The sequence below is a fragment of the Cuculus canorus genome, chromosome 2, assembly GCF_017976375.1.
Source record: "Cuculus canorus isolate bCucCan1 chromosome 2, bCucCan1.pri, whole genome shotgun sequence".
In the NCBI taxonomy this organism is placed as follows: Eukaryota; Metazoa; Chordata; class Aves; order Cuculiformes; family Cuculidae; genus Cuculus; species Cuculus canorus.
Window position 1 is genome coordinate 41460469 of NC_071402.1, and position 72089 is coordinate 41532557.

General features: G+C 40.9%; 1 protein-coding gene and 1 long non-coding RNA gene across 4 annotated transcripts; one reads left to right on the forward strand and one right to left on the reverse strand.

Moving 5' to 3' along the window:
* Window positions 1-10450: 10450 nt before the first annotated feature.
* TGS1 (trimethylguanosine synthase 1) lies at window positions 10451-41033 on the reverse strand. 3 transcript variants are annotated; one of them, XR_008448741.1, is made up of 14 exons: window positions 40898-41033; window positions 39206-39270; window positions 35922-36091; window positions 33064-33904; window positions 31538-31655; window positions 30510-30596; window positions 29250-29421; window positions 27416-27770; window positions 26384-26557; window positions 25298-25441; window positions 23713-23931; window positions 22556-22632; window positions 16537-16681; window positions 11478-11607 (listed from the first exon to the last, which is right to left on the reverse strand). XR_008448741.1 is itself a non-coding variant. In XM_054059736.1 (13 exons), the coding sequence occupies exons 1-13, from the start codon at window positions 40993-40995 to the stop codon at window positions 11491-11493; spliced, it is 2637 nt and encodes an 878-aa protein (XP_053915711.1). In that variant the 5' UTR covers window positions 40996-41033; the 3' UTR covers window positions 10451-11490. The 3 variants fall into 3 exon arrangements, 2 of the variants coding, with proteins under 2 accessions (XP_053915711.1, XP_053915712.1); XM_054059736.1 differs by lacking the exon at window positions 16537-16681 and having other exon boundaries at window positions 10451-11607; XM_054059737.1 differs by lacking the exons at window positions 16537-16681; window positions 22556-22632; window positions 23713-23931 and having other exon boundaries at window positions 10451-11607.
* A 467-nt stretch (window positions 41034-41500) lies between these two features.
* On the forward strand, window positions 41501-48587 carry LOC128851299 (uncharacterized). The gene is made up of 3 exons (XR_008448624.1): window positions 41501-43963; window positions 44081-44229; window positions 45806-48587. It is a non-coding gene; the product is annotated as an uncharacterized LOC128851299 (long non-coding RNA).
* The last annotated feature ends 23502 nt before the right edge of the window (window positions 48588-72089 follow it).

Genomic DNA, 72089 nt, shown 5'->3' on the forward strand with positions numbered 1-72089 from the left:
CTCCTTCAGAGCTTTCTCCAGTGATGTGCCATCATTTTTTTCAGGAAAACATTTTTCTGATTCAATAACATATCTTAAGGTCTTGTATCTCACAGCACCACTCTATCAAATCCTCCCCTCTCTTTGCTCCTACTGACTTGCTCTGGTACTTTGCTTCTTTTTAGGTCAGGCTCAGATTTTTAGGCAATTTTGAAAAGCAATATTTTTCTCTGCCCTACCCACTGCTCATGAGTTTGTTTTCAGCCAGATAGGCACTCACAGCTTTTTCAAGCTGCTCCATGTCATAGCCTGTCAATGGACAGAAGTGTCCTCTCCCGGGGCTGAGGAATGTGTTCACAATTGGTATGAAACATAAGAGCAGCATAGGAAGGGCTAATACTGAAGCTGTTCATTAGGGACGCTTTGAGTAAATATGCTTTACCTCAACGTGCCAAGGGGTGGGAATTGCTTAGGGACTGCGTTTTTATTTTGGTCAAAAAGAGGCACTTCTTTGCATGATACATCATTTGCAGGGTGAGAAACACTGAAGAAATGACAAGAATGGGCCAAGGAAAAGACAAGGGCAGAAAGGCTGATCTTTGGGACAACAGGAGTTAAAACTGGGAGATTGTAATCTATTTATGGAAAAGAGCTAAGAGCTTTGTGTGTGTGGTAACCAGTCCCAGCTCTTGGAGCCGTTGAGGTGACAGAATCGAACTCAGAATGCTAATTACTGTAACTGAAGAATGAGTATACTTATTATCTGATATAAAGCAATTTCAGAAACACCTACAGTTTTAAAATAATAGTAATAATCATAATTGAAAACATGAACTGACAAGTCACTAACAACCCATTATATCACAGTAGTGTGAAAGAGTCTCCTTTCTTTACAAAGTGCCCTTCTGTCAATCCTTGACAAATAAACACACCCCAACATAGTGTAAAGATCTCACACAGATGTTAAAATATGTCACAGCCCAGCACCCAAGTGGTGGTGTTTCTGCTAGGTCCTTTTGTTTCTAGAGTAAGGTGGAACTCGAAGTATCAATAGCTGGCTTCAAGAAGACATACTGTTTTGTCCTTTGGTGCAAATTTATTGACTTTTCTGAGCTACCTGTTTTCACTTAGACTCAGACAGCCGTCTCAGACTTATCTTATTTGGACTCCTATGGGAAAAAAGTAAAATTGAAAGACACCAGAGGCTAAAAGACTGGCCCTCTTTATCACACAGAAGAGTGATTCAGAAAGCATGTTGCACAGAGATTTGTGGCTTGAAACAGAAGTCTCAGGTAAGCAACCTCTCCACAGACAGCTGCAGCTCATCCTTGCTCACACGTCTCCTGAGCCAAGGCAGTCCATGGCAATGGAGTAGGACATGGGCACAAGTCCCACATTGTTCTCTGTTTCCTCCGTTTGCCTTGAAAAGGAAAAATGACAAAAGGTTTTGCAAAGACGTAGCTTAGTCGTATACAGACTGGATGTAGGTGGGGAGGGGGGAGCTTTCTTTTCTTCCAGACTTTCTTGCCTTCATCTCATGGAATTCGGTTTCTGGAAGTAGCAGCATAATGCAACTGAGATAACAGCTACATAGAAATTCCTCCTCCCTGTTCCACATCGACATTCAGCAGCCTTAGAATACCTTATCCTGTGGCTGCCAATGGAGAGTAACAAGCAAAGGAAGTGGGAGAAGAGAGGGGGGACATATTTGCATTCCTTGAACTTTCTGATTTGGGAATTTTATTCTGAGTTAATCTACAGTATGATTCAGTTTCTAATTAGCCCCAGAGCTAATGAGCTGCGAGAGCACAGTTAGTTTGTCTTCATACAGCCCCTCTGTATGTCTGGCACCGAGAGCAGCTCAGCCACATCCAGGCTTGCTCTTTCCTCCAGATTTGTGCAAACTTAGAAGATTAGATCAATCCAGACCCTCATCCTGGTTTTTCAATTGCGCAGAGGAGGATGGGGAACTGGGGTTCAACTTTGTCAGCGTTTTCCCGTGAGCTCACACCAGGCCTGTGATTAGCAAGTTTCCATCTGTGGACAGACCCAGTCTGCTGACTGCCATGAACAATGTGGTTATGCTTTGCTCTCTCCTTGTGCCTTTCCGGATGTTTGCCATCTGGCAGACCCCGCTCACATTTACAGTACTCTCCAAAGAGGGTGACGGATTTGCTTGCCACCAGCCACACAAACACACACATTGTACAGTGCTGGCTGTGTGCCCGGCTTCTCCCAGCTATAGCGTAGCCCACCCACTCTGTACATCTCAACTCGGATGCATAATCAACTTAGTTATACAATAATAATTCATTCTTATTTTAAAACAATCTTGCCCTGCTTGCTATCACTTCATTAATTTCTTAGTCTGAGTTGCATAATTTCTTTTCTGAATTACACCCAGCAGCTCCACTTCTGTGTCACGCATGGTTCCAGTGCTGCAATGGTCTGAGCACCCATGAGGTTAAGGATGGCCAGCATCTATGTGCCCTCAGCGCTTCACAAGATCCAGATGAATGGGAAAAAGGCGGAGGTGGTGTGTGAGATAACCATCTTGGTAACTGTGTTGTTTGTATAGTAGCATCTGATATTCTTAGGAAAGCTCACAGTAGATATAAAATTAACAGAAAAGTATTTATTATTAAATTACTCTCTGAGCCAACATCTGTAAGGGTGGTACGTCTCTGCAGCTCTTACATGAGGTGACACACAGTTTTTTTCCATAGAAAATGTCATGGAAGGGAAAAAAATTATAATTTTGGAGGGGCTGCCAGGATTTGGGTTTTCCCAGTGATACTCCAGTTCCCCACTGCACTTCTTACTTCTTGAAACTGGCCTTTATGGCTCCGTGGTGGAGCAGCCCCAGCATTCACAAGGACCTGTGCAGCTGATGGGCGCTGCTTTCACAGTTCCAGCTGGGACTGCTGTTCCCTAGAGAATGAGATACTGGTAGTTTGCCAGCCTGAAATCACTCAGCCCAAACTGAAATGAATTTTAAATGAGGGCAAAGTGAAATTTTATTGACACGCAAAGTAGAAGCATTCAGTTGCTGTCTGTAGAGACAGATAAGTGTAAGGAGAAGCATAGAAGGCTAGAAGTGATTTTTATCATTTTTTTAGCTGCAGTTGGCCCTCCAGTTCTTCCAGCTAGAAAGCATCATGATGCTGAGCTGGACTTCAGTTCCTGGCTAAGGTACCTGCTATCTCCAGGTATCTCTAGTGTAGAAGTTTAACTGGGATAAAGAACATACTTTTTAAAACCAATTTTATGGTTTCCCCCCTTGCTGTGGCTCACATTGCAGCATAGTCTTGGAGTGTGCAAGTTGGATTCCTGCCAGGAGAAGTGTATCCAGATCACTTTGACCATCAATGCGCACTTAGCCCACAGGACTGGATTAGAGCTGCTCTCTGATAAAATCCCAGCAATGGGCCCAGCAAGGGGCCTCTGCACTGGTGGTTTTCCTCTGTAGCCCCCTTCCTAGGGTGTTGCACTGCCCATGTTGACTTAGCTGTAGTAGCCCCTGCTGAAGGGCTGGACACTGATTTTGTGATTGGAATCTGGGTTGCCATGGTAGGAAGACAACATGACATGAAGATATCTGAGAATCTCTGACTATGAGGAAGGGATTTGGGGCTTATGCCATCTGTGGTACCAAGTAAACATCCAGCTAGAATAACAAGGAATCAACAAGAAGTCATGACTTCAAAACTTTTGCTGTCTACTCTTGTGTTTATTCACAGCTTTTCACATTAACCCCCAGTGGTCTTAGCAAATACTCTTTATGGTGCAAGCAGCACACTGCAGCATTCCTCTTTTCTCCTATGACCTATGACTGCTTGAAAACAAACAGTTATCACCACTGACTCATTTTGACCTATTCTTCATGAAAAACTAACCAGGAAAGGACAGTGCTTCAAGACCCACAGGGAGCTTGAAGCATTTCAGATGTTATGAAGAGGGTACCTCGTAGCAACCTGCTGCCTATTGGGGTCAGGTTGGCTAGTTATTCTTTACCCCCAGTACAGGACAGTTGGCTCCCAGGCCTACCAGCTGAAGCATTTTTCTCCAAAATACAGTTTGCCTGGTGTGCTACAGCATTTGGCAGTCCTGCTGTGGGCAGCACAGTGCAGTTAGTGCACTGACTTCCTTTGCGGTAAGGTGTGGAAAATGCTGCTGCTGGTGGGGATCCCAGCATTGCCATTTGGTGTGCAGTTTGAAAAACATGAGTTGACACCTGTCACCAAGGTCATCAGATCACTTATCTCATGTAAATGAAAAATGAAGTTCCCTGCATGGCCCAAAAGGCAATAAAAAACTCAGTACAGACGAGGAAAGGAAGTGGTATTTTCTTAACACAACGTGGACACTGGCAGGAATTTGATCTTTTCTTAATAGGTCTTTATTTAAGTTATTGTGAATTGCCATGGATTTTGCCATTCATCTTTGCTCACAATGGTCCTGCTTTGCACCTTTAGCATTAGCGAACCTTTGTAATAATCCAGGTCTGCTCCCATGCATTCCCTCAAACACCCTCACTAGCCCGGGCACAATGATCTGGTTTTTCTTTCTCTCTTAAAACTTATGAACTTTCTGCAAGTTTGGATACCTATAAACTCTGACCTATAAATTCTGTCTCTTTCTATTTCTCAGCTAAGCAAGTGACTTCTAAGCAGGGACGTGCTGCTCCTTGGGATTTCTACTCCCAGCAGTTTTCCCAGGCCCCTAATCCCCACCACTGATCATTTCTGTCTACATGCTCTGAGCCAGGCAAATACTCATGTTCACTTCTCGCATGGTTTATAGCGGTCAAGCAGCTGCTCATCAATACATTTTCTCCTGGGCCGAGTTCAGATTATGTATCTTCTAGTGTTTTCTGAGTCTTCCGTGCTGGCATAACTAAATTTTTTTAGCTTACTGGACAGTGTAAGTTTTGCCAAATTGGATCTCTTCTCAGCAGACCTTGATCCTGTAGCCACCTCATCCATCTGTATCAGTTTTCTACTTGCAAAATTGTTAAGTGATGCCTTCACTTTGAATTTTTAAAACAGAACAGGAGACAATAATTTTGGATTAGGTCATTCTCCTCATTAACAGAGAAAATAAGCATGCAAGAAGTCCGACTATTTCCTGCTTCAACTTCTCTATAATAAATGCCTGCTGTTCTGCAAACAAAGCTGATAAATCAGAGCAGCAGCAGAAACAAGCAGCGTGGTCAATCCCAACTGCTGAAAAATCATCTCAGCCTCTCTTCATCTCCGTGCCTCGGGCCAAAACATGAGGTGGACTTGTAAAGTAATTGCAAAATAGTTACATTTCAGGCATTCTTCTCTGATATCTGAACTAGTATAATGAAACCAGGTCTTGAGTTTGTGTCAGCTGGTTTTGTTCGTTGTTTTTGTTTGTTTGTTTTTTTCTTAACTGCAGGAACTATGGATTTATTTTTAGATGAAAGCTCTTTTTCAGACAATGCTCTTTCCAAGCTGCATAAAAAAATCAAAAGACTGTCAGTAAAGTCACAAAACTTGGCAGCAAGAAGTAAAAGTGGACACAGTGTCTCTTGCAGAAGGTACAATCCAGGCACTGTAGCATTCAGATCTGCAGCCTGAACACAGCTCCATTGGCCCTGGGCTCTGTCCCGCTGGTTCCTGAGCCATCAGGAGGACTTGTTTGTAGATAATGTCCCATCTTACATTACATAACCACACAGATTGTTCTCAAACCTGACTACTAACAGCGCCTCTTTAATGGGTTAATGAATACTCTGGCTGGCAGTTTCCATATTAGCTGAAGAACCTCCATGAGATTTGCTTTTCTTGGGAGAACTGGGCTTCTCAGTGTCAAAATTCATCACTAAAAGCATTTCCGTCAGTGTGGTTTTTCCCGCAGCAGGAACCACAGTCTGGGTCTCCCCACACAGATGCTTGCCGGGGAACTCCAGCTTCACTTTGGGGGACCATCACTTTCCAAAAGCGCAGATCTGAGCCTGAGCTGCAGACAACTTGCGTCTGTTGGGAACATACAGTCTGATGTCTGATGGAACCCCCTGGATAAGCCCAGCTGCAACCTGCATCCACAGAAATCATTCCCGCACTGGCATGGAGGTTTGGCACGGGCAGTCCCCCTGGAGTGGTCCTCCAGGGTGATGGGATCTGCCACTTTGGAGTTCTCTTGAACAAAGCTGTCCATGTTTAACCTTCCTAGGCAGACTTTCAGATTAAGTTTGCGTACACTGGCAAAGAAGAGCGTACAACCTGCTCCCCTCTTTGATATAATCATAGGCTGTCCCGGTGCCTGGAACAATTTAATGAATACCTTAGGATGGCTTTTGCTGTCAGATCATAATACTACCTTTTACAAAAGCTCCTGCCACTGTGACCATCCCTGTGTCTGACAATGTGACAATGTGATGAACCCCCAGAACTGAGGGTAACGGTGCACTGGTGTGATAAATGTATTTATTCAACCCGCAATAACTATTCAGAGGAATACACTCTCTGATACTCATTCTTTGGCCACACTTTTAGGATAAAAGATTGGGAAAAGGTATTTCATTACTTCCCACACAACAAAGGCACATTGTGAGCCTCAATGCTCAATGTGCTAAAGCTCTGGTGATGCCATTGCACTCCTCTAGTAAACCACAGGGGTTTCTCAAGAAGCTTGCAGTACATCCTTAAGAAAAAGGAAGAAAGTGAGTTGAGTCACAGGGAGAGACAGGAAGGATTGTTCTCTCATAAAAACCAGGCTGCTTCTAATAGTGCTTTTTTTTCCCCCTCTCAGCAATCTGAGAACCCAGAAACCTGGAGCAACATTTCAGGTTTTCAGAGAAGACTGTGCTGCTGGGAAATGCTTTGAAACTTGTTCTGGTTTTGAAACCTCATGGGGTGATGGGCCAAGACCTCAGAGATGTGACAAAAGGAAGAGCTCAGAACAGGCATTTGCATAAGAGTTGAATAAGAGTGCACAAGGGGCTGATGGCAGAACCCTGCTTCCCAACTCCCACAACGTGCTAAAAAGGCACTGATCCCTGAGTCTTTAGACAGCGAAATCTGAGAGTAGCTCAAGTTTGTAGAAGGTAAATGGTGAGAACCTGCCACACATCGCAGGGGTAGTTTTGTAGAGCTGTGTGCACAGCATGGCTGGTGAATTCCCTGGCACAGGGAAACCCTGGAGCAGAGCCCAGATGCTGTCCAGGTTCCCAGGCGGGCTGCTGCCCTTCCCATTGCTGCCCTGGGCAACAACCCTGCTTACAGCATGGCTCAGGCTCTACCAAAGCCTCAGACATCTTTAAGAGACACCACTAAGCCAAACGTGTTTACACAGAGAGACTATGCTGAAGTGGAAACCAAACCCCAGGGTGGACAAGCCCTGTTTGCAAGCTCAGCCTTTTCTCCTGCCTCCACCCTCCATGGTTGCAGCTAGGATTTTTCACCAGCCTCTCTAGATTCAATCAGTCCAACTGTTCCTGATGTTTCCTTTCAGCTAGTGATCCCTTCTCTTGCCTCATGAGTAACAAGCTGGAATTTTTTTTTCAGTATGAACTATTTCGGGCAGTTGGGGAACTTTGCTTACCTGAATCAACATCACTCTCGCAAGTACTTCCCCAGAGTGTGTCTATGGGTAGTACTCTCCCCACATGGAGCAGGCTGGACTGCTTGACAGCTGCACCAACAGCTGAAATGGGAGAGGGTCTGAATCTATTTCAGGCCTACTTTTAGAGCATTTATTCCTTTGCCACTGCCCCACATGCTTGCAAATATATCTGTTCTCTTTTCATACAGAAATCTAAAAATTTCCTTGACAGTGATAATCAGCTTTTCAAAATACTCTGGACTGCAGAAACTCCAGTGGCAGGAATACTGGTACCTGTGTTGCAAAGTAAAAACTAACAATGTTAAATTAGTTTACACTATGTGTTAAAAATACTGTCCTTCTTAGGTATTTGGAGGTGGGAAGATTCATGTGGTGGGAGGGAGAGGACTGTTAAAGCAAATGGTGAGGTTGAGGCATACGAAAGCAAAGAGAGTAAACCAAGTAAAAATGATCCAATTTTCTACTGATTTGTTCAATGAATTACAGCAAGTAATTTTTCCCCTGCACTATTTACGGGGTTTCCCTCTTTTAAATGTTACCATGGTCACTGTGGTGTAACATTAATTTGTTTACATAACCCCTGAGTTGCACGAACAGACCCAGATGTTATTTCAGAAGCACTACGCTTGGGGAAGATTTTTTAAACCCTGTACATTAAAACTTCATGGAACAGTGATTTTTCACCATAACACCAGCAGAGCCTTCAGAGAAGGGTACTATGCCAACTGTCCTACCATGAAGAGACAGTTGCTCAGCCTCATTGATGCTCTGCTCCCTTTGTACCTGCAATTAAGCTTCAGCCTTCTAAAGCACTTGTTTTAACTGCACATTCCATTGCTCCTCTCCATACCACACACCAGAAAAAGAAACCGATGGGTTTGATTTAATGTTGGATTTAATTAAGATATACCTAAGAGATTAGGAGCTAAGAACAGAGTGGAAAGTATAAAACAGTGTGTATTCACTGCTTTTAGTCCAAATATTAATTAAGCATTTTTCCTACAGTTTATCTTGTGGCTTAAAATTGGTAAAAGATCAAACCTCTATGAGTATTTACTCTAAAGTAGCAACAAAACATCTCTGCAGCCTAACATATTGTATACAAAATACTACCTGGGTCCCAGAAGGGGTATTAAAACTCTGTGTTGTCTATGAATTTACTGCGTCTCAGCCCATATTAACTTTTTTTCTACAATATAAAGCTGAATTACGTTTTACAAGAACTCCTATCATGAATGAAGCAGCCCTCCACGAAGAATTTGTTGGTTGAAATTACTAACACTGAAGTAAAAATACTTATAGACATATTTTAGGCTTTGTTAATCTCTTCACCTTTGTCAATCTGTTGATTAACTCATTTACAGCTTTGGGGAACTTCACTTGTTCTGTCTGAGTGGGAAGCTGAGGGCAAACATTTATCACAACCCACCAAAGTGCGCTGCACTTGAAAAAAATATTAAAAAGACCTTATACTTGGTTACTGAAGAGAACAGCCATGAACAAGGATATTCTTCTGCTTTTGGTGCTTCACATGCTTGCAAAGCTCAGCTGAAACCTTTGATAAATCAGTAAGTTCATTATATTGGAAGAAAACCAGTAAATGTTGCACTTTTAATGTCATATTACAGCTTCCACATATTGCATACTGAGCACTGCACAAAACGGGACTACATTCCTGAAGGTAAAAGTAAATTCACTGGTATTTCCCCCACAGAGCTTCCTTTCATGGGAGCAGCATCAGCAAGATCTCAAAATGCTTCTAAAGCTACTTTTTAACCTTAGGGAAGAAGACAGGACTTACTAAAAAGACAACAGTATTTCTATAAGCAGCAATAAGTCCAATATACTTAAATTTTAGTGCACTCTGTGACATACACAGTATAAATGAATTTATTTTTAATTTGGCCTCATAACTCTTTCTTAGTTTTTTTGGTAGCTTGTAGTGAGAATTTGACAGCATCATTACACTGATGTGCCACTGCTACAGTAGGTTTGGATATCCTGTAATACTAGCATTCTTGCCAATCTCCCCTGCTCTCCAACAGCCAACTTTTAAGGAATATTGAAGAGCAGATAATTTTTCTTCTTCACAATTCCCTGTAAATATTGACACGGAGTCTGGCACTATCACAACACTTCTTCCTCACTGTAGTACAGTAGCAAAATGCAAGTTAGTCGAATTACCTTCAAAGTAATCTAAAATACCTCACCTGAAGGATGGATGGAACGGTCATTAACAGTTTAGCACTTGTGTCATTCTGAATGGAGACTGAAGGTAGACAAAAATTACGTCCCAAGTGCTATTTCACTGCTCTGCGAACTTGCACTGAGTGAGGTTGCACACGTGTTTTTTAACATCCCATATAGAGACACTTTGGTCTCCTAACTGATTTGAAAAGTTGGATTGCATTCCTTATGGGGGTGGTAGGGGGAGGTGGAAAATCCTCTTATTTGGTCATACTACAGTTATTCTACAGAGTTTTGGTTGCCAGCACTAATGCACACTTTAGTGCTTAGTCGCTGCTGCCTTTAGTGCCCTTCTGTACTCCAAGCACAGAAGCAGCACTAATTTATTGTCTTAGAAACTATATTTCTACTTTCTTACCTGAAAAAATTCAGGTTCAAAAGAGATCTTGGGTTCTTACTGTAGATGCATTTCAGTGAGAGAGTGCCATATTAAGTTGGGCCTGTTCAGCCCGGAGAAGGCTCCAAGGAGATCTTATAGTGACCTTCCAGTACCCAAACGGGACCTACAGGAAAGCTGGAGAGGGACTATTCATAAAGGCTTGTGGGGATAGGACCAGGGGGGAACGGGTATAAACTGGAGAGGGGCAGATTTAGACTATAAAATAGGAAGAATTTCTTCACCATGAGAGTGGTGAGACACTGGCACAGGTTGCCCAGGGAAGTTGTGGCTGCCCCATCCCTGGAGGTGTTCAAGGCCAGGATGGATGCGGCCTTAGGCAGCCTGATTTGGTGGGACGTCCCTGCCCATGGCAGGGGGGTTCAAACTGGATGATCTTTAAGGTCCCTTCCAATCTTAACTATTCTACGATTCTATTCGTGCCCTCGACACTTCTTGCCTGCCTCCCAAATGCCACTCTTCTCCCTAAGATGCTCAATGGGAGCAGAGAGGCCTCGCCAGGGAGGGGGTGGGCTCCCTCTTCCCTCCCTGAAACCTGTGCAAGGACCCAAAAAAATTGTCAAAAAGAGTGGGGATGCATACCCCTCTGGTAACTTCGACAAATCTTCAGTCAGAAGATTTCTTCAAAGCATCTTTGTAACAAAGAGGGCTCACAAGGTGGAAAAAAAATAAAATAAATAACAAAACCCAGAGGGTAGAGCCCTGCTTCCAGCCACGCTCTGCCTGCGCTGCAACAAGCCAGAGTACTCACTGTGAGAAATGCACGGACCTTCATCCTACACAGAAAAGCTGAAAAGGTTCCCCAGTGAGCAGAGAGACAGAGAAGTGAACTGAGTGAACCTCTGGTGGTGTACCTGACTTTCGCATTCCACCTGATGTTCAGACACTTGTTTCTCAAGCACAGACAGCAGTTCTTGACACACGACAGCTTTCAGGCTACCCTTTTTGACCCTCTGAATGGGAGCAAGTACAGAAGTAGTGCACACGAGAGTTGCAAAGAAATCCTGAACTTCCCTTCAACCGGTTGGACTTGAACCTTGCAAGACTGCATTTTATAAAGATCTTTTTTCCTACATTGACAGCTACACTATATTTAGAATTTTGGTAAAATTACTACAAAATATTTATTAACAGTAGCAATAAACAGAACATTTTTTCGTAAACAGAAATGAAATCGTAAAATGGCTTTATGTCATTTTTGACCAGCCAGCTGTACAAGAGCTTAAGCAAAGCAGCAGTCAGTGAGGTTCCATTTGGAAGAATCCACACAGAGTTTAGGAGATGTCGCGCCTTATTAGATCACCAAAATAAGCTGTTATTGTCTTCAGTTTGTTATTGAGAAAATTTTGTTCTATTTCAACTTTACCTCCTGGTCCTGCTAAGGAAGCCACCTGAAAAAACAAATAACAAAAAGCAGATTAGTCAATGAGAAGAGGCAAACCCCCAAACCTATCATTCACTTGAAATATTATGTAAAACAACTATCTGGCTCTGTCAATACTGGTGACAAAATTCCCTGGCACCTAATGCTTTTGGTGCTCTTTTACTCGCAGAAGTGGTTCATGGTTTTCCTGTGACTAAAAATACCCCTTATTCCAAGCCACAAAAAAAGGAGGACTTAGAACTAGAGATAAATTGTCATTGTTTCACATGCTGCACTGTGATGCTAGACTCTGGTTTGCAGGGTACTTGGCATCTGGGACACTCAGTTGCAGTGCAGCAAAAAGCAAGCTGTAAACTGTGCTTTGAAGGTGTCAAAATCTCAAGCTTTTGGGGAAGAGTAAAACAAAATCCTGGAATTGGGAAACAAAGGTTGCATTGAAGGGCGGGAGGGGGATAACAACTCAAGCAAAACCAACTCCAATCAGGCAGAGCAGCTCACAACAAAAAAGTTATAGTTGCTTGTTGTTGCTATTACAAGAACAAAAAAAAAAATGCTGTTTGTGCACTGGAGTCTCAGGCAGTGTTGAGGATAAGGCTGTGGGGCAGCTGAGTAGCTGCAGGCAGAGAGAGCCTGTCAGGCAGTGCTGGTCTCAGCTCTTGTGTTTACAATCACTGGAGTGAGAATTTTACTGTTCATGCTCTGTTGACTGAACCCAGTGCACACCTTTAATGCTTAATGATTCCAGACAGAAAACATTTTGCAGCAGACTTTGCATTTTGGACTGGAGCACGCAATACTCTCTCATGTTCTGCCTTCTGATGCCTAGTACCATCCTTCTGAAGGACCACCATCATATAGGCCACCGATTTCTCACCAGGACAGAGGACACCACTAAAATTGAGCACCAACCGCTTTTTCCTCCACAGTGTGAACCCTTATGACCTGTGCTGTGGTGGGGGTCCCTGCTCCACAGCCAGTTCTGTTCCATGCTTCTGTTTTCCTTGCCTGCTGCAAGAAAATTATTTCTATAGTTCCCTATGCAGGGAAACTTCCTGGGCAAACAAAGTGATCAAGATCTACAAGCCTGCAGTAGATTTTAACTGACCTTTAAACCAAGAAGTCTGTGATGTTGGCAGGGGAAACTTAAAAGTTGCATTATTAACACTACTAAACTCCTTTGAGATTTGACTCTGTAGTGCAGGTTTAAATATAAACATGCTGAACTTCCCCTATTTTACTGTAAGTAATAAACCAGCCTACTATCAGGAGGAAATAACAGTTTAATCTAAATTATACTTTGAACTTTAATTGACTTGCTCAGAAAATTACCACACTGCTCTAAACCAGGCATTTACTTTTCTATGTGAGGGTTTTTTCTTTAATTTCTCTTTTCGTTTCTGCTTACAAAAACAGAAGCATGAGCAGTTTCTTCATCCTTCAGCTTAATGTTAATAGGAAAAAAAGTCTCCACGTTCTTGTCAAAGAGGAACCTGCCACTTAAGCGAAAAAGCAGAAGCTGGCTGATTTATAAATAGCACAAGAATCTGAAATTGGCAAGTGATCAGGAATGTTAATTTTATTACTTATCTTTTCTTACTTGAAATCCTAAAATCAGTTAACATCCCACACATTGTGAGGCAATGTGTATTTTTTCTAGGTAGATATTAAATTTGTACTTCTAATTTATTATGAATAAAAGCCGGAATGACCCTTCCATTACAGACTTTGTAGCCAATGTTGTTTGAGCATTCTAAAACATTAATTGCATTAGTCAACTTAATACAAGAATATTGAAATTACTGTCTTGGGGTTACATACTCCCGCTTTCATGGTACAATTTGTGTCACTAACCATAGCTAAGTATGGCTAAGACATTGATATTAAACACAAGTGTTTACTAAATATTTCCCTTTGAAGACAAAATAAAAGCAAAACGCTTCAGTAGTAGCACAGGCAAATGTCTCTCCTCTGCTGAGGGGTGGCATCTACTGAGGAACATCTGAGAAGTTACACACGCTATGTCTAGTTTCTAAGTGCTAAATCCATGATAACTAAGACTAATTTCAAAATGATCACTAAAAGTATTTCATAGGCCTGGAGGTGACAAAAATCTAAATAAGCATATGGGCGTAAGCTCAGCAGGGATGGATCTGGCACTGTATGCTCCCTAAACCCTTTGTGATACTCAGAGAAGAGAAATGCAAACCCTCTGTGACGATGCTTATTTGCAAATTGCTGGAGGTCGCAAATTTAATTAAGTAGGAGTTGCCAAGTTTTCCTTGGAAGGGCTCAGTCAACTGTGATGGTGTAACGAGGAAAAGCTGCCACACACCAAGCTTCAGAAAGGTGCCAGCTTGGCAGCGGGATGCCCTCTAAAAATAACAGCAGATTGAGGAACGATGCTTTGAGAAAAACATAGGTGCTCACTTATTTTTAGAAATACTGACGTGCACCTCCTGGTTTTGCAGCAAACTACAATGGTGAGTACAAATAAGCTTCTTCATTTCTTAAAAAAAATTGGACTAGACCAAAACTTGTTTATTTTGCATTTTCCTATGCAAACATCACAACTCTCCTCATCCTGGTTTGTTCTGTAGCCTGAACCCACGTACTGGGGCGGGGAGGGGGGGCAGGTATTGCCTCCTGTGCTCTGCTGGGTAGTTCTGTATGTGCCTCATGTCTCCTCAGGCACAGGTAAAGGATGCCTCCCCATCTTCCTCTCATCTGGATGCTTTGTCCTTCAGTTCAGTGACGGCTGATGGAAACGGACCACAGCTGCAGAGCATTAAAAACGCAGCCAGGAGGTTGGGTCTCAAATTTTAAAATATGACACATCAGAAGAGAAATATGAAAAGGGAAATGAACATTGAAGCTTATCTTAGGAGCACAAGTTAAGGTGCAAACTTGCTTTCTATTATCCAGTGTGGTTTTGAATTCAAAAGGTTTTCCTGCTGGCCTTGCAAGTTTTTTTTTCATCATACTGAAATTCCTTTGGTGACTTCCTATCTGCTCCAGCTACGAACTAAGGTTACTATGTTAAAAACCTCTAATGATATTTTATTTCCCCTCCAAAAACTTTTCTAGCATATGAGAAGTGAGCTTTTTGCCTTAATAACTAATCACACCAGGACACTGTGACTCATCTCATTTCACACAACACTAATAAAAACAGAGGCGAGGAAAAAAAAAAAAAAGAACCCAAAGACTAGGGGGAAAAAAAATTTCCCAACTCACTTGAAAGAAAGGCAATGGCATTCTTTACACCAACTGTAATAAAACAAAATGCTCTCAGGCAGCATTTTAAAAAAAATCTGCAGGTGAATTATGCCACTGCCACAGTTCTGCTGCCACCCTTTGACAGGAAGAGATTTATTACTTTTTAAACTTTAGACGGGCAAGCCACAATTCAGTATTCGAGCACTAAGAACTTCAGGAAGACTGAAACATAGATGTATTGATCTGGGTTGGTGTATGCTGCGGTTATCTTCTGGCTTTATCTTTCATAAAGGGCAGGCAATGTAAGGTGAGTTTAAACTACGCTGCTTAAAAGCCGCTGTTATGAATACAATAGCTACAGCTCAAGTATACACAATTATATTCACTTAAAAATGCTGAGCCTGCAAAAATACATCAACCCACAGTTTTTTACCTACCAACTCTCGTAACACCAAAGCGTCTTTACAATAAAATGAACCCAAGATCATCTCCTGGCCTCTCAGGAGCCTGCTTTGCTTGTTATTATATGTACTCCTAAATGAGACATTTGGCTAGGTCTCTAGTCATCAATCTCATCTAAAATCACAGCCAAATGAAAGTCAGTCTCCCATCAAATTTCTTAATTAACAGAGATTACTGTATATTTTTTTGTTAAACTGATCTCTCTGGTATGACTTTGTTCTGGGAATGACACCAGATAGAATTAAAATAAGCAAACATAACAACAACAGTAATAAAAGTTTTGCCTGTCTTTACACTCTCTTTATTGAGGAGTCATTTGTAACCACTGGAATTTTAAAAACTGAAACACAGCAAACACCTTCTCATCCAGGCACGAGACCTGCAGACAGAACAAGGCTTGGGTGTCTATCTCTAGATTCTCTCAAAGCAAACAAAGACACGGGACACGGGAACAAAGGCAAGGGGAGATTAAAAAAAGCACCTGCGTGATGTGTATTCTTTGTATGACTATCAGGGTCAAGAGCACCTTGCTTAATTTTGGGCTCAGGGAATCACTCTAAGCACTAGAAGAAGAGCAAAAAGATAATTATTTTCTGGCAGCAGCTGGAACATAAGCCAGGTCTGTTACCAACATCTAGAACAGCAAAAGCTCCAGCAACAGTAAGATAATTTCACACATTTAGGCATAGCTATCACACACAACCCAAAAAAAATCCCCATTAGCCTCAAACACCTCCCTCTCAACTCCTAAAAAAAACAAATCCAGGAATCTACCCCCTTTATAGTTTTGCACCAGTCATCAAACCTGCAAATAGTCAAGACACACAGAAGGTTTTGAATACACAAACAGGAAAATGTCTGAAAAATGACTGGTTAAAAAAAAAGTTATCAACAGTGCATAAAGACTAACGCAAATCTTTCTTACTCTGCTTCTCTGTTTAAGAACACTATCTTGAGTGAATAAATGCTGCTGCTAAAATTATCCTAGTGGGAACCATGTTATAAACCTATACAACACGAAGCAGACTGCTGGTAGGTCAACTCATGATGGACCCAACTACAACCAGCCAGTAACAATTAAATCGCTAGCTAGTTTAACTGGAGAGAGCCTGCCAATTTGCATTATGATCCCAGTTTATATAGATCCAGTCAATGAGTAGGAATCATGTAGAAGGATACCATAAATAATTTAGATAGAAGAGCATACGCCTGAGAACACCTTGTTCGTGCACATTTATCACTTCACACCAGATCTTACCCAGACATCTGTGAAATGTTGTGCTGCGTCCACCACACAGCTGCTGCCAAGTACTGTATCCTCCAAATGCCTATGGTGTTGCATTCTCAAGCAGCACACCCACTGGCCTGCACTCCTTCAGTGGACCTATACTCCTCAAAAGCTCCTTCAAAGAACACAGACATTTTTGCAAATTCTTTCATTGATCAGAGTGATGTGTTCATAGAGGACATAGGCTGAAGCGCTACAGTCTTGACTACCATTTGAAACTAATCAGTCTTGACTGAAAGTTAAAAGGCAGGATTGGATTTTCCTTTGCACAGGTTTAAGTTAAAACCGTTGAGTTGCTCTCTAAAGCTTTAAGGATAAAGAAAAAGTTATCCTGCAGGTCCTGAGCAATAAGTTACCTTCAGCCATCTAAAAACCCCATCAGCCTGACAAGGTTCCACCAGCCATGCTGTTCTGCTCACCATTTTAAACACAGGTTTCTTGCGTGGTCTGTCAAATTCACAGAACTATGGTCAATGTGGTCAGCAATCAACAATTAACAGTTCTCCCAACCATAAAGTTTGTTAGGAATTTACTCCAATACCTTATGAAGTGTAAAACCTCACACATGGTTTGATGAAGAAATACTACTAAAAAATGGTTAAAAGAAAGAAGAATATTCTTCTTGGAAATATATTACCAAAGAAGCAGCGTTGCTCCTCTTTCTCTGTTACCCTTACCTATTATGATAGCAAAAACCAGCTGGCTGAAAAAGGGGACATTTTGCAGAAGTTTGATAGCAACTCTAACAGGAAAAGGCTTTGTTTTCAATACAGAAAACTAGTTCCTGTTATGAAACTGGAACTATATTAACATTGGATTGCGAGCTACACTCACATTTTTAAGAGAGGTTGTTTTTCCAGTCATTCCACATTTGAAAAGTTCTTGACACTTTTTAATTAGGCCCTTTTTCACACCCCATGCCACCATGAAGACCACTAGTGCAAAAACTGCATAGCAAGCTAAAAAGGCCCACCTTGTGACTTCACAACATGCTGGCTATAACCCTCAAAGCAGAGCACGCCTATATCCTTTCGAGGGTTCTATAATTATGCTTGAACTCACCTACACAGAGAGAAAGAGTTCTGGACAGTAAATCTCTTTTTCAAATTGTGCTGTATTTTTTTTTATTTTGTCACAGGCTAAAGCTTGGACAGATCAAAACATTTTAACTCAAAGAGGTAACTCTCAAGTTGAACAATAAGAAGGCATTTTACTCTCAGAAACATCTTCAATTAACAAAATCACCAGTGTTCTGTCTTAAAAGTAGATCAATATTATTCTAATAGATTGAAATGTTATCCGAAAATGTGTCTCAATTTGGTTTTATATACATGTTTTTATAACATGCTACCCAAAATGAAAACTTGCATAACATCTTTGAGAAGTTAAATATGCACTTCCAGCATCTAAAAATCAAAGACACTTCAAGATAATCCCCCAGTAAATAGATATATGTACAAGATCGTCTTTGTGCTATAAGAAAAGAAACAGTTTCTGAAATTAAACAGCCAACAGTAAATCTGTACAATATGACTGTCTTCAAAGAACTGTGAAGAAGTTTAGGACTAAGGCACAATACAATATCTGAGCAGTTAACCATTCACAGTCGGGATAATTACTAAGCTCCTGGTTCCTCAGTACTCTGCCTCTCAAACTTGGCTAGGTTGGTAAAGATGCTGATGTGATCATCCATCTCACAACATGCCAGGTCACCAACATTTTAGGCTCATCAGTTTATCGGGAGGAACCATCGTGCAGCCCAATCCCATCCTGACCACCAGTGAGAGAACAATTATCACAATGGCAGCACTCGCATGGCTTAGCAGAGGAGCCAGGATTATCACTATATTAGTATGTGAACACCTGGGAGGATACATTTTGGTATCTTAGATAGACAAGGATGCTTTCTACAATGAGGTGAGAAGAAGCTATTCCACCATTAAGAAGATACTTCAATAATAAACCCCAGGTTCCTTTTCCTTTGTTGCAAATACTAAGAATACAGAAATATTATCTGGTAGAGAAAACAGGCCATACAAGAGATCAGGCTACTTAGGATGAGCCCCAGCACCGGAGGTGAACACACACTTCCCACTGTGCATAGCAATGCAAGCACAGCTTGCTAAATACTCAGAGACAACATTTAACCTTTCTATCTCAACCAGCTTACTTCTCAAGCCACTCTTGGAGGTCGCTGTTAAATTTTGCTGGGGTATTAAGACCTAAATGTAGGATCTCCTGCAGATATCCCCTTTCTTCCCCTTGATCTGGTAGAAATGAACCCGACAAGAAGAGGATGGATGCTGGGGAAGGTCGAGCATTCCCTAATTCCCTGCTGCCACATGAGTTAATCAACAACACAGCAGGGTGAAGAAATCTATTTTCATCTGAATTTTACCAAGGCATGCATATTCTCACTCTTTTTCTCTTATATAAACAATATTAGCTTAAATCAGTAAATTAATTCTTCTCATAGAAGGCAAAACCAGCTTTCAACTACCCAAGTATTCGTTAAGTGTTTTCACTTCATTTTGCTGGGCATAATTTTGCTTTAAATATATAAGCCTATTTGAAACAGCGATTTCTAATTCTTTTCTACTTTGTGGGAATTCCAAGTGGGTCAAATTTTTAGTTCTGCTTTTCAAAACCACCATTGGCAGCCAAATACAAGTTTAGCCCCCCAGAACTGAATCAGTAATAATATACCTCCAATTGGTAGTTTCTACAACTCCTCTCTTTTTTCTTTTCTTTTAGGAATATGAAAATAACTAAAAGAAAAGACTCAGATGTAAAGGTGCTGCAAAAAGATGGGAATCAACAAGGCTGTCACACAAGCCACACAATAGGTACTATTAATAAAACAAAATATTTCGATGTACATGCGTATACATATATATAATAATTCCTGATAATTCCTTAATTAGAAATACTGTGAAAGATTGATTTGGCCTAAAAACTTACCTGTATACACTACAAATTCCGTAACAAGTACATGCTTGTAAACAAGGAGATTTGATGCAACTAAAGGAAATGTTTCACCTTGTAGACACACTAACCATATTCCACTGGTGTGCTGCTCCCTCTCGAGGCAGAAGTACAGAAGTTCATGTCTCATCTTCCACCTAAACTTCGTGACTTTTCTAAGAGAATTCAAAGAACCACATATGTCCTTACAAGACTAATTCTACACAGAAAATGCTGTCCCTGCAGACATAATAAACACTGGTTTTGCAATAAAATTAAGTGGAACAAGGTTAGATGTCTTGTCTACCAAGGCAATGAATGAAACAGCTAGGACAAGGTCAGTCACCACCTGCTTTCACACTAGCAGTAGGTTCCCTATTCTATGTTAGCTATTTTACTGAAAAAAGCAGCATGTATTTTCCACAAAATTTGCACCACCTTAACTAAAGGTTAAACAGTACTTTCATTCTAAGGTTGCTTCTAACTGCTGGATGTATTTCCGATTCTGCTTGAGATCTGCTGTCAGACAAGCAAATTTGCACTGATGCACTGGCTTACACTCAGTATAAACATCTTCATTGCAATGGCAATTAAGTCAGCTTCTAAATAGATTTTAATTGACAAAGCACACAAGCACACCTCGATTGTACATTCAAGCCAGGAAACAAGAGACAAGAGGCAGAGTACTTAAGTTTTAACAACTACCACTTCACGTGTTAAGCCTGTTAGACAACCTATTCTAGGAGCTAAGTGGCCTCTGAAAGCCTTACCTACATGTATGAGAATATAGAGCTAATTTCTGAGGACAAAGAAGAGGCAAACATTACATGCCTGAGCAACGTCATCACAAACCAAACTTAGTTTAAGTTTCCATTCAAATTTAAGGCATCAGATAATTTGTTCAACACATGTTGTCTTATACAAGTTATTCCATTTTCAGGTATTAATCTCCTGCAAAAAATTGCATCAGGTTTACTTCATTTAGCTTTTATAGGCCCCTAGAGTTTATGAACTACATTCACAAGCCAAGCTACATCACTACACCCTAGCAGCAGTGTCCACAGTCCCTTGCCAAGGCAGTTGTTGCAACAGAAGCCACTCTATCTGGTTCATGAGAAAAGTAAAAGGGATGAAAACTCAGGGCAAACCCATAAGCAAGTTGAGGAGAGAACTGCTTACACTTAACCTTTAGGCAACTTCAACAAAAAAAAATCTTTTTTTCTGGAGATTCACAGCCCTGGAAGTTTAGTGGCAGTAAATTCAGAAACTTAATTAATTCACACAGCCAGAGATGACGGCAAGCAAACCCATGATCAGCCTCCTGTGGACCAGAGTAACCACTAAGGTTATGTTTGGGACAGTCATATTTGACACACCTCTGTATACACAGGATTAAGACTGCATTTCCCTCAACAGTGGATTAGTCACAATTTCTTTCCTCACTCTCAGATCATCAACCTTTAGGGGTTTTTTTTGTTCCTTACACTGGCACAATCTAGAGAAAGGCATGAGGAGCTGATTTCTCTTCCTCAGAGTAGCCCACAGCCTGGATGACTGAAATGAAGCAGCCCTCCAGCCACGTGCTCTTAACAACTAAGCTGTAACCAAAAAGGCATGCTTTTGAGCTACAATAGTTACTTTTCAGCCATCTATGTAAAGACAAACCCATGGATGTACATCAAGGAACACCTAGAATACATCAACAATATTTGAAGCCTAACAGACGAAGATCTAGAGGTGGCAAGACACCTAACCCAACCATGCAAAGGTGCCAAGCTCTTCTATATGAATAGCTGCAAGCCTGTGGATAGTGCTCTTAGATGCTTTTGTGGGAATGTGAGTGAAATGTAGATGTTTTTACCCATTTATAAAACCAGTAAAAAGTGCTCATGAGCAGAGCAGAAACATGGTATGGTCATTCTTCATTGTGGGAATGAAACATTTGATAAAACGCAGTGGTTAGAAGTTGAAACTAGAGAAACTCTGCCTAAAACTAAGGTCCCTGTTCAAAGATTCATAACCTACTTAGACATTTCCCCAGCATGAAACACAAAATGCAACTGAATCATCACCTACTGCACAAATGGTGCTGTGCATAGCACAGCATCATAGTGTGCTAACAATCGGATGACATGAATTTTAGCCTGTTTCTCAAGCCAGCTGTTTGCCACCAGTGACTCTGGAAGCCATCACGTGCTTGAGACCTTGTCTGCTCTAAATCAGATACACCTTTTGGAAAAGCAAGAAATAAATCTTGGGAAGTTCTACAGCATTTTGCAGGTCAGAATATCTCACTGCTCCCTTCTTTGCAAAAAGCTATAAGACAAATAGCATAGAAAATATACAGAGGAAACTAAACCAGACGCTCAAGGGAATTGTTACAGTCATCTAATAACTTTAAAAAAAAAAACTTCTAACAAAAATCTCTAATACAACCCTCCTCTACACCTCGTGACACAAAGTGTGCATTCTTCAAGTCAGAGATGCATCTATTTAATCACTGCAATGCAAGCAGCCCATAAGGAATCACATACTTGCATGGTCAGCATCAGTACCACCTCTGGCGGCACAACATTTGTCTTTGATATATACTAATCAGTGATAGCAGTGACTTCAGGCTGTACAGTGATTTCCTGCAACTCCTCCATAAATTGAAAGCCACGAAAAGTTTAGGACTCAGCACCTTATCAGATATTAAGACATGGTTAAAACAGGTTTTTTTTTAATAATGATGTATCAATTTGGCACTTAAAAAAAAATCTGCTGGCTTTGAATCTTCTAGAAGAACCTCCAAGCTGTCACTTTATGAAGGGACAGTATTAAAAACATGGAAATACTATACTACTCCCATTTCTAAATATATTAAAAGCAGTGCAAACAATAAATCACTTAATATAAGGTTCAAGTTTAAAACACCCCTCCTTCATCTGAACCCCCTTAAAAGTCTGAAGTTTGTACTTATGATACTTATGTTTTAAGCCAGCTGAGCTTTTTCTAATTACAAAGCCCTTATCCAGTAACACACCTGGTCAATGTCAGCATTCCGAGGTAGAAAATACACAATATTGTTGGTGATCTTCTTGGAGAGCCTAAAAATTTCAAATGTAGAAGCCAGTAAAGGAAAAAAGCAAGAATGGAAAAGGAGAAATTGCTTTATATTATTTCATTTTGAAAGGATGCCCCAAATTCAGTTATTACGCAATTAAATTATAGTTAGACTTCTGGGTGCGAGAGTAAGGTATTCTTCTGATATGCAGAAATTAGTATTGTCTTAAATGCAGAAACCGTATTTCACCATTATTGCCCTAGAAAGTAGAAAACCAACCCAAACACCTCACTTTTAAAGAAAATTTAACTGAACTACACTGAAGTATTTGAGAAATCTGAATTTAGTTTATAGCTAGTACATTGGTTTGACATTGTCTTCTAATCCATTTTTGTGGAATATCTCTCTCATATGCATAAAAAGATTTCCTTACTTCTACAAATATGGCTACATTTTAGCCAAAAAGGAAAAAATTGAGATTATTTTTGAGGAAAAAACTCACCATACTTCATATTTGATCAAACTATTATGCCAACACCTTCCCAGCTGCATTAATGCTCAATATTGCTGTTAATAAACTAGTATGTAATTTTATACATTTTATATTTATACATTAATTTTATACATTAATATTTTGCTTGCATTCTTCTGTGATTTCTCAAGTCATAGGCAGGATAGTTTGAGCAAGACATTTAAAATAAGATATAATCAATTAAAAAGCAGAATTAATAGCAAAGTAATAGCTCACATACCTAATTATTACCTATAGATACACATATCACATGGCTATGATTACTTCTGGTTATTTTAAATAAAATACAAAGGAGTCAAAACTATTGAATTAATGCTTTAAGATGCTACTACAACTCTCTGCAGTACTTTTTACTTTTAAGAATAACTATGACTTTTTTTAAAGCTAAAAATTGTAGAAAATATAGTTAATTTTAGGTGCTCAAAGTCATATAGCTGAGGTTGTGGGAGAAGGATGTGGTACATCTGGGACTTCAGCTGCTGGTCATATCACCCCCAGTGTGCCAACTGGACATGCAAATCCAAAGTCAGGAGAGGGAGAAGAAGGAAGAGAAAACTGCTCATAAACAAATAAAAATCACAATAACGTGTAACTTTGAAAGGATATCCATCTGGGCAAATCATGGTTTGGATATCGAAGATTTCAGCGGTGGCATAGTCAGGCCCACCCCAGGGCGGGCTGAGGAACACCACATCTGCTTGCAGGTCAGCAGCCAACACCATGAAGTCTCCACACACGAATTCTATCTGATCCGCCACACCATACACCTCAGCGTTGTTGCGCGCAAGAGTGAGTTTCTCAGGATCAATATCAATAGCAATCACTGCAAACAATGCAGAGTGCAAATGCACAGGTTAATGTGAACTGCGAATGTCATGCAACCAAAGGATGTTTCAGAATGAAGGCATTCTGTGCAACCACCAGATAAAATCAGATCTATAATTTACTGTTGTGCAGCGACTACTTCAGTTTTGCAGGGCATGGTAAACACAGAGCTACAGCTCCTCAGAAGGGAAAAACGTGGCTTTGCATGCCAGGAATAGAGATTCCAACAAGAGCAGAAAGGATGCATTTACAAATGAGCAAGGAAAACCACACAGCCAAGACTGGGAAGGCCCAGCTGCTATTCCTAAGCTGGGAAGCCTTGGCTTTTGGGCATCGTTCATCCACTATCATGACAACATTCCATCTCAGCTCAAGTAACGGACACCTAAGGCTGTCTGCCTAAGACGAAGATGAAGTCCTCCTAAACTTCAATCTTGGCGGGAGCCCAACAGCTTAACGTCAGTTAGAAACCTACTCTTCTCCTTTGTTCAAGATAGATATCTATCATGTGGCTGATCACACTGTTACTGAAAATCGAGTTGAAAAAAAAACCCAACACAGCACAAGAGAGATGATAAAATGGTAGTCCATAGTCATAGAATTAAAATTTAGGCTGTAAATACAAAAGCTAAGTGAAATATAGAAACTATTTATATGTGTATGTATTATATTATTCTATTGTATTTATATACGTGTATACATATTTCTATATGGATCATAGCCTACCAAATTTGGCACAGTAGAAGTTACCATTTGCCTTTACTCCAAAACATTAGATGAGTTGATATTTTACCAGAGCGTTTGATCGAGTAGAGGAGTATCAAGCAGTCAATGTTTTTCCAGAAAGCACTCTCATGATTCACTGCAGTGTCCTCCACTGGCAAGAGGAACTTACAGTAATATTAACTTATCGTCGCTTTTCTGTATTTGGTTCTGCTACACCCACAGGTGATCCTATTCAAGTGTTTTAAATACTATTAACATGTAACCCGCTTTTGAGTACAGATGTAGTATAACAACTGGGAAAAACAGCGGCTCTGTGGTGTGGCATCTGTGCAGGCTGGCACTGCAAACAGAACTCAATCTTTACCAGCAACCTTAAGAGCACCCGATAGATTAGTTACTATGCCATGTAAAATAAGTCACTGCTACAACACAAATGCAACTCTGACTTAAAACAGAAAAGCAGCTTTATAGGTCCTTTTTAAAAACAGAAATGTTTTATATTGTGAGTCTGATGAAGCAAAAAGGCTTCTGTTGCTTCAGAAGCACTGAAAAAAAACAGTGAACAAAATGCACGCGCGAAGTTTTAGGGAAAAAGACTGAAGACACAAAACAACGCACTATACAGAACACCTACTCACCTCTTTTTGAGGTCAATGCAAACTGAATAGCGTTTCCTCCAACCCCACAGAATGCATCCACTATGATATCACAGTTGAATGACTGACTGACCCGGACAGCAATATGCTCAGCTATTTTCTCAGGAGTAACAGAAAACCAACCCTCTGCAAAGGAAAGGGAAGAAATCTATTTTTGCCTCTTATTTCAAGGTCACGTAAGTAAAAACAACCAAACCCCTGCTCCTCCAATGAAGGTTTAGTGTTAATCCCAACAATTCTGGCTTAGCGCATTTGACCAGGAAAATACAGGCTTTGAAGATGATAAATTCTGGTCAGTCCAGCAATTCGCTAAGACAACAAAGTCTGACTGAAGAGAAAACATATGCTTGAATGTCAGTGGTGGCTTTGTTGAACTTGGTGCTGAGGATTCTGTCTTATCAAGGACAAATCCACTGAGACAGCTACAAAAAACTATGCATCACAATTGTGCTCTGTTACAAATAAAACCAGAAGTACATTCTCTCCTGTCTAACACGTTGTTTTCTTTACAGCAAAATATCTGGTCTGCCAAATAATACGCACGTTTCCGTGGGAAAATATTAAAGGTGAACGAGGCTTACAAAACCAACAAACTCAATACAAAACAAAAAAAAAGCAGTAATCCAAATTTCTCATTTACCTATAAATTTAAGATTTGGAGGTATTTTACATGCAAACATAGAAAAAAGTAGCCTTGACAGTAACTGCAGAAAAGTCAGAGCAAAACATAACAAAACTAGATCCATAAGCATATTCTGAAGTATCATAAAATTATTTAATAAAATGATAAAGAAAAATGTCACCGAGTTTCAAAAAAGTCCTGATCACGCATCATTCGGGTATAGTACAATCTTTGGCAAATGTCAGGACTAACACAGACAGGGGTGTCCCATGCTAGAAGCTCTACAGAAGTCCAAGTTTGCCTGCCCACTGAGGGACTGAATTTACCCAAAGGTGCAAATGCACACTCAGTAAAGCTCCTCTTATAAGCAAATCAGTGAATTGCAAGAAGGGCCATGGGTCTGGATATATCTCACACCAAGTCAGTGAACTCTGTACTAAACACACCTCTGTCTAGTTTAATCCCCTCATCAAACCGAGAGAACAGCCGGTAGCGTTGTGCCCAATACTTGGCCAACTCTGGATCACCAGCAATCTCGGCAGGTATACCGTGCAGTGCAATTTTATTCCTTCTCCTCCTTTTTTTCTCCTTCTTCTTTGCAGTAATTTTTTCATCTACAACTGGAAGACACTGAAAAAGTTAACAATTACTGTTCTTGTAGGCTAGGAATACAATCAGTAAAGTTAACATATAAAATGTTCAAGTTTAACAACACTGCTAAATGCCCTTTATTACAGTTTGTCAGATTATAAAGATCACTTGTTTAAGTTAACACTATTCCCTTGATATATAGAATATTTTTTTTATCTGTCAGTACCTGTCACTGTCCTAAAAATCATAGGACTTCACACATTATTTAGAGATCTTAACAGACTAGCCATCATCTTCAACTAAAGGCAATAAACTATGTAGTGAGCAAACAAGTGGATCAGGAACCAATTTAATGCTCAAACATAAATAATGAGTAAACCACAACATAGGCAAGAGCTTTGCAGTAAAAATCTAATATAACCAAGTTACTGTGGAAAGGATTAAACTATATGCAGAAACCTGAATATTCCTCTGGTTTCCTTTGTTTTCAGTGATTTTAACAGCACATGGTACCCAAAGCTCAGCAGTGTGCATCCAAGAACCCCAAACCCGACAGTCTGTGCACCTGCCTGAAGTAAATCACTCTCAGGGGAAAACGAATGTGAATTGGAGACCTGTTAGATCATGTCTAGGATCAAACCCGACTGTTACAGATAAACAATAGCTGTTTATTTATGAAGAAATACTGCCAATGTTAAAAATAAGACCTGGGATTCTGGTGCTCCAGTAATAAGCTCCTTCCACTAGCACAGTTCTTAACTGGTCTCATGGACCAAAGGGGTTTCTTTGGATAAACAGAATAAATAGATACCATACACAACTGTATTTGGGAACGCAGTATTAAATTTCAGTGCCAATTAATTCCCATTTGTGGGAAACTGATGTACCTTGGCTGACATTTTCTGTCTCTGGCTGGAGATAATCGGGAATATCCAGAGACACTAGTTGTCGCCCACAGCCATGCTCCTGCCCCCCTACACCCTGCTCATCAGTGCTGCTCGCTGCCACATCCTGCACTTCTTCCTCAAGGTTATTCCCTTCAGTCTCACAACTGGCCACACTGGAAGATGGTGGTGGGTTCTGGTTTTCAGCATTCAGTGTCGCAGTTTGTGTGGCAGTAGCGCTTTCCTGATCCTCTGAGTCGCTGCTCCGGGATGATGCCTCTGCTTTACCCTGAGGGGAGGCTGAATGGGATGTGGCTTCCTCTTCGGGTTTATTAACCTGCTTCAGGAACTTCTCCACCTGCAATTGTCAAATATCACAGATGACTAGAAAGGTATTGTTAGCCAGCTACAAACAGCACAGTTTAAGATCACTAGAACTCAAAAGCACCTGCCACGCATGCAGTCTCCACCACATGTATTTTGAAAAAAGTAGAATATCCACTTTCAAAAAACATTCTGGAGGGTATGGAAGTCCTTAATTCTGCTCCCTTTTTAAAGCAAGCTTTCTTTGGGAACTAGACTCTATCTACATGCAAAAGAGACACTCCACAAAATCAACTGTTAAAGACACTAAATCACTCTTGAGTAATATTTGAAATATAAACAGTCGGATTGGCTGCAGTGCAGGTGACAAAGACTACTACTTTTTAATTCACTATAATATCTTTTCCTTGATCTGCACTGACAGAAGCTGTACTCTGCCTTGCAGGTTAGCATGACGAAGTAAAATTAACTTCATTTATTAGTTGCCTCATCTCCAAGATGTGCCAAATGGTGCATGTGCTACAGGGTTCTGCTGCACAGTAGAGAACTCAACAGTGTATCCTAATCAACACGCAGATGCTAGTCCAAACTCTTCAAAGGCGCAAGCAGATGCTCACTTTTATGTTTTGGTTGCTCTGAGCAGTGCTAGATCTCGAGCACGTCTTCAACAGAAGGTCTGAGGAAATTTATAACTTTTTTATCCCTATAGATAATTAAAGTTGCTCTCAAACTATACTGACTTCAGATACAGGATGGCAATGGTCAAGCCTTCAATCAAAAATTATATCAATGGGCCTGAAGTTCGATACAATATGTGCCGCCACAACCAGAAAGCAATGTTTTGCACTCAGGTGTTAGGCAATGCCAAGCATCCCAGAAGGCAGCAAAGTAATATTGAAAATCTGAAGTAACAGATTTTACAGAGACTTGACTAAGAAAAGAAATCTGCAAAGAACAAGTTTTTCTATTCATTACTAATCTCCGAGTTACCAAAAAAAAAAAAAAAAAGTATTTAAGCATAAAGTTACAGATGAAAATAAATGCAGGTAGAGCTATAAGTAAAAAAAAGATGACAAATTACTAAGAATATGGAGTTGCATAAAATACACTAATCTATACAAAGGCTGTTCTCTCACTGTTGAAACGCCAGCACTAACAAAAGACCTCAAATGCATTTTAAAAGCACAGATACCATAGAAACCTACACACACCTCTAAAGGAAAGATGCACCTAGATGTTAGGAATGACTTTCACATAATGTCGTCATCAAGCTTGCATTCCTTTTGATAGATTGCCAAGAGTCCACCAATGCCTTTCCATATCCACCCTAACCTAACTACTTTTCACCTTAAGCAGGAAAACAAAAAAAAGGAAGAATAAAGAGCAGCAGACTGACACTTAAAAAAACCCCACCTACTCTGGGCAATTACTTTTTTTTCATTTTCAGAATTCAACAAAAGCTAAGGAAACAGATTAAATTATGAATCACAGCAAAACTAATAATTAAACCTACCTTCCTCAAAGTTTTACTTTTTTTGAAAGACATTTCAGATTCCTCTGTAAAGAAGATGTGTGTGTTTTTGCTCTTCCTTGGTTTACGCATATCTAAGAATTTGGACTTCAGTTTTGCTTTTTCCTCCAAGTACTGCACACTTCGGTGGGTGAAATCTGGCATTCCATCATACCTGAAAGAAAACAACAACAACAACAAAAAAAGGAATTAATTGGCTAATTTCAAGTCTAGAAGCCTCAAAACGAATGCTTATGTCTACAGATGATTCAGAATAAATTATTTCTTTACGAGACCTTTGCTTCACTCTTAAAAAAAACATGTCACTGGATGTAGCTGCAAAACAATGGACCTTTATGAAAACTTTAACGTATTTTTAATTGAACATTTTTACTAAAATTATTTTCTTATTTTTAATTTTTTTTCCTGTAATAGGTTTATAACTTTATAACTTTAAGTGGAAACAATTTCCCAGATCAGTCTGAAAAACAGGAAACGAAAATTGATTAATACAAGAAAGCATCTTTTTGGTGGTTGTAAAGAACCTCCAAAACAGCCACTTTCATCTGCTGGCAAATGCAATCTAAAAAACAAAAGAAAAAAGATGGGCAATTCACTTAAATAGCTTTTACAAAGTAGGACAGAGATTGGCAACTACAAAACACACTCCTCTCTGAAACACTTATATATGCATACATATATATGTACTAACCAACTTGCATCTTGCAGAAAGCCTAGACCTAAGCTACCACAGTCCACCTGTGCCTTATGATGTTACTTCTACAGCAGTGAACACCAAATCTTTAGGTTACATGACCAATGACGAAATATCACAGGTCAATAACCCGGCAAAACTTCATGAATACTTTAGTAGTCTAAAGTGACCTTATTTCCAACGTGAAACAGCTATAAATACTTATTTAAGATCACAGGACTCCAAACTGAGCGGACTACTTGTCGTCAGAATCTTTAAATATACCTAATTTAGGCACCTGACCTGCCATTTAACATCTACACAACTGCAAATACCTTAATGAGTCACAATTCAGTTTCAAACACTTTTCCTTCTTCTTTAATTAGCCTCTGTAACTTTGCATCTCTCGCTAGCCAAAGGATGATAGTTTTATGAAGAGCAAAGACTAATTTTGGGAATCATCTTCAAAAGTTTAACAGAATGGAAATGGAGGCGAACGGTCTGTTTGAATAAAAACAAAGAGAGCTGACTTGCTATGAAGAAACCCCAAGTTCCTTATGATCAATTACTTTTGTCCTGTGCCACATTTGAAACCCAAAACAGAGCAGGTTTCCTCAGGATCTTCCACTGGGTTCTCATCCACGTCTAGTTCGTGGCTAGAAAAAAAGCAGATGACAAAGTTACTTATTGTAAAAAACTGCTCTTATTTTACAGATATACCACTAAAACTCGCATACTGAAAATATCTGAATGTGCATTTCAGTAAGTCTTTCCACACGCTACTAATACCAAACAAGGCAAATAACACCAGCCTATTCATATGCATAAGCATATACTTTTTTTTTTTTTAAAAACTATTCAAGGGACCCATGTCATTCTTTTGGGGTTATAATATTCCAACTATTCTGAATGACCTCTCAAAATATTTAATATCAAGCCCTACATGGAACCGGTTAAGAGAGTGTTTGTTCACCCTATTACCAAATTAGCATCATCATCTATTATATCATCTATTATTAATCCTAGGGCGAGAGCAAATTATTTATACAAAACCAAAGCTGCAAGATTAGCAGATGATAATGCCAACCACCCCTTCACCTTTGAGTCTGTAAATGTATTACAGAGGCAAGAGCTACACTATCATCTTTGAGATTATAAATTTTTTGAAAAGAAAGAAAGACTGTGACAAGGCAGAGATTACCTATTTTATGATTGCCATAGCACTGAACACTTTACTGGCAGCATACAATTCAGTTGAACAATACAAATTATTTACTATGGTTGTTGTGTTGTCTAAACTAATTAGACTTATCTAAGAAAGATGTCCTCTTGAGTTTAACAATCTTGTATATTCCAGTGGCACAAGAATAGTATGATCAACTTGCACAGTCGTCAAGGTTCTACACTGTTTTCATAGAGCAGAAGACAAGAAACACTACTGCTTGTTGCCAGATAAAAGTGATAAGCAGTGCGAGAAGACTGGTTTTGTACAGAGTTTTAACTCACAATCTCAATCAAATAGATAGCTACTGTAAATCTGGGGGCTTCTGGACCCGGGCTTCTTGAGAAAAAAGCTTGTCTGAATTTCATGACTTGCCTTCTCTTGACTTTGGCAGGTCTGTATTCAGGAGGCTCTTCATCCTCATCCTCATCTTGGTTATGAAGCAGCAATTGTTCTTTGTCCTTTGAATTCAAGCTACTTGATTCCTGTGAACCTAAAAAAAGACAGATGAGATCATGTCTTCCTTCTGTATAAATTAATTCCTTATATTTCTGTCCCCAAAGTATGTCTACAGCTACAGTTAGATTGTCTTACATAACTGAAGCTGACAAGTAAGACACAAGTGCCAAATACACATATCTCTACCTGTCTGTCTTTGAGGGACAACATACCACACAAACTTCCAGTATTAGTTTCACTGCAGAGTTAATAATCTTAAGTGGGACCAACCCTCAATTATCTCAGCTCCCACAGAAAAATAAAATGCCTACAAGGCACAAATTCAACACAGTTTCTTCCTTGTTCATACATTGTTTCCATTTCATTAACTATGCAAAGATATTCACATAAATTTAATGAGAGGATTCCAACACTCCTCTCATTTCTTGCTGAAAAGGAGATTTTCCTTTTAACTCCATTCCAACTCTACTGTGTGATCAAAATGGGACCACACCTGCTACTTCCATCCTTAGAAAGTCACTAGCAGTGGACTTGGAGGTGTCCTATCAAAATGAAGGCTTGAGATGCTGACACTTAACTCCTGCTTCACCTCTCCTCTACAGCAGGAGAAACCACACAACAGCCAGGAAAGCCAGTTCACTTAGAGCGAACACTGGCAGGAAGAACTGGCAAACAAGAAGGCTCTCTCCTTTCTCTGCACGCTGAACTGGCTGGCAAAAAAGTCTCCAGCCTAGCCTTGCACCTTCCTCACAGAAGCTCTTCCAGTAGTGTAAGGCACAGCCACTGGCTTTCACAGTACTACTGCATTACCTGGCACTTTCAGCTGTTAGCACTTGCTGTGAATTTATGAACTCAGGGTTGTAAAGATTACTGAAGCCTAATCAATAACTTAATGCTGGAAAGGACTTCTGAAAGATGCCTGGTCCACAGTACACCAAACCAAGAGTTTATTTTCAAGTATGGCATTTTTAGACATAAGACACCCCACCCCACTTAGCCCCAGAATTACTTTGTTTTCTCCTCAAAAAGCTTTTCTTAAAATTTGTCAGATTCACGAGAACATCAATTTGAGTTTTCATTCCTTTCAGACTATCAGCAAAAAGACATACCAGCTGAATGATACAGCTGCAGCACCACTTCTGACATAAATAAATAAATAAACACACACACACTAACAGTGCGCTCTCGCCACTTTCAGTAGCACATATGAGGATTTATGAAATATGTATTCTGTTAAAATCAATTCTGTCTGAAAAACACATTCAATATATAGGTGGGAGAGGAGAGAGATCATCCAGAGAAGCAGAGGGTAGAAAAAGAAATCAAGTATGCAATCATTCCACAAAATAACTTGACTGACTTCTTAAAAATGACATAATACAGATACGCCCTTGTTTTTTTACATACAACCACCTATAGAGAAATTCTGTATTTTGTATTACCTGATTGGTTAACACTTTTATTTTCAGAAGAAGTGCTCCTTTTCCTGGTTCCTCCATCACAGGGCTCTTTCTGGCTTTCACTGTCAGATGAATGATGCTCTTGAGGACAGTGGTGGGCAACTGTTGGAGCTGCACTGCTCTGCTCCACTTCCTCCAAATTCAGATTTAAATTACAAATCCCAGATATTATATCACCATGGGGTTCAGTACTTGACAGGAGTGTTCCCTCACTTCTGGTGTTAGAGGCAAACAGCTCCAAGCTCAGCCCTTCACTTGTGCTAACCAAGCCCATTTCTCCTGAAAGACCCGTATCCTGGATAACCTCACTAGGTTCCACACTGTCACCATGTGAGCTCTCAGTAGTCCACCCTTGATTTGTCCAGTACTGAAACTGTTCCCAGTAATACCAATACAGTTCACTATAATGTTGCTCCCACTCTTCCTTAATGCTTGGACTATTCCAAGGCTCAGAGGTTGCTGTGGTCTCAGATGATGACATCCCTTGATGCTTTTCCAGCCAGCTTTGCCAGAGAAGGCCTTCTCCATACTCATTCCAGTACTTCTCCCATTTTTCTTTAAGTTCGCTGGGTAAAGCCTCATTTGCAAGACTTTCTGAACTTTCACAGTACTCTTCAGTTACAACCTGCGGTTTGTTGCTCTTCTCATGGTGCTCTGTAGCTAGGGCTGGTTCACCAGTAACAGACTGGATGTGACCACCACCAGCTCGATCCAGAAGTTCCTGCCCTGTTTTATCCTCATGTTTTTGCTGTAACTCTTTTTTCTTCTTCTTTTTCTTTTTCATAACCTTCATGTTACTCCTCTTTCTGTGATTTTCTGTTGCCTAAAACATAATGGAAAAACATACTTAAAAGTCCACAATGTATATGCAGTCTTTTCTTGTCCTCTCTCCAAGCACACTTCTCTTTCCATTGTAACCCTCCCTCTCACTGCAACCCTGCTGTTAGCTTTCTCCCCACAAAAGGCTGTAGGCTTTATGGGTCTGATAGGGCCCCACTGCATAACCTTGGCTGACATTTCTGAGAAGTTGTGAGAAAGAGCTGTGAGAGTCTACAGAAAGATGCACACAAAAAAAGGCAGAATCTACAGACAGAAGTAGGGCCACTGAAAGGAAAGTCATTAGTAGCTCAAGGATTCAGAAGGAGAGACATCAACATGAAACACTATAAAATCCTTAAGGGACGTTAGTCAGTAACTGAGGGGTCACTGAGTTGAGCTCAACAGTAAAACAGTATCTCAGTAACATCAAGGACCTGTTTTAGGGGGTCATGGAGACTCCCCCTTACTGTCACCTGGCATCTGCCTGGCCAGCAAACACTGCTCCTTAGGGTAGGGAACATCTAACAGTCAGCATAACAGAATGTTAAATCCTTGCTATCTCTGGGTGCTTTAAACAAAAAAGCATCACTTTATACTCATAAGCTCTGCACATCCTATAGCTGAATTTCTGTATGACTGAAGACACTGACCCAAGAGAGGCGTGTAATATTCTTTCCATCCCAAACTGATCTCCAAGCCGGCTAACAGAAACACAAGGAAACAGCCTCCTCTCCAAGAAGGCGGGACTTCAAATTGTGCAATACAACTGTTTCACTTGTTACAACAAACTCAGATTACTACAATTGCCTAGTGGAACAGAAGACAGAAACCTGTTACTGAAAAGGAAACACTAAGGCAACCTGTTGCTTTCATCCAATACAACTCCATTTGCCTCCGTGGGGCTTCCTGTGCTTACAGGCATATATCAGATAAAAACATCCAAGTTATTCTATCAAATATATCTTCCAAATTTTTTCATAGATTGCCAAATTAATATTGACAGGTAAAAAGAGCAGCGGTGATAAGGGACTACAACACGCATGTGCAAAAGACTGAAATGTACCGATATCAGTCCAAATGTCCCATCGGTAGCAATCCCTAGTTTTGTTGCACTGAAAATGCATAAGGTGGACTATAAAGAACTTCGGTTCAGAGAACAAGCATTAATCTTTCATTCAAATCCCTCATAATGTCATGTTCATACATGCAGCACAAAGAACAGTGCTTACCAGTAATCTAGTAAAAACACGCATCACTTTCTCATTCCACTCATTTGCAGTATTACTACATAGCAATAAAAAAATTGCATGTATACTTTGGGCTTGAAGTCAGACGTCTGTAAGGTCTATTTACATGTCAGGAATTAAAATCACATACAAGTCTCTCCTATTTATTTACAAATTAATCAGGTCAAAACCATACAGTACTCTCCACAGAAGTACTCTCACACTGCCTGGGAGGTCTATATTCCATAAAGCAGGCAATGTGGATAACTCATTGTCTTGTTCTTATTTGTGAACAACTTTAGTCTTCCTCTAAAGCCCAGATGGTCCCCATGGGAAACAGAGCACCCAAGCCTCACTCCCACGCTTTGGAATAGCCCGGCTTTATCAGCTGCAAGGGAGATCTGAGAAACTAGCTTTTTATATTATTATCTAAAGCTAAATGGTTGAAGCAGAAGATGTGAACACACATGCTCAGACTGGACTGTACTAGCTATCCTGATGCAAAGCATCAATAACCATGGCTGTTTTAAACTAGCTCTCTCTAGTGGCAAAATAAATACAGATATGAAAGCATAAAGCGCAATCTGACTGTTTAGTAAAACTGGCAGGCGGATTTCACAAACGGCACAGGCCATGGTGCTGTACATTGTTACAAGTATGTGAGGCAGGCACCTTAAAGCCAGCTCTGATGCATTTCCATGAACTGTAGCCTCAAAAATCACTGAGGAGCGGACACCGTGCTTTGGGTCTGAAAACACAAAGTAAGCAGAACAAATAAAGCAAATAAAGATTTACCACAAAGTCCCTGTGAGCTGACTGCCCACCAAACCGAAGAGGCAATCCCATACTCTTCATAAGCTCAGCCTCCGAATCCAGTTCAACTTCTTCCAGGTCAAGAGAATCAGTATCCACCTTTAATGTCACATCGCTACAATGTTTCTCCTCTTCAGATGCCTGCTCCTCTCCTATTAACAAATTATATTAAGTGAATATAATCTGATACCACAACGCAACAGAACAGCCTACAAAGATTAGGAGAACTGCCCCTTAAGCTTCATTTTCTATTTAAATTTTTCATTGTAAGCATCTTATTTTCTGCATAACTAACAGTAGGAACCAAAATCTAACTTTGACAGCCAAAACATTGCACTGGCACTGGCTGGGATAGAGTCAACTTTCCTCATATCAGCTGTTATGGGGTGCTATGTTTTGGATCTGTGGCTAGAAGAGTGTGGATAACTACCAATGTTTTGGCTATTGCTGCGCAGTGCTTGCACAACATCACATCCTTCTCTCTTCCCTACTCTGCCCTCCGTAGCAAGGAGGCTGGTGTGGGCAAGAGATCAGGAGGGGATACAGCTGGGACTGCTGACCCAAACTGTCTGAAGTCAATACCGTACAATGTGAGGCTCAGCAATAAAAAATGGGGTATGGGGTGTGGGTGTTTGGGGTCAAGTCACCACAAATATTCACCTCAATAACATGGAGAGCAAAATAAAACAATGTCCAGCAAACAACAGAAAAAAATGGTATTAGGAAAATAAAATTCTTTACAGGACTCCTTTGGCATATATCAAGCTTAATATACCAGAAACTGCTGGTTTTGTTACAAATCTTTCAAAAATACACTAACAAAGATAATATGATTTTACAAAAATGTAATGTGTGAACTACAGAACATAATTACCTTAGAAATAACTGATGAACTATCAAAACACTGCTTGCATCTCTATCAAATTTTTAATCAACATCATATGTATATAAAAAGACTAATACCACTGAGAAAGAAGGCACTCTATACTGACGAAACTGATGAAATACTAAAGCTCTTCACGCAGCTGATAAAACTGAAAATGTTAAGATCTATTTGTTTTGGTCATATTTTTTTTACTGCCATATTATCAAATAGCACAAGACTTTCTGGTTTTAACTGATTACTCTCACAATTCAGTCACACATGCATGCACAAAAACATGGTTTACATCCACGTTCACTGTATTCACACTACCTCCATCTAACCTGTGCTATTCATTCACAGCTTTTAAGGACACTCCTTTCTGTTCAGACTCCTTCCTTTCAAAACAAGCTATTATATGATGCTGGAGTTAGCAAGACAGCAATGGAAAAATAAGATAGCAAAATAATTATGTTCAGACAGGCACATGTGTGGAATTTGGGAGGATGGAGCAAGATACTAGTGTTGAATTTACCAGAGCATACAACACGATTGTTCCTAAAATACAAGGAAGTAGGGAGAGACTTACTCCTCTGATGCTCTTCCTATGACTCCTTATGTACATGCAAATCATGATTTTCCCTATTACGGACAGTGTTTCTCTACTTCTGGCCCAGCAGATTATCACAAGCACAGAATGGTTTGGGTTGGAAGGGACCTTAAAGATCATTCAGTTCCAATCTCCCTGCCGTGGTCCAGGACACCTCCCACCAGACCAGGCTGTTCAAGGCCCCATCCAACCTGGCCTTGAACACTTCCAGGGAGGGGGCATCCACAACTTCCCTGGGCAACCTGTGCCACTGCCTTACCACCCCATAAGGAAAAATTTCTTCCTTACGTCTAATCTAAATCTTACCCTTTCCAATTTTAAGCCATTCCCCCTCATCCTATCACTACATGATCTTGTAAAAAGTCTCTCCCCAGCTTTCTTGCAGCCCCCTTTAGGCACTGGAAGGCTGCTCTAAGGTCTCCCAGGAGCCTTCTCTTCTCCAGGCTGAACAACCCCAACTCTCTCACAGCCTGTCCTCATAGCAGAGATGCTCCTGCCCTCTGATTATCTCCGTGACCCTCCTCTGGACCTTTTCCAAGAGTTCCATAGTATCATAGTACAGTTAAGGTTGGAAGGGACCTTAAGAGATCATCTAGTTCTATTCTAGTTCCAACACCCTGACATGGGCAGGGACATCCCACTAGATCAGGCTGCTCAAAGCCCCATCCAGCCTGGCCTTGGACACCTCCAGGGATGGGGCAGCCACAACCTCCCTGGGCAACACGTGACAGTGTCTCACCACTCCCATCGTGAAGAAATTCTTCCTAAACTCTAGTCTAAATCTGCCCCTCTCCAGTTTATATACATTCCCCCCGGGTCCTATCCCCACAAGCCTTCATGAACAGCCTCTCCCCAGTGTTTGTGTAGGCCCCTTTCAGGTACTGGAAGGTCGCTAAAAGATCCATATCCTTCTTATGTTGAGGATTCCAGAACTGGACACAATACTCCAGATGAGGTCTCATGTGTGAAGAATAGAGGGGCAGAATCACTTTCCTCGATCTGCTGGCCACACTTCTTTTGATGCAGCCCAGGATACAGTTGGCCGCCTGGGCTGTGAGCACACACTGCCAGCTCATATCAAACTTCTCATCAATCAGCACCTCCAGGGCCTTCTCTGCAGGGTTGCCCTCAATCACGTCACCCCACATCCTGTATTTGAAACCATGGATTGCCCTGATCCAGGTGTAGCACCTTGAACTTGGCCCTGTTGAACCCCATGAGGTTCACACAGTCCCACTTCTCCAGGTTGTCTAGGTCCCTCTGGATGACATCCTGCCCTTCTGGCATGACAAACGCACCACTCTGCTTGGTGTCATCTGCAAACTTGCTGAGATCCAACTGTCTATATCATTGACGAAAATATTAAATAGCAGAGGCAGCAAAGCAGTATTATTCCCAGGCAAACATCCAGTATTTGCTGGCCATTCATTACATGATTAATTTTGAGCTAGGGAAATTAAAATTATGATTTTAGAGCAGGTCAGGCTGATCAGCTGTAAGCTGATCAGCTCTGTGCCTCAGGTGGATATTATGTGATCTGGTAGCTCTGTCTGAACAGGAATAAGAATCACACCTGGCTTGACACAAAATTCCACATTAAGATTACAATAACTTGAAAATTATACAAGTGCTAAGTTATTACTCGTATCCATCCCCATAAAAGAAGTACTGAAAAACAAACGAGAAAGAACAAAACTATGGGTTAGCAGTTATACTGTCCTACTGTACCTTAAATAAACACACATAACACATTTAAAGTATAACTGCACATCATATCACTTCTTATTATCTTACCTGTACTGTCATTGCTATCTTTCACATAAAATCCTTTTAATCCCAGTTTATACAATTTTCGATCTCTGTAAAAAGGAAGAGACATATTGATGCAAAAGATCATCATTCGAACAATTATTTTTATAGTAAAACCAATCACTTAGTGAAACAATCTCCCCAGGAATGGGATAAGACTTCCCATTGCCGGAGGCTTCAAGATGTGATTGGACATGGTGCTAGATACCCTCATCTAGGCTCCCTTTCCCACCGAATGCTGACCCAAGTGATCTTTCAAGGTCCCTTCCCATCTGCGCTGCTTTGTGATTCTAAACACACAACGCAAAATTCCCTGTTATATTGTTCTAATAAAAAATATAAGACAAGGAACTACTGGAGAGAATCCAGCAGAGGACCATGAGGGTGATTAGGGGACTGGAGCATCTCTTATGAAAAAAGGCTGGGTCTGTTTAGCCTGGAAAAGATTGAGGGGGGAATCTTATTAATGCTAATAAATATCTAAACAGTGGATGTCAAGAGGATGGGGCCAGACTCTTCAGTGGTGTCCAGCACCAAGACAAGGAGCAACGGGCACAAACTGGAACACAGCAAGTTCCACTTGAACATGAGGAAAAACTTCTTTACTATGAAGGTGATGGAACACTGGAACAGGCTGTGGAGTCTCCTGCTCTGGAGATAACCAAAATCCAGGGAAGCTGTGGAGTCTCCTGCTCTGGAGATATTCAAAACCCTCCCAGACATGTTCCTGTGCCACTTGCTGTAGGTGAACCTGCTTTTAGCAGTGGGATTTGACTAGAGGATTGGGGAGGGTCTTGTGGTGACAAGATTACGGGCAACAGCTACAAACTGGAGAGGGGCAGATTTAGACTAGACGTAAGGAAGAATTTCTTCACCATAAGAGTGGTGAGGCAGTGGCACAGGTTGCCCAGAGCAGTTGTGGCTGCCCCACCCCTGGAGGTGCTCAAGGCCAGGTTGGATGGGGCCTTGGGCAGCCTGATCTAGTGGGATGTCCATGCCCATGGCAGGGGGGTTGGAACTGTAAGGTCCCTTCCAACCCAAACTATTGGGTTCTAGACGATCTCTAGAGGACCCTTCCAACTCAAATCACTCTGTGACTGTGAGATATGAAAAAAGCCGCATTTTATAGCGCGACACGAAAAGCCCATATGAGAGATATTCAGAAAAATATGATACTCCTACAAAAAATACCCGAGAATTAAATTTTTGGCCCACAAACCACCTTGCTTAAGTGTTTCACTCCAAAACTGCAACTATTCCAACCACCATTCAACGCTGGAAGCGCCTTATCTCTGCGAGCGCCTCCGGTAAACACCGGCCGCTTTAACACCAACAATTCCGTGGTGACAGCCACAACCTCTTCTCCCAAAACACACAGCCCGAGAACAGCATCTCTCACCCCCCCTCCCTCGCCAGGATCTTCGGCTCGAGGAGGCTCCAAGTCCCTCTACATCAGTTTTGGGAGAGAACGGCAAAGGAGACGGAGGACGCCCGGCCTCGGAGGAGCAGGAGCGCGGGTGCCGAGCCCCGCACAGCACAGAGGGACCCTTTAGTAAACAACAGAGCCTACACGGACCCTCGAGTTAACAACACATCCTGCAGGGACCCTCTCGTTAACAACACTGCCCACGGGGACCCTTCTCCGCCCCTCTCCCCGCGCTCCCCCCGCGGACTCACTCGACGAAGGCGCGGGAGCAGAGGCAGAGGATACCGCGGGAGGGCCCCGCACTCAGCAGCAGCTCCGCCACCAGCCGACCCCGCGGGTCCGGCACCATCGCGGCGGGTCAGCGCGCGCCGCGTGCAGCTCCTCCCCTCCTCCCCCGCCCGCCTGCCTTCCGCCGGAAGTGCCGCGAGACGCACCGCCCTGCACCGCCTGCCTGACGGAGGGGGGCGGCGTAAGTCGCTCTGAGCCGAGCCCAGAGCTGAGCCGAGTGGAGCGTGCGCAGACCCTCAGCCGAGCCGCGAGCCGAGCCGAGCCGAGGCGAGCTCCGAGCCGAGCTCCGAGCCTCGAGCCGAGCCCCGAGCCGAGTCCCGAGCCTCGAGCCGAGCCCCGAGCCGCGCCGAGCCCCGAGCCGAGCCCCGAGCCGAGCCGAGCCCCGAGCCGAGCCGAGCCCCGAGCCGCGCCGAGCCCCGAGCCGAGCCCCGAGCCGAGCCCCGAGCCGAGCCGAGCCGAGCCCCGAGCCGAGCCGAGCCCCGAGCCGAGCCGAGCCCCGAGCCGAGCCCCGAGCCGAGCCGAGCCCCGCTGCGCCCCGAGTGGAGCCGCGCGGAGCAAAGCCGAGTCCCGAGTCGAGCCCCGAGCCCAGCGGAGCCCCAAGCCCCGAGCCGAGCCCAGCCTGCTCGGCTGCGACCGTGGAGGGGTTTTCACTAAAGGAGCGGCCGCTGCACCGGGCGGAGGGTTCAGCCTCTCACACCGAAAATGCCGGCAAATAAACTCTCCAATAGTCGTTTTGAGTTTTAGGAAACAATGTCCTTTATCAGGCCTGGGCAACACGAGGGAGCGATCTCCATCAATCATGTGTAACGAGACAAAAGCCGGTTACAGAATGTATTTCTCACTCACATGCATATGGATAAATTTCCCCGGAAATCTTATGCATATTCAGTTACTTTCCAAATTCTAATTTTAATGTTATGACACTTCACAACAGGCAAAACTCTTGCTAATTTGGAGCTGGCTCCAGCTCTCTGCCTGACCTTGGATGTGAGATAGGAAGAAACTCCAAACAGAGGTGATTACAGAAGAAGAGACATCTGCTCAGGACAGATCATACTTCACACAAGATGCTATCATCTCTAAAGAATGAACAGTGTCTGGAAAATAAAACACTGTCTAAAAGAAAACATGCTATGAGAGAAAAAAAACACGCTATCAGAGAGACGTTCTGTCTAACCTCCAAAAAATCACAACTACTTAGAGCAAACTTAACTGTACTTCAACTTAAATCAAAATAAAATCACTTTTTGTAATAGTAACTACTTGTATCAAATCTGGCACACTCATTTTGCCTTGGGTCTGCAGAGAAGCTGGGCTGGGCTTGGCCTTTGAGAGCTGTAGCTGTGACTGCCAGTGCAAGGGCAGTGGTAGTTCTACGACTTCTTGCACTTTCAGTGACTCCCTATGAGGAATATTTGTATGTTAATGATGTTCAGAGTCAGAAGAAAGGAGGAAAGGAGATGGCAACAAAAATCTGCAACAAAAGATATTGCAGCAAAAAAATGGCAGAACTGGGAGTGGGAAACAGAAGTGGAAAGCCTGAGCAAAACATCTTGGAGTAGTGAGTGGAGCAGAAGCAATAGGAGGGTTTAAAATCAGGAGAGAGTGGGGATGGGGCAGACAGAGGGAACTGAAATGAAAACCAAGCCTGATGAGCAAAGGGGACTGGGAGAAGGCAGAACAAGGTGCGAGTGAAGCGTTGGAGGCAGCAGTTGATGGAGGCAGCAGTTGAGTGGGGAGTCAGGAAAACATTGGGAAGCAGCCGTGTGATACAATGCAGGGATACAGGTTAACTGTGTTTTGTCCTCTCCTTTCTTTCCCGTGAAGTCTTGTTTCAAGCAGTGGATAGGATATAACCTGGGAGGACTCATTTGGGAGACCTGCTGACCTCTTTTGAGAGTTGGAAGGTGTTCAGAAAAGGAGGCTGGTAGGACAGTAGGGGAAGTGCAATGTTGACCAGACCATGGGATTTTGCCTGGCAGGATCAAATTTTATCCACTGTAGAGGCTTTATACAATGATGCAGAAGGTCTGAAAGATTTTCTACACAAAACTCTGAGTGATGGACTATTCAGCTCTACTTAGATTATTCAGAACATATCTGTAAAATGCATGAAATACAGAACTCTGAAGACCATTACAAAGCCTTCCTGGACATCACCAAGACAGTATTTTTCAGATAATAATTATGGACTTTGTCATCTCTTCTTACCTGGTAGCCTTCCTACTGGGCACTGAGCGAGTATTACAAGAAGTATTACATGCCTTCCCTGTTTTCAGGCCCTCTGCAAGGTGTTTCCTCTTGACAAGCTGGGACACTGGACTTTGCATTGGCTACATTCAGTGTATAATATGCTGTGTGATTTGCCTGTTGTGCTGTCTCCTTCCATTTGCATCATCACTGTTCAGGTAACAAGGCTGCACAGCCTCATGAGGCTGCAAGATATCCTCAGGATTTGTAAGACATCTCATGGGAAATCCACAAAGCAGAGTTTAGAGGCAGAAGGACTGACTGTTCAGATGACAGTAGTACAACTACCATCCAACAACAAATTCCTTCCACTTACCAACAAAACTAATTGTACCTTCAATCATACACCTTCTTACATCTGATATAACTAAATATATTAAATTACATCACATCATTAATCAGTACTTGTATATATCAGTTGCTACAGTAATTAAATACTTCACAGATACAGGGAAAGACTACACCAGTTCTAGCACTTGTAGTGGTGTAACTGCATTGGTAGTAAGGATGCTATATCACCTTCATATTTCAAAACTGGAAAAGCAGTAAAGTAAAAATGTTGCAGTGCAAACTGTTTAGCAGCAACCATGTACTGAATGTTTAAATGTTGAATTGTGAATTGCAAAACATTTTGAGTATTATTATACTCCTTTTCTTAAAGAAACAATACTACTTTTCAAGTGAAATGCAGAGAATACTTTTGCATAAGAACAAGATAGTTGTTTTTTTATAATATCCAAGCCTGGTATCCTGCAGCCCCCAGGACAAGCCACCAGCAGGTAAGGCTAGATGTACCATTCCCCAGCCATGTGCAACTGATGGCATATGGCCTGTTTAGTAAGAAAGTGGATTTTTCCTCATGCTAATTATAGTTTTCCCCTGGGCTCATCATGAAGCGATAAATTCCACCTGTTTGTCGGCTGTTGCAAGAGATTTCACACAACCACGGAGTGGTCACAATTGGAAAGGACATCTGGAGATCATCTAGTCCAACTCTCTGCTAAAGCAGTTTTACCTACAGCAGGTTGCACAGGAATATGTTCAGGTGGGTTTTGAATATCTCCAGAGAAGTCACCTTTTTCATTTTGAATGTGGCTTCTCCCAGCTTTTTGTGATGTTTCCCTTAATGGAAGGATAAGTGAACAATTGGGTCCCTTCCAACACGAGATATTCTATTACTGTATGATTGCTTCACATCGAGTTGATACGTCCCTCCAGTGGAACCTGAGATGATCCACAGAAATGAAGCCAAAACAACAAGTGGCTCTGTAGACTGCTCCCCAGGCTGCCTGCCCTCTTCTGTCCTCGATTTCTGTCTTCTGCTCTTGACTTCTTCTGGCAGGTCCTGTTCCAAAATGCTTCCTTCTCTGCTTTCCTCACCTATTATCTGTTCCCTGCTTCTTGGTCTCACATTACCATTTTGGTCTCAGCTTCAAAGCCCTTCTTGGACCTAACTTTTGCTATTTTTTTTTGTATCTTAGGCAGTAGTGAGGGCCTCCACTTCCCAGTAATCCTGGCTTTGCTGCTTTTATCTGTCCTTCTCAGAATATGGCTTTGCCTCCCAGCTGACTTTAAAGCCCTTCATTATTTCTGTCTTATTAAATCCCTTTTGAAGGCTAACTTCCATTATAGATACTGATCAAATAACAATAAGTTGAGGGATGCTGGAATAGCATCCTTACCTTTTAAGAATAAAGCAAATGCAAACATATGCAATGTGTATAAAATAGAAGATATTCTCACAGTAACTCTTACCTGCTCATGTAGTCCTGAGCTCCAGCCTTAAATGCACTTCTCTCATACAGTGCGTGAGAAGTGCTGGAGGAATAAAATAAATATTTCCGAGTCAAGCTGAGTATTGTTATATGTTTATATAAGAACTTATAGCAAAGAACCTTCACTGTTTTCTTGGAGGAAATTATAGGATTACAAGAAAGACATTGAGGTCCTTGAGCATGTCCAGAGAAGGGCGACAAAGCTGCTGAGGTGTCTAGAGAACAAGTCTTGTGAGGAGTGGCTGAGGGAACTGGGGTTGTTTAGCCTGGAGAAGAGGAGGCTGAGGGAAGACCTTATGGCTCTCTACAACTACCTGAAGGAGGTTGTGGCGAAGTGGGTGTTGGTCTCTTCTCCCAAGTAATGAGTAATAGGACAAGAGGAAATGGACTCAAGCTGCACCAGGGCAGGTTTAGACTGGATATTAGGAAAAAACTCTTCACCAAAAGGCTTGTCAAGCATTGGAACAGGCCGCCCAGGGACCTGGTTGATCCTCCATCCCTGGAGGTATTTAAAAGATGTGTAGATGTGGTTCTTGGGGACACGGTTTAATGGTGGACTTGGCAGCATTAGGTTAGTGATTGGACTCGATGATCTTAAAAGGTCTTTTCCAACCTAAATGATTCTGTGTTTTTATATATGTGTCTGACTATAATATAAGAAACAAGTCATTTGTCAAGGTCTTGTTTTATATGCAGATGAGAAGATTAAGAACAGTATTTAAACAGAGTAAAATTTTCTAAGTTATGTGTTACAAAAGACAAGTAATTCTATCATATTTTTTTAGTGAATAAGCTGAGAGGATTAATAGAGTGTTTAACTCAATGCACTATATTTTCTCTTAGCAGGAAGGGATATGTAGACCTGAACACCATACGTGAGAATCTCTAATCTCTGTAATTTATCTGTCAGAAGAATGGATTCAGCTGAAGAGTCTGGATGACTTTCTGCAGTGTGTGCAATGGTTCTGGCTGTTCCAAATGTCAATTATAATGATCTTTGTACCTGAGGTTTTTCTGCCTGGTGTTCTGTACCTTTTCAGTCTTTTGTTTCACATTTACAAGAAAAAGGATGGCTTAAAGGACATTAGTCCAATGAAGTGTGGGAGAAAAGGCAGCAAATGGTGACATATCTGTGGAAAATCGTGGCATAGTAAGTGCTTGAATATAGTCTAATAAAGTGGAGAAATGGAGGAAATATCAATTCTCCAGTTGCAGATGTACACAGAGGGATATACAGTTGGGCTTAAGCTTCAGAGAGCCTATGGTACACTAGAAAGGTATTTGCCAATATATAAATGGCCATATACTCAAATAATATTAATGGCTTGCAGAACTAGAGGTATCTCAGTTTTATCTCCTTGTCACTTTTTTTCATAACAGCTCGAGCCCACTAAGCAAATGCAAATTATAAGGTCAAGTAGTTTGACATATGATTTTGTGACCATCTGTGAGAGATTTTTTTTTTTTTTCCTGTGTCAGAGTCCCCTTTGACACTTAGATAGGAGTGATCTGGCACACAAAAAAGTAATTTTATGTGGCAACACTGTCTTAGTAAGAAGTAAACTCTTTTATAGTCCCCCAAAACTTTCATTCTTAATTCTTATTCAGCACATAACATTTTTTTCACTTTTATTTTGAAATACAAGAGGCCATCAATGTTTTCTTTAAATGATTGATGAGCCAAACAAATGTTTAGAAGGACACAAAGCAAGCATGCTATCCAGGCCTGTCATTTAGGCCTTTTACTTATATATGGTGCGTTTTTGATCTCCTATTTACCTTTTCAAAGAATCTTAAGTCTTTAAGACTTTAAGATCTTAAGTCCCAGCTTTCTAGTAATGGACAGCATCTTCTAAGTATGCTGTAGTTGTACTCAGATTGTGTTGTTAGACAAATCTGTGGGAGATGTAGGTTCTTGTAATCATTGTGGTTGCCTTAGTTGTTATGTTTTTTCAGCATTTGAAATTACAGTGAAACAATAGCACTGTTAAACAAGAATTACTTAACTTTCACAGAAGCAAAGCAAAAGTGTTTAAGAGAAAGTCTACTGGAAAACAAAAAAAAAAAGGATGCTTTTGTCACAGCTCCATATCCTTTGATTCCAGGGCAGAATATAAATTTTAATGGTTCTTACTTTTATAGAGTGAAGGGCTCAGTGGGTGGTGGTTTTTTTTTTTTTTGGTTTGTTGTTGGGTTTTTTTTCCTTTCATTTGGTTTGGTTTTATGTGTGTGTGTGGTGTTAGTGGGGTTGTGGTATCTTTTCTTTTTCTGTATAAACCAGGTCAAATAAGCTTATGTGACATTTTACTAGAGTGGAGAAACTGCCACAGAACAGATAAATGGTTTGTTGCACTTCTGGAGAGTGCCATTTGTTCTTGCTGGTACCTTTAATTCCTTCATAAAACATCTTCTAGCTCATGCTTGGAGTCAAAAGCCAGAAAGAATAGAAAGATAACAGGTAACTTTTATAATGCTTGTGCCCTGCGTTTGATTGTCTGTGGTTCCATATGTCTTCACAGCCTAAATGAGTATTATCAGTGCCTGCTGTCTTCAAAGCACCTTTGAATCCTGTGGGACCCATAATTAATTGGAACAGTACCTGTTTGGTCTTGCCAGTTATCTGCCACTGTCAGTCTTTGGTTTAACGTTTTATATTCCTCTTTTTGTATGGTAGTACATTCAGTCAAATTTTATCTGGCTACATAGTCCTAGATAATGGACCAGGCCATTTATTTTACAAGCTGCCACTATTCATTTACACTTTTGGAAGTACTGCTGATATAGTTTAAGCCAGAAAAGACCACATCCTGAGATTATGAACACATTTGGTATAGCTGCAAAAATTGATTTAAAGATGTGTCGATTTAATTCTTTGTTATTGTAAAGAATTTTTCCTCTTTGAATTGGGCTAGTTTTTACAGGTGAAGCCTTTTGTGACTGTTCTGATAAGGAAGTTTTATAGTGCTTTATTACAGCTCTGTTTTGCAGTATAGCTCTGAAAATAATAACTTTATGCTTTACTGTTGCTTATGCATTTTGGCCTGCAAGTTCATCGGGCTTTCAGCCTTGTATAAGAGCCCTAGTCATAGACCTGTTATATTCAATAGTATGTACACACTGAGTAAAAAGATTGTTTCTAATCTAAAGAGTGAGTTGCAAATTTGCATAAAGAATGCAAGACTTCTGTGGAGATTTATTATGCTTTCAGGCCAAAAAGTGATGTCAAAGAAGGACAAGTCAAAGGACATGGCCATAGGATAGAGGTTATAGAAGCAATTAATTTTTCACCTCACCAACCACTGCTGACCACAAAACAAGATCCTACTGGTTGAAGTAACTGCAGGGTAACAAAAATTTATCTAATGGATCTAGCCTTCCAGAATCAGGGTGGCAAATTAGGCACATGCCCTTGCCTGTCTGTAGTAAAACGGTTTAGTTTTAGTGCTTCTGCAATAAAAGGGTCTTCCATGTAGGGGTTTTCCACTGGCACTACACTTGCTTCTGCCAAGGTCCTGACCTGCAGGTGGAAGGATGCCTTTGCTTACAATTTAACATCTGAAGCTGGAGAAAGTTGTAGCAGTAATAGGCTGGCCACTTCGTAGAGCTTCTTTTTAAGCAAAAACTTTAAATGACTGGTAACTTTATTATATTCTTTCTGTTAAGTTCATAACAATTGTATATGTATTTCTTTTGTGGTACCTCTGGGTTATTATGATTTTAAATTTATTCACTGTGTTTCATAATTAGTATTTTCAATAAAATTCTATAGGATATGTTGTTTCTCTGGAACTACTCATTGAACCTTCTTGCCTCGCAGTTCATATCTGAGGATCCTAAAGCTGTAGCTGCGTTTTTATATTATTTTTTTTCAGTTTTTTGTTTTTGTTTTTTTTTTTTTCTGAATGGCAAATTTTTATCTTATTCTGGTCTTCCTGCACCCTCTAGTCCCATCAAGTGTTTTTAATTTCCTTACTTATTCCATGTGACTATGAGAAACTATAGATGATTGTTCATCTGGGAAGTATTTTCCCAGATTCAGTGGTTTGGTTGCAAACAACGCTGTCTGGTGTGAGGAAAGACTACCTGCTGAAATACAACTTACAAATAAGAAATTCCTTTTCTCTGTTACAAGGTCTTATTTAAGGGTGACCACATATAGGGGGGAATGGCGAAGGAACACACCAAACAGCATCTTTCTTTGAGACGAAAAGCAGAATAATTAGAGGATCAAGAAGCTCGTTAGTTTGTAACTAGGAAATTAAATAGTCAGTCCCCTGAGTTAGAGCTGCAGTAACACGAGTGTGATTCGGGGTACTTAAGATAATTGCTTACTGTTAATAGCATACAACTTTTTTTTAACATTCGGAAGTGTGATAGGAAAGACCCGCTTGACTCATGGGCTTTAACTCAAATCAAGATCGAAGTCATTTACCGATTTATTAATGACACAATTAACCAGCAGTCAGTGAACTTCACATTGTGGATCAATATCAGGAGGTTAAAAGACAAAATGGAGTGCAAAATGCTTGCAAAATGTTAAAAAGCACCTACGAGTTTCTAAGTATCCTTTTATAACTATCCCCCCAAGTTTCTAATCCCACAGGAGCACATTCACCTGTGCACACCCCTTTCTTACAGTTCAGGGAGTGACAAGCGTATGCCCCTCTTTTGGCCATGCATGTTCTCCTGCTGGAGATGGGGCTGCTACTGCTTTGTGCTTAGCAGCGCAGCTCCCTGCTGCCTGCTAGTCCGCGAGCTGGTGAGAAGGCACCCCACAAGTTCCTGCATGCACCCCAAGCTTCTGCTGGTGTACACTGTCTCTTCAGCCCTGCCCCCCCTGTGGGACAGGGAGGGTGCCAAGACAGGGGTGTGGTGGTAGCAAGGTGTCTCCTGGCAGAATCTGAGGCAGAGGTGTGGCTGCTGCACCGAGCATCTTCTCTCTCATGTGTCCCACCCCACAACCAGAAATTTCTTTCCATCTTTTATACTTCTCCTCAAGCCATCTGTTTTCTCAAAAGCCTCATAGTAATCCCCTGGCTGCTGCTTAATCTGGAACAGGCTGCCCAGGGAGGTGGTCGAGTCACCTTCCCTGGAGGTGTTTAAGGAATGGGTGGATGAAGTGCTTAGGGACATGGTTTAGGGAGTGTTAGGAATGGTTGGACTCGATGATCCAATGGGTCCTTTCCAACCTTGTGATTCTGTGATTCTGTAATCCAATGGATACTGTAAACGAATATTGTAATTATTTGTTTCCTCATTTGATTCTCAGTGTTGGGGTAACCTCCTGTCAGTTTTGGGTGTCCTGTTTGTGCACAGGCTGTTTGTATTCACACTCCTGTCATACCACCAGTTACTATGCAGGCTGTGCTACCAGGACAAGTCCATCAGAAAGTTTTGTTACCTCAAAACTTAACTGGTATAAAATCACTATTCTAACATTTCATATTCTTGATAAGTGAAGAGCTTCATGGGTTGGAACAAGAAACACCAGGTGGTCCAGCACAGAGCCAACTCTGCTGGCTCCTTGTGTTTCGTTGCTGGCTTATCCAGCCAGACGCATAGGCTGGTAAGTTCATATTTAAAATACCAGAGAATATTCTCATTGTAAGAGAAAATGCTAAGTAGGAAATATTTTAAATCAAAATATTTTGAGGAAACTCACACATAAGTATGTATCTACAGTAATTCTGGTAAGAAAAGAGTAATATAAAAAGAGAGACCAAAAAGGCAGTTCTTCCAGTCATCCCTCTTCAGCCACGGCTAAATGTAGCTAACCAAGGCTAGGGAGAAAAAATAAGCCATGTATGCTATGGTAGTTCCCCAGGTATATTTGAATGACATATAGTGGCATAATGATATTTTCTATTTTGTTTTCTATTTATTTTCTTGTAATTGCCACCATTCATTTTGTGGTCGACTATAACTGAGGATGGGACTCAATAGATGTCTCTGTGAAAATGAAACTTTTTGATTTCTTTCCCAGCTGATTCTCATAGTTCTGTCCCAAATAGACCTTATTTGTCTCTACAGACATCATGTACCTTCTAAGACATTAATGTTAGGAAATTTGTGGTGTACTATTGCTCAAAGTTTCTAACAGGGCATAGCTTTCCCAAAGCCATTAATATAGCATTACTAACATAAAGCATGGCAGTGCCCTTCTTCTTGCTCTCTGTCTCTCTTATTAACATTGTACTTTACCTAATGCATGTGCAAGACATTTCCCTTCCATCCTCTTTCCAGGCACCTTGGTTTTTCAGTGCTTTTAAAACAGTGGTTCCCTGATCCAGTTCTGAACACATCTCATGGTGACTGCCAAAAGCGAAGAAACATGTGATCAGAACATGGGAGCAAGGGCTTGGGACATACTAAACTCAGTCTACCACTGAAAAAGACTTGATATTTCATATCATCCTTGAAATAATGTAGGTTAAATAATGTAAATTGTTTTTATTCTTGGCTTTCCAAGCTCTAAAAAAAGCTCTTCTAGACAAGGCCAGGTGATGACTTAGCAGTGATATGAGGCAGTGGAGGATGTTACTGTGCTCACGGGTTTAGGGATGCTTTACCATCCCTGCAGCTCTGCTCAGGAAGGACAGCATTTGTGACCATTAGGTTCACCAGAAACAAACTAAGCTGGGTTAGTCTAATATGCGAATAAGTAGGGTGAAATGAACAGGTTTAGTTTGAAACAGGCCAGGAGCATCCACACAAGCTGCTTGATTGGCAGCTGTGTGAGCAGTGGCTTCTGGCCGAAAGGCAGCAGCAGCCACCGGGGCAGAAGATTTTCCTTTGGGCCCTTGGAATGCAGGAAAGCCTTTAAAATAAATCAGTTCTTTTCAGCATGATAAAATACTTGCCATGTATGTGTAGAAGTATAAACTATGAAGGATTTAGTTTCCCATTCTGCAAGATATCTTGTCTTCAGTACAAAGCCAGAAAAGAGTCAGAGGTAAAATAAGTGATGAAAATCACATTTTTTTTTTCACTTATACATTCAAAGGAAAAAAACTTTCAGTGACTGAAATGAAGCTTCTGGAAGTATATTAATTTTAAAGTGGAATCCCCACAAAGTTGATTATCTTTTTGTGGCTTAGGACTGCATCAGATGGCAAGATTTAGAAACTGGTACTGGAGGGGGACAAGATCTAAAGGTAGTATAGGAAATATAAAACAAAACTCTGATTGTGCTTCTTCCCAATTCTGTCTTATGTGTATTAAGTTATTTAATGTAATGAGCATATGTGTATCAACCCCCCTGCCATGGGCAAGGACGTCTCACTAGATCAGGCTGCCCAAGGCCCCATCCAACCTGGCCTTGAACACCTCCAGGGATGGGGCAGCCACAACCTCCCTGGGCAACCTGTGCCAGTGTCTCACCACTCTCCTTGTCTTCATCTTCAATCTGTTGTTCCAAAAGGAATGGGCCGTTCACAATACGGCCATTTGTTTTGGGGGATTCTATCCACTTAGGGTCTGTAGGGTCAGTGTTGACAAGTTCCTGCTCAACATCGTCATCTTTTTCAGTGTTTTCTTTCTCTGTGTCTTCTTTTTCATCCTGATCTTCTGCTTCACCATCATCATTTCCAGGTTCTTCATCTACTGCCTCTTCTATATCAGCTGTTTTTAGTTTGACCTCTGGGTGGTACTCATCTTCTTGTACATTTGATGGTACAGTCGAGGTTACATTTTCTTCTATTTTTTTCCTGCAGTTAGATGTTTCCAATGGAAAGTAGTTCCTAAAGACAGATGATTGATTTAGTGTGATTTTACTGGTTTCATATGTGCCTATTTTTGGTTGGAGTTTTTCCGTTGTTTTTTAATGAGACAAACTCAATGGATTTGTTTTGTTTAATGGAGCTCGGACTTTTGCTTTTTTTTAATCCTCAGTAGCATAATAAATACAAATTCTGTAGGTGATTTAATGTGTGTATTTTAGGCTCTTTCTAATTGAAAGGCTGGGATGTTATTTTGGTACTGCTTTACACAGGTCTAAATAAAACTCATCAGTTTTCTGTGTCAGGTTTTTCAGTTAGTGACTGTAGCAATATTAGACAGTAGTGAAGTTTGGATATGTGCCCTATAGGATGTTCTGTAAACATGTATTTCGTCTAGATCAGGCATGATCACACATTTCTTCTGAAGAGAGGAAGAAGCCTTAGTCCTTTTTCCTGGGTTATTTCTCTAAAGCCTTTAAAATGGCTACAACTTCGGCACAAATGCGATCCAAGGCACAAGACAGGGTTCACCAGGCAGTCTGGACAGCATGGAATCATAGAATCGTTACGGTTGGAAGGGACCTTAGAGAACATCTAGTTCCAACCCCCCTGCCACGGGCAGGGATATCCCACCAGATCAGGCTGCCCAAGGCCCCATCCAACCTGGCCTTGGAACCTCCAGGGATGGGGCATCCACAACTGTTGACACACGTGACAGTGTCTCACCACTCTCATGGTGAAGAAATTCCTCCTTATGTCTAGTCTAAATCTGCCCCTCCCCAGTTTGTACCCATTCCCTCTCGTCCCATCACCACAAGCCTTTACCAATAGCCCCTCTCCAGCTTTCCTGTAGGCCCCCTTCAGGTATAAGATCTGGAAGGTGGAAGGTCGCTATAAGATCTCCTCTGAGCCTTCTCTTCTCCAGGCTGAACAAGCCCAACTCTCTCAGCCTGTCCTCATAGTGAAGGTGCTTCAGCCCTTTAGATCATCTTTGTAGCCCTCCTCTGGACCTGTTCCAACAGCTCCATATCCTTCTTATGTTGAGGATTCCAGAACTGGACACAGTATTCCAGATGAGGTCTCACAAGTGAGGAATAGAGGGGCAGAGTCACTTCCCTCGACCTGCTGGCCACGCTTCTTTTGGTGCAGCCCAGGATACGGTTCACCTTCTGGGCTGCGAGCGCATATTGCCAGCTTGCCAGCATGTGCGCTTGTACATAAGGTCCTGATTAGAAAAGCTGTTTTTACTGCAAACCCACACTGAAGATTTTTTCTAATTCTGTTACTTAAGGGGGAGATTTATTCTCTGCTCTTCATTTAAGATGAAATACTATATGCTCCAAAATAAGGGTAAATGCAAAACCATAATGAGTCCAGCTGCTTTGAGGGGCAGCACTTTCCTTGAGATGTGGCACGTGGGGTTGGATGAGATGTCCCATTCAGAAGAGAGAAAGATGTTTTGGTATTTTCTAGTAGCAGTGGCTTGTAATCCTAAGAGAGACCTAGGGAATGTTTTTGGATCATGACTGAAAAAGGCTTTGAATTGCTAGTAGGGAACATTTTCCTAGTTGCTGGAGTCTTCCAGTATTTTGAAAAATAAAACTCTGTACTGTATGATAAAATTATTCACAGCAGCGTAATTTTACCAGCAGTTTCTTTTAACCTATGAGTCCCTAAACATTTGGTCTAAACCAAGTCTCTGCGAAGAAAAACGTTTGGAAGTCCAAGGCAGAGATTTTAGATGTGAAGAAAATACCTCATTTTGGTCTCATCATCTTCACACCAGGTAAAATCCTGTCCTGTATATGCTAGAGCAAATATACTGATGCTATAGAAAAAGCAAAAGGATTTAATAGTAAAACAAGATTAGAATATGAAATGCATTAATTTTTTTTCCAGGCTTGTATCCAGAAAGTCTACAGAAACCAGAAATCAAAAAGAAAAGAGTGTCTGTCTGGGCAGCTGCCATCTCTGTTGCTGCCAGTCACTAACGTTGTGTCAGTGCTGGCCTCAATGTTGCTCTGGTGTTTTTTTCCCAGTGCTACTGATGTATAAGATTGGGGTCTTGAACACTTTGCAAAACCACAAGGAAGAGACTTCAGCATTCAAACTTGTTTTAATGGTGTTTATTGGCTCGGTGACTAACTTCTGCCAGTTTTGCTGCAAACAACCACAACAGCCCAAACACATGTGGCCTACTGATAAGCAAATCAGGAGTTAAGACGTACTTTCTTGCCACATGAAGATATGCATAAAGCTTGAATTTGTCCCCCATGGCCATCAATCATCTTGCAGTCTTTATCATCTTTTATAGTGATCAGAAACAGCACAGCTTGCAAATTTATCCCGTCCTTATCCATTAGCAAACCTGTGCGTAAACAGTGTACGTTAACCAATGATCCAGGTAGCTCTGCAGTACCTGCTGAGACCTTCTCCTGCTCTCAGGAGGAGGAACAGTGTAGGGGAGGTTGTTGTAGGTAGAGTTTCACAAATTGATATTGTGGCTCTTACATACGATCATTAAAGATTTACGCATAGGCTTATGAAAGGGTTGAGATACAGGAACCACTATCTGCAAAGATAAACTGAAAGGCAGTAGCTAAAATGTGATTATGAGTAATGGAAAGAGGGACAGCATGATTCAGAGCATTAGTAAGTGGAATATAGGATATGGCACATTTTGTTTTCAATTTCATCCTTGACTAGTGGTTGAAAACTATTGCCATCTTCATATAAGCTGTTACCCGATGTGAGATAAGTTTGGTATTAGCTTGGTGAGCCACGAGCACAGCAAACATCAACATAGTCACTGGTGTTTATCCTTATTGGCAGCCTCCCGTGCTATCTATCTCTGGAAATCAAGCAGGACAGGGGTGGGTCAGATGCTGCGATGCAATCAGTTTCTGTTTAAATGCCAGCATAGTCCCTGGCACAGTCATGTAGCAGCCCTGTAGGCAGTTCCTGAGCACAGTCTGGGAGACAGAATCAGCCCAAGTGTTCCCATCAGGCAGGATGGACGAAGCTACCCTGCTTTGGGGGAGCGAGGAGAGAGTGGTTCAGTCCCACAGACATAAGGACCCCTTGTCCTCAGGGCTAAGGAAAAGCCAATATCATGTTTGATTTGCTAACGTAGGTGCAAGCAGGGAGACTGAACCACACAACCCTTAAGGTGAGTCTTGCAGATCCATGTTAAAGTACCAATATAAGAAAAATTGTGCTGCCACTGTATTTGCTGGACATGTATATCTTGAAATGAAAAAAACAAAGGCTTCAATTTCCAGTATGCTAGTCTGTATCCTAATCCCACACAAAATGGAGAATGTGATGTCTTACTGAAATCAATGTGACAATTCTGTATTTGTGTGTGTATGTTTTATGTTTATTCATATATATGTATATGAAGATAGTTGCCACAGCCTCACTAAAATCTAGGAAAAAACTCCCAGTGATTTCAATAGGAAACTGTTTGTGTTACTTTTTTACCTACAAGGTAAATCTTGTAGGTAAGCAATTAATTCTGTTGTGGAATTCCGAAGAAAGGGGAATAAATAAGACAAATAAACAATAACTAGAAGTAGTACAATTAGCACAGAGAAAAGAATTTGCAGTCAAACAAGAATACTATTCCTGATAATAAAATATAAGTATAGAAAAATGAAGTGGTTTAATATATGAAATAAATTCCTCATTTTATTAGATGATGTCTGAAGGTGACAGACATCAGAAAGGACATATATCAGAAGCTTCTGCCTTGCTTCGCATTTAACAAGAAATGTCAGAAGGAAGCCCTGGAAGCAAACTCATTAAAGAAGAAAGTAGAATGTAAATCAATTTAGTGATGGTTTACAATGACAATGTAAACAAATCAGTTTTGTACCTCTGATGTGATAAGGATACAGAAAGTAGCATTATGGTGAGTCATACGTGTTCAACCAACCTCTGTTGGAATCCCGATGCCTCTGTGGATAGCAACTGTGGATAATACCAGCTCCCAAATAAAGAAGATGTAAGCCTAATTATAGAGATTTTATCTTGTCTGTATTAAATGTTTCAGTTACAGCTTGAAGTCCAGGGCTCCAAGATGATGTGTATTATTTGATGGGGGATCCCAGAAATATCATCCTCCAGCTGTGCACACTGGGCCCAGCACAGCTCTGCTCCTTTGGACAGTCCTGGTGTCATCTCCACCATGGGACACCCTACCTCCTGGGGTGCTGTAGGGTGGGAAGGGGCAACTCTCCATGGCCAGCTCTCCATGGGACAGCTCTCTGTGGGGACAACTCTCCATGGGGAAAACTGTCTGCAGAGAGGCATCACAGGTAGGGTTAGGCCTGTGGTCAGGTTTAGGAGTAGAGTTAGGCTTATGGTCGGGATTAGAATTAGAGTTGCCCCTGTGGAGCATTGTCCCCTGGAGAGCTGGCTGTGGAGAGTTGTCCTCAACCTAGTGAAGGGTCCAGGATCCCATTCTCCTTTCCCACAGGCTACCTGTTCCACGGACACACAGACACATTTCTCAGGATGTTTAGGAAACAAAAACTGTAATGAACTAAGTTAAAGCAGGAAAACACCAAACCCTGTAGAAAAGCAAAATACAAAGTAAAACCAAACCTGAAAAGCACACAGAAACTTGGAAGGGAGGTCAAAGCACATTTACAAGATAGAGAAAATATAAGTATAAAATAGACTGATATGCCAGCCAGAAGGAATAAGACAGCACTGGCTATAGATCTCAAATATGGATGGAGATACAGATATATAAAATGGACAAATAGACACTACATTTTTTGTCAGACTAGAGAATTATGGGGAATTTTTAGGAAAGAGGAGAAGGGGTACTCTGTTCAAGCCGTGGTATTTAATTATTCTGGAACCTCCAGAGTACAAAAAGGAATGATATGTTATGTTTAAATAATAGAACAACTTATTCGTGTAGAGATATACGATGTATACACAGCTTTTGAAGGAACTAAGAAAGCATGACAGTCATTTTCAGAGTAATTTTAAGTCATCAGAAGACTTTATGAGTAGGTGATACTACATACAGAATTATGAAACTGAGCAAGAAATTACAGACCTCTTACTTCTAAATTAGCTTGTCAACAACACCTTCAAGAAATCAGTTTAAAAATGCATGCTCCTTCCTTTTGCTTATTCTTTCCATATTTAGGCAAGATGATTCTAGAAAACAAAAGGATGTGTAGATGGTCGACTTTTGGATGATCAGAAGCACACCCCATCAGGGCACCAGAAACAAAAGGAAATTAGCTGGCTGCATTGTGGTTTCAGTTTGTGGCCATGAAGGAAACAAAATAGTGGTTGAGGAGTTGACTTAAGAACAGGAGACGATATTTGTTTGGACACGAGAGGCTCTTTGAATGAAGTGATGGTTCATCGAGTAGCCACATACCAAGTCAGTTCTGACGTCCCCTGCCAGGATGCTTGTCATAGCTCAGAACGCCAGAGCTGATGCAATCAGAAAATGTGTTTCTTTGACCAGAATCTGTATGTCCTCTGAAAGCAGAAGGGAGTGCATCACGAACACTGCACTTAATCATTTCACGATGAATTACATTAAAATCATCTATTGATTTCACTTTATCCGACACTAGGCACAGCATAAAACTGATAATGTAACTATGAAACTACATGAGACATCAGAAATAGGTCCTCTTGCCCAGTTCAGGTGAGGCGTCTTCTTCTGGGAAGATGGGTCTTGAAGTAAGTCCAGTGTACTACCAAAGCCAGGCATTTCAGTCCAGCCTGTCTCATGGAAGATGCTGTGGCAATGATTCAACCATAGCCTGACTGACTTCCTGCTGTCTGTTACTGCAAACAATCTGAGCTTTCCACCGTTAAGATATCAACTTTTGCCACGTGAAGACTTTGGAATCCTCAGAACAGGCATTGTGTTTGGGAAAGGGAGGCTGGCTGGGGCTCAGGAGGTCATTCAATTCACACTTTGAATGTGAATCTAGTAGCATTAAGTGTTGGGGACTTTTGGTGGCACTGTAAGTGTTGCAGAAGAACTGTGCAAGAATACATGCTGATGACCTATTCAGTGGCTTTTAGTCCAGTTTAGTTTGCATTTCAAAAAAGTGTGGGTTTCTACAGAATCGTTAAAATTATGGTCTCAGGAGCTCTGTACCTCCCCTTACCGCTTCCTCAGCCCCTGGCTGTGGAGGAGGAGCTGAAGGAAATTAATAGAAGTGTAACAGGGTAGTGCTGACAAGGAAGAAGTGCAGAGGGAAGGAAGATAATGAGCCAGAGCTGGATGCAAAGGTGGGCACAGCCAGCTGCCCAGACTTTGCTGTGCCTTGCCTCTCCTTTGGAGCCCCTTCTAACTATCTTAAGCTGCTGATGGCAACCATTCTGCATGTTGCTTGGGTGGCATTAGATTTTGGTCTGCAGATCTAGACCTGGGAGAGCAAGGATGATTGTGTGAAACCTGTGGCCGGGAGTGTGGAGGCTGTGCTGGAGCCGAAACCAGGCCACCACCAGGGAGACAGGCTGGGCAGAGAGGTCCTAGCAGGCTTCCCACCTGGCTTCATGTGATGCTGCTCCTCTGAGCTTTGGGGCAGATGGTGGAAGAGGCGAAGCAGAGGCTGGAAAGATCCAAGCAGAAACACCCTCAATGCAGAGTAATACCAGCGTTGAAGAGGGAGCAGCTCCTCCTGTCTGAGGATTGGCCTCTTGGACTTTTCCTCCACTCTGAGGCTCACTTTGAGGCTATGAGAGGGCTCTGATACAGTGATGAGCATGGGAGGATTTTCTGTCAGCTGTGTAGAGAAGAAGTGGTTGGGGAAGCGAGTGGAAAAAAACGGGCCATGACACTTGTGCACAGAACAGACAGTTTCAAAGGCATAAACGAGGGACTTTTAAGGAGTGGAAAGGTCTGAGATGAAAGCAGGTTCTTTCACACAACATGCAAGAACTGTGGGATGCTCTGGGCAAGCTATCATTTGAATCTCTGGTATCAGATAAAGAGAGTGACATCTTTACGAATCTGGGAAATGTCGGCTCTGCAATAGCGGATATAAAAGCCTGCAAGTGACGTCCTGCTGACCTTCAGGGATTTGTATGTAAGTGATGAGAGATTAGACTACCAAGCTGATTTTTAAAATGAAAATAAATCATATACGAACAGACTATTCTGGAAACACTATCCTTACGGCATTACAATAGATTTTGCAAGAAGACCTGTAGGGTTCAGGCCAGAATAAGAAGAGATGTAAAGCCAGACATCAGATGCACAGCACAGCAATTTGTGAATATATTTTTTTCCTTTAAAAGTAGTTCTGTGCATACAAGTGCTTCACTTCCAGCACTTAAAGAAAAATCCTAGTAAATGATTTTTCACTGCAGAGTTCACTCAACTCCCTCGCTGTTGTCAGTGGGGTCAGGGCTGTCCATACCACAGCACGGGTAGGTCGCGGGTCTCTGCAAGCAGGCCGTATTTCCCTAAAGACTTTCAAAGATCTTTGCTGACAGTGGCATAATATTGTGTCACTACAGTGACTGCCGGGAAATTATTATAGTTTCTGCTGCTTATTTGTTCCTAGTAGGATACATTTACCCCAGCTTCTTTTACCTATCAAAGCCTTAGCCATGTTCTTTTATTACTTCTTGATTACTTTTTTTCCTCTAACATGTCTTCATCCCTCCTTCTTGACACAGTAAACCCTGCTGTTTACTAATTACATTCTTAGTTGTAATGTCTGTTAGCAGTCCTGGGCTTCTTCTCAAGCTACTCTCAGCCTCACTAATTTTGGAAAAGCACTTGCAGGAAAACTGTGCAACTTTGAACTTGGTGTTCAGAAGTTGAAAATAAACGAAGAGCTTACAGTGTGCTGGGCTATAACCTCCTGCCATGGCAAACTGCTGCAGAACATCCCTTTGGTCTTGTTAGAAAAAGGCTTTTAAAGTAATTTTGACTTGAAATTTCAAAACAACTATTATGGTAGGTTTATAGTGACATATGTACTCACTTACTTTAAAGCACAGCTGGTCAGAAAATAGGCTTTCATTTCTATCTTCTTTTTTTTTTTTTTAATTTTAGTTGTATTTTATATATATTTTTCTGCTGATTTGGGGACAAACATTTTAAAAGTACAGTCTTTTGCTGAAAGGGAAGTCCATGGTATGTCTTTTCAAAAACTCAAATAGACCAAAATACTTTCAAAGCTATAATAGATATACCTCTAAACTCTTTAGCAGTCTGATTAATGAAAAGCTTGTCTAAGAGCATGTCCAAAACAAAAACAAAAGAGGAGAAGAGAGGAGGGTTGGGGAGGGGAGGGGAGAGAAGGAGAAAAGAAAGGAGAGGGGAAGGGAGGGGAGGGGAGGGGAGGGGAGGGGAGGGGAGGGGAGGGGAGGGGAGGGGAGGGGAGGGGAGGGGAGGGGAGGGGAGGGGAGGGGAGGGGAGGGGAGGGGAGGGGAGGGGAGGGGAGGGGAGGGGAGGGGAGGGGAGGGGAGGGGAGGGGAGGGGAGGGGAGGGGAGGGGAGGGGAGGGGAGGGGAGGGAGAGGAGAGGAGAGGAGAGGAGAGGAGAGGAGAGGAGAGGAGAGGAGAGGAGAGGAGAGGAGAGGAGAGGAGAGGAGAGGAGAGGAGAGGAGAGGAGAGGAGAGGAGAGGAGAGGAGAGGAGAGGAGAGGAGAGGAGAGGAGAGGAGAGGAGAGGAGAGGAGAGGAGAGGAGAGGAGAGGAGAGGAGAGGAGAGGAGAGGAGAGGAGAGGAGAGGAGAGGAGAGGAGAGGAGAGGAGAGGAGAGGAGAGGAGAGGAGAGGAGAGGAGAGGAGAAAGTTTTTCTGGAATCTAGCATATAAGGAAGATTCCTTCAAAAGTTCTCCCAAATATCTAAGATGATACTCTTGTGTTTTAGAAACTGCATTTTCTGAAAAAAACAGCATTGGAAATATTCTTTCAAATCACCTCTATTTAAAATGTGATGCAATATGTATTGAGTGACTATAACTTATTTGAAAATAGCATTGTTTAGTATAAAATAAAAAATATGTAATGACATTTATGATTGTTTTTTATTAGAATTTAGTTATGAAGAGACGTTCTCTGGCAACAGATTTTTTGTACAAAAAGGGACTGTTTGGTGCCATCTACTTATTGTATCTCCTTCCAAGGGAAACACAGAATCATAGAATCACTAGGTTGGAAGGGACCCACTGGGTCATCGAGTCCAACCATTCCTAACACTCCTTAAACCACGCCCCTCAGCACCTCGTCCACCCGTCCCTTAACACCTCCAGGGATGGTGACTCAACCACCTCTCTGGGCAGCCTCTGCCAGTGCCCAATGACCCTGTCCATGAAAAATTTTTCCTGATGTCCAGCCTGAACCACCCCCGGCAGAGGTTGAGGACATTCTCTCTTGTCCTGTCCCCTGTCACTTGGGAGAAGAGGCCAGCTCCCTCCTCTCCACAATCTCCTTTCAGGTAGTTGTAGAGAGCAATAAGGTCTCCCCTCAGCCTCCTCTTCTCCAGGCTAAACAACCCCAGCTCTCTCAGCCACTCCTCATAAGACTTGTTCTCCAGCCCCCTCACCAGCTTTGTTGCTCTTCTCTGGACACACTCCAGAGCCTCAACATCCTTCTTGTGGTGAGGGGCCCAGAACTGAACACAGTACTCAAGGTGTGGTCTCACCAGTGCCAAGTACAGAGGGAGAATATCCTCCCTGGACCTGCTGGCCACGCTGTTTCTGCTACAAGCCAAGATGCCATTGGCCTTCTTGTCCACCTGGGCACACTGCTGGCTCACGTTCAGTCAGCTGTCAATCAACACCCCCAGGTCCTTCTCCTCCGTGCAGCTCTTCAGCCACTCTTCCCTCAGTCTGTAGCACTGCATAGGGTTGTTATGCTCCAAGTTCAGGACCTGGTATTTGGCCTTGTTAAACCTCATGCCCAGCAGTCCAGCCTGGAATAATATATTAGGTATTCTTCTGGAAAAGGTATTTCTTGGAGCTGGCAGAAGCCTCTGCATCTGCTGAATATTGCTAAAATTTTACCAAATCCAAAAAAACGTGAAGCCTGTAACAGATGACTTCCTTGTAAGCTTCAGAAGATGTTGCAGGAAGCCTGTGAGAATTGTTGATTTTTGAGCTGAAAATGGACATGCAGTCTCACATGAGGTTTTCAGCATGCAGGAAATGAAAGTCCTAGTGCTACCTAGAAAACAAACAAAAGGGCTGCTTGTAAATAGCCTTTCTTTACCACTTTTAATTTAAAAAAAAAAAAATCTGTGCATCCGTGCTTCTGAATTACAGGTAAAGCAAGTAACACTTGCTTCTTTTTAATCATGATGACCAGAGAAGTAAAACATAAATTTTAATGTCTCTAATAGGAAGTAGCTACCTGCTCTTGATTGTACAGTATGAACAAATACCATCTAGTGCATTGATCAAGAGACATAAAACCTCAGGTACAGATTTCTTAAGCAGCTTCTTTGCAAAGTATAATAAAAATTTGATCACAAAAATGTATGACTTTATCACTAGGATAATCTCTCGTGCTCAGTCATGTGATGATTTCATATTAATCTTGTAAATTTTTTAATTTACAAATTGTTCTTACTTTCTTCATGTACTAAGTTATTTTGGTGTAATTTATATTTCAAATATAAATATTTTGGTGACATTTACATTCCAAATGTTAACACAGTACACATGTTCATGTATTCGTAAGTTGTACAAACTGGTGCTAAAAGAGCTGTTACTGAATTGGCTTGTAATAACTACACAAGTGCATAGAAGCAATATAATCCACATTTTTAGCCATCTCTAATAATAAACAAACACTACACAAGCAAAGCATGCCATATACTATGCCCTTGGTCTGTCTCCACAACATTTTGACCATAGTGGCATTCTGAAATGCTTGACTGCCAAGACTCAATGATAATTGATGAAATATTTAATTCTTGACTGCCCACTGAATATTGACTAATCTGTGCTTTCATTTACTGTGTCCTCAGCATGTTTTAAGGAGCTAAATTGTACGATGCCTTGCCTAAAGCTATTATTGAAAGTATAGCATTCTGAGCACCTTGCTGTTTATGAACAGCGTGATGCAGAAACCACACTAGAAGGACCTTTGCTTATTGCTTATTACCATGACGCTGTTCTTGTAGATTACAGTTGATTTCTGCATTAATACAGGCTGGGTCTGCCACTCAGCAACTAATCACTTTATCAGCAGGATACCAGGTAAATACTTCTGGGGTAAATCAAATGTTTAGAGCCTAAATTTGTAATCTAAATTCAGACGCCAGCCTCCATACCACAATATACTAAATGGATTTTCTATTTTTCTGTTTAGTATTTTACTTATGCTTGGTTTAGACACAACTACTGTCAGCTCGAAGGTTAGTTAATTATTTATTTTTACAATCATTTTATGAAAGGTTGCAAGCAAACATATGAACCCTTTTAAATAACCTTTTACATCAGCATGACAAATGGATTTCACACACAGTAATTAAATCATGTCACATTGCTGTGTCTAAGTAGAAAAAGCAAACACAGGTTTTAAGAACTGATCAAAAGAAAAAGGGCACAGCGTAGCTTCAGCAGAAGCAATAAGGGTCCAGAAAAATGACAAGAAATGTAATTCCACCCAAGGATTAAGATTCATCTCTATGTGACCAAAAATACAGTTTGTTGCATCACATCTTGGTTTAAGGCTTCAAGGAGAATGTTTTTGAGTTGCAGTACAGCACATGAGCTATAACTACATAACATAAGGAAAACCACAGGCAAAGTGTAATTATTGAGGAGGCAATTTTTATTAACTGAGGGAGAGAAACAAGTCAAAAACCCCAGTGAACTGGAAGACAAGGGTGAGCATATTAATGCTTAGCTTAGGTGCATGTTAGTCCCAGCTCTTTATCCTTCGTGTTAACCAATAAATAATTGCTGAGTAGTCTCAAGCTGTGCATATAGTGCTTGTAAAATCTCTCTGTGAATCATGAAATCTGACCAAACTTGTAGATTTACTGAGAGTCTCTCTCTAATCTGCTGTACATATATGAAACAGCCTGTTGTCCATCCAAACAACTGGATTAGTTAGAAAGCTGTGCAGGTTCCACCTTCTGCCTTGTGATTCCTAGAGAGAGCAAAATAGGTTTCTATTTTACAGCATGAGCACATGTCTGTATGACGTATATATTTGACCTTTGCAAACAGGTGCCAGCTTAGAAACATGCCCTACATGTCTGCAAAATAACCTGTGGGTTTAAGATCCCGTGCTTTTAATTTTCTGTGGAATTATAGGGACTCTTTTATTTTTGCAGGTGAACCAAGTTCACATTGCACATGCTTGGCACTGTGCTACTAATCTGCATATATTTTGTAGGTTTGATTCTTCTGTAAATTTGCTTATCAGATATGTGATTGTATTGCTATTTCAGGAAGAGGCACAGATAATCTAGTAATAATTAATTTTGCATGCATCTTCATCTTGGGTTGTTTGAACTGATACGTTCTTCATTTCTACAGTTTTGCCCTAGGTCTTGTTTTTATTTGAGCCTTTATCCCTTCTTTATCTATTCTTCTATGGATATGTCTCAAGTAATTTAATATATTATGCTTATAGTGTTTACCTATTAAGTATAGCTCACATACTTATATAATGTTATATTACAGATTCACTCAGTTTCGTCTGTATTGGTAAAAAGTAGGCCAATTAACTTATATTACTTTAAACACAAAGATGTTCTTTAATACCAGGAAGGGGAATTATATTTGTTAGTATCAAGGAAGTGCATCTAGAACAGGGCACAAACAAAATGTTTTTTTCTTAAGAATATAAGACATGCTGTACTACAACAGACCAGTGATTCCTGTTAGCCCAATATGTTCTGAAAGAGGTAATAGGAGATGCTATTCAAGAAGACCATGTGAACTTGGCTATTTTCTGCAATCTTTTACGTGTGTATTTCCCTAGCATGCAGAAATGTATGAGGAGTGTTAAAGGGTACATTTCTGCCTGTCCTTTTTTTGCGCCTCTTTAAGGACTAGTTATTCATGACTTTGTCTAATCTCTTTTTGAGCCTATTGATACCCTCTGTCTTTATAAGCTTCTTTGGTAGCCTTAGTTCTAGCACTGTGGAAGTTGATGACCAGTTCTCTGTTCACCTTTTCTGCTGCTGTCATGGCAGGATAATCCCCTTTCTTTCAGCCTTCTCTGGAAACTAAGGAGTCAGGTTTTTGTGTCTTCTCAAAAGACAGTTGTTTCATCCTTTTCACCATTTTAGTTGCCTTTCTCTATACCCTTTCTAACTTGACTGTGCACTTGAGAGGGGTATACAACATACAATCTGAACTACACAAATTACTCAAAATATGGGTGCACCATATATTTGTGTGGTCACAAAATGACACCCTCTGCCTTGTTTTTAGGTTGCTATTAAACCAGCTAAGGATTTCAAACAACTGTCAATGATAGCAGGAATTGTGACTCAAATGTAACTTTCTTCAAAAAGTACTTTGCAACTAATCACAAACACACAGCTTTCAATCATTGTAATTTATCAGTAAAATTAACTCTGTAGTTATTCAAGCTCTGTCAATTACTCAGGGAACCAGCTCTGGAACTGATTTTGAACTACTTTTCTAGAAAAAATTGATCACTTAATACAGGGAATAAATTAAAACAGTACAAATGCTACCAGAAAGAAAAGCATCTCCCTAATAACAGTTCAAAATTTAGTTTACAAATAGGTATCTTAATACTGAAAATTTATGCATTTTAATTTGTTAAGAAACATATACAGGAGGCCAGTGTCTTAGGGATAAACATTGCCTAGACTTCAAGATAACAGGGTGCAACATGAAGGTTTCAATGCACCTCCAGGTAGGACTACCAGGATAAATGCAGGCTCGGGATTATCAGGATAAACACCAGAGTGCTGTGCCTTGAAGACAAGTCTTTCCTTGATAATCTTACTACTAAGATGAAGCAGCATTAAAAGCAGAGGAGGTAGATATCCGTAACCGGTCATATCCTATCCTGGTAAGCATATCTAACTTCAATTTAATTTTATTACCCTGTGGTTATCTAAAGCAGTCTGACGTTACATGCTGTAGTCAGTTCTGCCAAACATAAGAAGTCCACCATTTCTACAGTTCTTGCTTACAACTATTTCCATTGGTTTCCATCTACTCTAACATTGCCTTGTGGACTAACTTGGATAGAAATTAATATATAAGGTTTAATTTGGACTGCTAAAAGGCCTACTACTGTAATTACTTACCCTGCTGCATTCTCTGAGACTGCCTTCCGCTTGCTCGCACGCAGATATTTTTGTGTTTAGCTGGTACTTCTCATAACCGGGTTCTCAGTCTTGTGCTTTTAGATACTATTTAGGTCTTACACTAGGGGTGAAACAGACTGAAGGAGGGAAAAAAAAAGGAAGAGGTAGTGTAAAACACACCACTGGCAAACAGCATCAGATATGAGTGGAGAAGTTGATAGGAAGGGATCACATGAGATTTCATCTTGCTTTTAAGACAAATATTCTAACCAAATAGAGACCAAGTCACCCCAATATCTGCCCCTAGACAAATGGGTAGATTAATAACAAAAATGTACTGGCAACATACAGGCTGAAGTGAATCTTGCACGCAGTTGCAATACATTGGTTACCACCAGACAAAACAGAAGTAAGAGTGAGGAATTGAATTTCATCTGCTTAAAGTGTATGTCTGTTTGTCCTATATTAAATAAAGGCCACCCCCCACCCCCCCCGACATATAGTGTTAAACATGACTTAAGTTTAACATGACAATGTTGGCACAAGATAAAATGCTTGTCTTGGTAATAAATACATGTAAACTGGAAACGATATCTGAAGGCTAACCTGGAACAATGTCCTAAATAGAGTCCTGTGCATGAAAAACCTGAAGGGTTTCAAAACTGAGTTTGAAAGATTTTTGCAAAAATTATATAGATCTTCTGTATTGCATGTGTTATTACCTGCAAAAAATACTTCTATTTACATTTGTGTAACAGAATACAAACACTATGTTGATCTCATATACTTTAACCCAAGCTGGCAGCTAAGCAGCACACAGGTGCTCGCTAGCTCACTCGCCTCAGCAGGATGGGGGAGAGAATCAGAAAAGTAAAAGCGAGAGATCTCACATGTTGAGATAAGTACAGTTTAAGAGGTAAAGCAAAAGCCATGCACACAAATCAAAACAAGGAACTGATTCGCTACTTCCCATCAGCAGGCAGGTGTTCAGCAGGAAAGCAGGGCTCCATCCCACATAACAATTACTTGGGAAGACAAATGCCATAACTCCAAATATCCCTCTTCCTTCTTCTTCCCCCAGCTTTACATGCTGAGTATGATATCAAACGGTATGGAATATCCCTTTGGTCACTTGGGGTCAGCTGTCTTGGCTGTGTCCTCTCCCAGGTTCTTGTGCACCCCCAGCCCACTCGCTGGGTGAGAAGCAGAAAAGGCCTTGACTCTGTAAGCACTGCTCAGCTGTAACTAAAACACGCTCGTATTACCAACACTGTTTCCATTACTCCTTTTGCTTGCGTAAAGAGAATCACAAGCTGTACTTCGGGGTCTTTGTTCTCCATGGTGAGGGTGACTGTAGAATCTCTGTGGACAGGAGATGTTGAACTCTGAAGCAGTTCCGAGGAATCAGACAGCCTCAGATCTCCCACAGTTTCTCTATGGGCCAAGGGAAAATATATATTAAAAAAGCACTGAGGAAGCACAACTCAGCTTACGTATATACTTTGAGCAGAAAAAGTTTTCAAATGGATCAAACTTTTTGCCAAATGTGTAGTAGTATTGCTTCTTGCTTTTTCTGTTTATTTCATTTGTTCAAAACTGTGAAGTGGTTTTTCATATGGCGAATTAAGTGGCTTTTTATTTGTACTCCTGAGTAAGTTTGCTGTGTTTGCTTTTACTGAGCAATTACTTTTTAATGCATTTTATTGAGACAAATCAATAAAAAATTCTTACCATTAAATTCATTATCATTAAATTGCAAGGAAGAGAGAATTTACAAATCAAGTGTTCTTCAAACAGGAAAGCAAAAGAAAGTGGAGCTGTGTACAAAAACCTCAGAAGGATTGGGACCGGTGTCTTGTCACTTAGTGGAATGGCACGAAGATCCATGAAGACATTCAAGAAGGCTTCATCAATACATATCTCAAGAACTGAATACTGTCCATCTGAAATAACTTAGGAAAACCATACAGTTATAAAATGCAAAGAAGACAAAACAAGTCCCCAATCCACAAGTCAGTAAGACTTTTTTGGGGAAGACAAGGAAGCAAAACAACTCTGTATGTTATGGTTGTGCAATTAACCAGGAAATTACATTCACTTTTCAGAAAGATCTTTGAAACCATCACAGAGGTGCTGGTCAAAGAGCAGCTTAAAAAGTACACATTTACTAATTCAAGCTTAGATATATTTAGAGAGGGAAGGTGCTGCAACTGGCTGAAGAACTACAAATGCTTTCTTCCAAGCAAGAAAAATCAAGAAGTTAGGAAATGCATTAATGGAGAAACACTCCCAGCTAATAGGTTCTAGTGGCAGACCCTAAGTCTTACAGGGGGAAGTCAAGGGATTGAATCCTGATCCCTCCAGACTGCAGAGCTGCCTGCTTTCTCATTTAAAATGTGAATTGACTGTCAGTCAGAGAAAATCAGAGATGGCTGAATTTCCTTTTGAGGGATGGACAAGATGACATCTAGTGTCTCTGTATTGTATATATATTTATAATTTTACACTATATTGCAGGGCTTTTTTTTCACAGTAATGCCGCTGAATTTAATGTGAACATGCTTAGAAATTTGCTATGGTGTGATAACTTTGTGAGGATGATGATATTCTGAGATCAGGATGCTACGAGTCTCAGTAGTAGTCTTTTGAGCATTTCAGGCCACTGTCATAATAGCCAGATATTTAAAAAAAAAAATCTTGATGATCCTGCTGTGACCCTATAGCATGCAATGTCAGAGATTATCCTGCAAATATAACCAACTGGGAAAAGTGACAGTTATCACATGTATAATTTTTAGAAATGTCTGAGGGACTTCTCTAAACTTTACACAGTAGTAGTAACATGTCAGTAGAACAGGAGTTTCTAACATACCAGGTGCCCACTTGTTATTGTCAGAAACTGCATCTAATCTCCCTCAAAGTCTCCATTTATGATGGGAGTAACCATTTCACTAGCTTTCTCCAGCTTTAAATGTAAGGCATGCTACCTTTTCTGAATCTGGTGCCAGGTCTTTAAGCAATTAATGTCCTTTTAAAATGATTAGGAATAATTTTGTGTGAAATGAGGAAAAGAAAATCTTCATTAACAAATAGAAGGAGTGGAATATGAAACAGCAACCTCATATTAAAATACATTTAGTTCTGTGGAATTTGACAGATTATTTCAATTGACAGTACAACTCCCACTATTACACGGAGGGAAATACATCCGTAATGCATGTATAATGCTTAGGACCTTTTATCTGTTTTTATATTGTTTTCAAGTAATTTACATAAACAAGCACTAAATAGAAAGGACATTAAGATTCGCTAATGCAAAGCCACAAATTGCCAATATTAGGCAATACTGCAACATTAGCTAATCTCTTTTGTAGATGAGAATGGCGTAATTTTCCTCTCATAGGACATATATATTATATGGTGCGAGTAGGTACAGACGCATCAAGGCACTAAAGGTACTAAAAATCCTTTTGTTTTTGACATCATTGTTGTTATTCTAAAATACGTATTATTCAATAGGTTTTTTTATTAAATTCTTTCTAGAAAAAGAACAAAAACAAAAGTTCAGACTGTATTTAGACATATATAAAATATATAAAGAAAAAGAAAAATATTGGTGCGGAAAGACTCTATATAATGTCAACTGTTACACAACATTATTTACATGCACTGCTCTACCCTGGATGATTAATAAGATTATTTCCACATCTGGGTGGTGTTAAAGGAACAGTTAATTATTTGTTACAACCTAGATTAAACTGGTTACGACATGCATCTTTTAATACCAGCTTTACAGCTTAGTGTGTAGGTAAATGACACTCTTATTGGTTTCGGAGATGGTCTTGACCCACAGATGTGAAATCAATTAATGGTTTGTTTCCTCACTTTTACTTTAATGATCCTGGTAAGTTCTGATCAGCACACAAAAGGAGCTTAAAACTCAAAGAAGTCCCTGACCTTAAACAGCTTCTCAGACTGGTCACATTTGTGATGGTCAGGAGATGCTTTTGCACTGAGGCATCATCACACAGTTACGCCACTGAGGCAAGAAAACTAAGAAAATAAAAATCTGTTCAAATCTTTTTTTCCTTATCAGTTGCTTTTGGCTGCACATTTAACAGGACTGTCTTGTTGGGTGAATAATTCAGACAATGACACTGTTCTGATAACCCTACAGGGTATAGGAGACAAATGTTTTGTTACAGGTCTTTGGACTATGTTACAATAAAGCAGAGCTTCTGAAATTCCTATTAACTGAGTAGACCAACTAGCAATCTACCTATAGCTTATGATGTTGTAGAAAACATCAGTGTAGTGACACTGGCACTTAACTGTAGATGTTTCTCAGTGAATATCCTCTATTTTTAAGAATACCTTGAAAATGTACTTTAAGAATATAAATAAAATTAATGAGAATAGAAGAAAATGAAAAGAACATAAGAAAATGTACTTCTACTGTATTTGTCCTGAAATAGGAAATTAAAAAGGACATCTTTCTTCCAGGTACTCTGATTCATTAATTCAACTACACGTTCTCAAATTTAAATAAAAATTTCAATAGCTTCCTATCAGGGGATGACAGGAATAAGGACATCCTACCAGGAGCAACGATATTTTTGTTGCAATTCTAGTTGTTAGATTTGAAGTTAAGTGGACAACTAGTACCCTTGGTGGGCAGAAACAAGAAAGATCTCAGCTGTGTGACTGAGTCATGAAGCAGACAGGCAGTCACAAGGCCTAGTGCAGCAGCTGAAAGAGGACATTAATTCAAGATGAAATATGTAGTATGATGACTAGATCATCAGGGAGTGCACTCTTTAGGACTCGTCTGTTACCTAACAATTACAGGTAATAACACAGCATTTAAAAACATATAGATATTTTCATAATCTTCCACCAGAATCATTTCACTTCTTAGGGATTAACGGGATTGTCTATTAAAGGTCAGTAAAATGGGACTGTTTCTTAAATCAGACAGTCCCAAGCCTGTATCTGGTATCAAAGCTGCTACTGTGTTAAAAACTAGCCAGATTATGCAAAGTATGAGGTATTCGCAGCAGCAATGTAACTGGAGTCTTGAAGATTTGCATGCTGGTGTGCCAAGTGCTTGAAAAGTTTTTCAGTTTTACAGTGAGTATGTAGGTCACGATCCCTTCGGC

Coding starts and splice junctions, on each gene's coding strand:
- TGS1 (XM_054059736.1), bottom strand. CDS start 40,995: ATGGTGCCGGACCCGCGGGGTCGGCTGGTGGCGGAGCTGCTGCTGAGT. Junction 36,092..39,205: donor AGATAGCAATGACAGTACAG/GTAAGATAATAA, acceptor ATTTGTTAATAG/GAGAGGAGCAGGCATCTGAA. Junction 29,422..30,509: donor AAATGTGGCACAGGACAAAA/GTAATTGATCAT, acceptor GTTTTCTTTCAG/GTATGATGGAATGCCAGATT.